Genomic DNA, 72,089 nt, shown 5'->3' on the forward strand with positions numbered 1-72,089 from the left:
CCACAATCCCCCCAAAACCCACTCCCCACAACTGTACACCACTACCATAGTCCTTAGGGATGAAGGGGGGCACCTACATGTGGGTACAGTGGGTTTGGGGGGGTTTGTAGGGCTTAACATTTACCACCACAGGTGTAACAGGTACAGGGGATGGGCCTGGGTCCACCTGCCTGAAGTGCACTGCACCCACTAAATACTGCTCCAGGGACCTGCATACTGCTGTCAGGGAGCTGGGTATGACATTTGAGGCTGGCAAATATATATATATATATATATATATATATATATATATACAGTATATATATATATATATATATATATATATATATATATATATATATATATATATATATTGTTTTGGGTGGGAGGGGGTTGGTCACCATTGGGGGAGTAAGGGGAGGTCATCCCCAATTCCCTCCGGTGGTCATTTGGTCAGTTGGGGCACCTTTTTAAAGCTTGGTCATGAAAGAAAAGGGACCAAGTGAAGCCGGCGAAATGCTCGTCAGGGCCGGCTTTCTTTTTTCCATTATCAGGCGAAGCCGACCATCTCATGAGCATGCCCCCGTCCCGCCCATGCTACCCTACTGACACGCCCCTTTGAAGTTTCGCCAGCTCTGCGATGGAAAGCAGTTGGCGCCAGCCAAAATTGGCTTTAGATTATACCGATTTGGCTGGGTTCAGGAGATGACCAGCCATCTCCCAATTTGTGTCAGAAGATGGCTGGAGATCTCCTTCGAAAATAAGCTGGCTGGTCATTTAGGTACCTTTTTCTGACTTAAATCATTAAAGAAGTTGTGTCTTGGAACGTTCAGTTCAACTGTCAGAAAAGCTTTTTATGGACAAATTATCAAAAAATGAGAGAAAATCATTGCAAGCATTACGTCAAAATAAACAGATAATAATCTAAAGAGTGGACGAGGGTGGAGCTATAATTGTTCAGAATTGGTTGGATTATGTATCTGAAATACAGTCTCAGTTGTCAGATGGGTCTTTGTATAAGAAGCTGAGTGATGACCCAACTCCACGATTACAAACTTTGTTAAAGGATATTACTTCTACAGGAATGCACAAAGTTTTTTGACCAGAAGGGAATTAGATTCTACAATATGAAGTCTATGGTCCCTGTTTTGTATACCTTACCTAAGGTGCATAAAAATTCTAAAAAATCTCCTAGATGCCCGATTCTATCATAAAGATGCTCCATATTGGAACCATTATGTATGTTTTGATACTACTAAAAGAAATCAGCATTCCTAATGCTGAGAAAATCATGTTAGTAACCCTTGATATACAATCTCTTTACACATCTATCCCACAGCAACAAGCATTACGAGTAGTTTTGGAGGCCCTTGGAAAATGACCACATCCGGTACAATAACATTTTTTTTAATTTTTCAGGGTGATTTTTATTTACGGCTCATGGGAATAGCAATGGGGGCAATTTTTGCCCCCAGGCTGGCAAATGTATTTATGACAAATTTTGAAGAGACATGGTTGAGGCGATCATCTTTTTGGAGTCAGATCGGTTTTTGGAGACAATTCATTGATGACATTTTTTTCTGATTTGGATAGGGGATCAGAATTTTTCTGACTTGGATGGGGGATCAGAAGACTTCTCGATACCCTGTCCTCACTTGGATTCCAGGGCTCTGTCCTTTCCTGGTTCTCTTCCTACCTCTCCCTCCGCACCTTTAGTGTTCACTCTGGTGGATCCTCTTCTACTTCTATTCCTCTGCCTGTCGGCGTACCTCAGGGTTCTGTTCTTGGTCCCCTCCTCTTTTCTATCTACACTTCTTCCCTTGGTTCATTAATCTCATCCCATGGCTTTTCCTACCATCTCTATGCTGATGACTCCCAAATCTACCTTTCTACCCCTGATATCTCACCTTGCATCCAAACCAAAGTTTCAGCGTGCTTGTCTGACATTGCTGCCTGGATGTCTCAACGCCACCTGAAATTAAATATGACCAAAACCGAGCTTCTCATTTTCCCCCCCAAACCCACCTCCCCGCTCCCCCCATTTTCTATTTCTGTTGATGGCTCTCTCATTCTCCCTGTCTCCTCAGCTCGAAACCTTGGGGTCATCTTTGACTCTTCTCTCTCCTTCTCTGCTCATATCCAGCAGACTGCCAAGACCTGTCGTTTCTTTCTTTACAACATCCGTAAAATCCGCCCCTTTCTTTCCGAGCACTCTACCAAAACCCTCATCCACACCCTTGTCACCTCTCGTTTAGACTACTGCAATCTGCTTCTTGCTGGCCTCCCACTTAGTCACCTCTCCCCTCTCCAGTCGGTTCAAAACTCTGCTGCCCGTCTCATCTTCCGCCAGGGTCGCTTTACTCATACTACCCCTCTCCTCAAGACCCTTCACTGGCTCCCTATCCGTTTTCGCATCCTGTTCAAACTTCTTCTACTAACCTATAAATGTATTCACTCTGCTGCTCCCCAGTATCTCTTCACACTCGTCCTTCCCTACACCCCTTCCCGTGCACTCCGCTCCATGGATAAATCCTACTTATCTGTTCCCTTCTCCACTACTGCCAACTCCAGACTTCGCGCCTTCTGTCTCGCTGCACCCTACGCCTGGAATAAACTTCCTGAGCCCCTACGTCTTGCCCCATCCTTGGCCACCTTTAAATCTAGACTGAAAACCCACCTCTTTAACATTGCTTTTGACTCGTAACCACTTGTAACCACTCGCCTCCACCTACCCTCCTCTCTTCCTTCCCGTTCACATTAATTGATTTGATTTGCTTACTTTATTTATTTTTTGTCTATTAGATTGTAAGCTCTTTGAGCAGGGACTGTCTTTCTTCTATGTTTGTACAGTGCTGCGTATGCCTTGTAGCGCTATAGAAATGTTAATAGTAGTAGTAGTAGTAGTAGTTTGTTGTGTGGTTGAACAGTTCCAATTCAGCCATCCAATTTTCCTATGATTGTTCAGCCACAAAGATTCATTTTTTTGGATGTGGAGATCACATTTGATAATTAGAGATTTAACACTAAGGTCTTTAAGAAACCCACAGATCGTAATTTTCTTCTGCAATCTAGGAGCAGTTATTCTAGAGCTCTGAAAGATAGTTTACCCTATTTACAGTTTTTATGCGTCTGAAAAATCTGTGATAACCAGCATGATTTTAAAAATCAAGCCAAAGGTTTTGACCGGTCTTTGATGGAGTGTGGTTATCCAATGAGGGCGGTCAAAAATGCTTACACAAGAGCTAAATGTAATAATTCAGACCTGATTTTGTGTGATTGCAATATCTACATTTGGTGATGACATGACAGAAACTTTTGTAGTACAATATACGAAGGGTGAGGACGAGGTGAAAAAAAACATCAAAACAAATTGGGATATAATCTAAACGCATCCCTTATTTTGGCAACAGCACCTAAGGATAGCTTTTTCCAGAGGATGTAATCTAAAAGAGTTGTTGAGTCCATCTGACTTACCTTTGTTGCACACATATGGACCACAAATTTATTTATGTATTTGTTGCATTTGTATCCCACATTTTCCCACCTATTTGCAGGCTCAATGTGGCTTACATTATGCCATAATGGCGATCGCCATTTCTGGAATGAGAAATACAGAGTGGTATTGCATTAAAGTTCATAAGTGATAGAGTAAATTAAGCAGTCAAGTATAGAGAGTTCATTACTGGAATGAGAAATGAAGTGATATTGGGTTAAAGTTCATTAGTGACAAAGTATATAAGCAGTCAAGTTTAGAAAGTTCGGTTTTTTTCAGTTCTAGTATAAATTTTATTGTCTGGTATTTAAGATGGATCATTGTGGTAAGCCTTTTTGAACAGGTTGGTTTTTAGTGATTTTTCAAAGTTTGTTAGGTCGTGCATTGTTTTTATGACGTTTGGTAGTGCATTCCATAGTTTTGTGCTTATGTAGGAGAAGCTGGATGCATATGTTGATTTATATTTTAGTCCTTTGCAGCTGGGGTAGTGGAGATTCAGGAATGTGCGTGCTGATCTTTTTGTGTTCCTGGTTGGTAAATCTATAGGGTCTGACATGTAGAATGGGGCCTCGCCGTGAATGATTTTATGAACCAAGGTGCAAATTTTGAACGCAATACGTTCTTTAAGTGGGAGCCAGTGTAGTTTTTCTCTTAGGGGTTTGGAGCTTTCGTATTTTATTTTTCCAAATATGAGTCTGGCTGCTGTGTTTTGGGCAGTTTGGAGTTTCTTTATGATTTGTTCTTTGCATCCGGCATAGATGGCATTGCAGTAATCTAGGTGGGTTAGCACCATTGATTGTACCAGGCTGCGGAATATTTCCCTTGGGAAGAAAGGTTTTACTCTTTTGAGTTTCCACATTGAATGGAACATTTTCTTTGCTGTCTTTTTCACATGGCTTTCTAGTGTGAGATTTTGGTCAATTGTAACTCTGAGAATTTTCAGGCTATCTGAAACAGGGAGGGTGTAGTCTGGGGTGTTTATAGTGGTGGGTTTGTTCGTGTTATATTGTGATGATAGGATGAGACTTTGTGTTTTTTCTGTGTTGAGTTTTAGTTGAAATGCAACCACCCATGAGTTCATGATTTGGAGGCTGTGTTTGATTTCATTTGTGATTTCTGTTAGATCATGCTTGAATGGGATGTAGATTGTGACATCGTCTGTGTAGATGTAAGGATTAAGGCCTTGGTTAGATAGCGATTTGGCTAGAGGTGTCATCATTAGGTTGAAAAGGGTCGGTGAAAGCGGTGGTCCTTGGGGTACTCCACATTCTGGTTTCCATGGTGATGATGTATTCGAATTTGATATCACTTGGTATGTTCTTGCGATAAGGAAGCCATTGATCCAATTAAGTACGCTTCCTCCAATTCCAAAGTATTCTAGGATGTTTAATAGTATTTTGTGGTTTACCATGTTGAACGCGCTGGACATGTCAAATTGAAGGAGGAGTACACTATTGTCAGTTGCAATTGTTTGTTTGAATTTGGTTATGAGTGTGATTAGTACTGTTTCAGTGCTGTGGTTGGATCGAAATCCTGATTGTGATTCATGTAGTATTGATAATTTGTTTAGGTAGTCGGTGAGCTGCTTGGTTACAATACTTTCCATTAGTTTGACTGCCAGAGGAATGGATGCTACCGGGCAGTAGTTGGTTATGTCATTTGCTTTTTTCTTTGAATCTTTAGGTATTGGGGTGAGTAGTATGTTTCCTTTATCCTTAGGGAAGAGACCATGTTGTAACATGTAGTTTAGGTGTGACGTGAGGTCTGTTATGAAGCGTTGAAGGGCGGATTTTATTAGGTTTTTGGGACATATGTCCAGTTTGCAGTGGGATTTGGCGAACCTGTTGATCGCTTGGGTGATGGTTTCATCGGTGAGTAGAGCGAAGTTTGTCCAGATTCAGTCTGCTGGATATTCACAGAGGATTGGGTCCAGACAGTCAATGAATTTTTCATGGTCAGTGGTATTAAGTGGTAACGTGATTCGTAGCTTTATAATTTTCTCGTTGAAGTATTTAGCAAGATAGTCTGCTGATGGGGTGTCTGTGTTGGTTGTGGTAACCGGTGTGGTATCTAGTAGTTTGTTCACGAGTTAGAAAAGGTTATGCGTGTCTTTGTAGTCTGGCCCTATTTTGGTTTTGTAGTATGACCTTTTGGTTTATCTTATTGCATATTTGTATTTCCTTTGCATTTGTTTCCATACGTTAAGTGTGTATTATTATTTTATTTTATTCCATGCTCGTTCAAGTCTCCTAACTTGTGTTTTCAATTTTTTCAGTTCTTCACTTAAACCAAGGTATCGAGTTATGTCTTCGTGAGGTTCTTGTTTGTAGTGGTGCTATTTTGTCTAATATGCTTCTGCATCTATTGTCCCAATCTAGGAGATACTGTTTCGAGTCCGTTTGTGCTATCCATTTGTTCTTGTAGATCTGTTGCCAGAATGTTACAGGGTCAATTTGGCCTCTCGTGGTGTAGGTTGTGCGTTCTTGATTGTGGTATGAGCCTTTTTTTTTGCCATTGTAGGGATAGGTTTAATTTGTGGTGGTCTGACCATGGTATGCCTGTCCATTTTGTATCTGTTAGTATTAGGTTTAGGTCTGAGGTAAGTTTGTGTGTGTTGAGGTTGAGTGTGTGTCCTTTGACATGGGTTGCTTGCATATTTGGACAGTTAAGGTCCCATGGTTGGAGGAAATCCTTGCATTCACGTGGATTGGTTGAGTTAGGGTCTTCTAGGTGTAGGTTTATGTCCCCTATTATAAGTGAATTGGAGTTACATACACAAGTGCTCGATATGAAATCCATTAAGTGTGGTTGGCATTCATGCCAGTGACCTGGTGGTCTATAAAACAGGACAACGTTTAGGTGGTCAAGCAAGGTTGTATGGTGGATTCTAACTGAGGCGATTTCAAGTTGCGGTGTTATGGATTGGGATGTTGTTGTTACGGTGAAGTGGGATCTATGGATTAGTGCTATGCCTCCTCCTCTTTTTTTCTTTTTTTGTCCAGTGAGTGATTTTGTAGCCTGGAGGGCATAGATCTAAAATTTTGGAGTCCTTATGATCATGGATCCAAGTTTTAATGATGAATAGTAGGTCGAGGTTGTCTGCTGTGATCCAGTCTGTTATTATTGTTGTTTTGTTGACTACTGATCTGGTGTTTATGTATCCCACTTGAATTGTTTGGTAAGGGTCATCTAGGTTCAAAGTTGTGTTGATTTTTGTTAGTTGTCTATTCTCTTGTAGTATGGGTTTGTTGTGTCCTTTCTTTCCTTTGTATTGATTTTGTCCGCGATTAGTAGTTCTTCCATTGTTTTTGTTGTTGTTATTTTGGTGAGATGTATTGTATCTAGGTAGTCTGTTGAGGTTGTGTATTGTTGGTATATTGTTGGTATCTATGAGAGGGCTGGTTAGTGTGTGGTGAATTAAGGATAAGGAGTAAATTGTTAGGAGCAGTTTGGCGGTGTTCATTTTAGTGTTAGTTTGCTTTGGGCTGTTAGATGATCGGGTTTTATGGTTATGTTGTTGGTCCTGCAAGAAAAACATTCATCTGCTGCTTTGTGCCTTTTTTGGACTTTTTGGTAGGAGGACATTCAAGATGTGGTAATTGTAATACATGTGTGATCACCCTTGAATGCACAGATTTCATTAATCCAGCAGAAGATAAAAAGTACATTTTAACTTCTAAGACTGAATGTTGCTTAAGCTATGTGGTGTATATCCCTGCAATAGGTTGTATGTGGGGAAAACCATAAGAAAACATTGTGTTAGGTTGACTGAGCATAGATCCCGCATCTTACGCCTAAAAGAAGGAGCACTGCAGGTGACACATTGTGCCCAGATGGGACATGGATTTTTAGACCTGCGGTGTTTTGTAATTGAACAATTGCAGGCATCAGTGAGAGGTAGACAGTTATGATCATTTATTAATTTAATATGAATAGCACTATAATCATCGGTTAAACACCCTTGAGCCTGTGGGCTTGAATACCACAGTTGAATGGGCAGTGTTTTTATGAAGTGCATTTAGGATATTCTTGTGACTGGGTTTTGACAGACATGCCTGCTTATTTTCGAAGGAGAATGGCGGCCATCTTCCGACACAAATCGGGAGATGGCCGGCCTTCTCCTAAAGCCGGTCAAATCGGTATAATCAAAAGCCGATTTTGGCTGGCTTCAACTGCTTTCCGTCACAGGGCCGGCCAAAGTTCAAGGGGGCATGCCGGCAGTGTACCGAAGGTGGGACGGGGGCATGGTTAAGAGATGGCCTGTCTCGGCCGATAATGGAAAAAAGAAGGTTGGCCCTGACGAGCATTTGGCCGGCTTTACTTGGTCCCTTTTTGTTCACGACCAAGCCTTGAAAAGGTGCCTGAACTGACCAGATGACCAGCAGAGGGAATCGGGAATAGCCTCCCCTTACTCCCCCAGTCGTCACCAACCCCCTCCCACACAAAAAAAAATAAAAATCATTTTTTTTGCCAGCCTCTATGCCAGCCTCAAATGTCATACCCAGCTCCATCACAGCAGTATGCTGGTCCCTGGAACAGTTTTTAGTGGGTACTGCAGTGCACTTCCGGCAGGCGGACCCAGGCCCACCCCCCCTACCTGTTACACTTGTGGTGGTAAATGGGAGCCCTCCAAAACCCACCCGAAACCCACTGTACCCACATCTAGGTGCCCCTTGTTACCCTTTAAGGGCTATGGTAGTGGTGTACAGTTGTGGGGAGTGGGTGTTTTGGGGTTCAGCACCCAAGGTCAGGGAGCTATGCACCTGGGAGCAATTTCTGAAGTCCACTGCAGTGCCCCCTAGTAGGGTGCCTGGTTGGTGTCCTGGCATGTGAAAAGGACCAGTGCACTACAAATGCTGGCTCCTCCCACGACCAAAGGGCTTGGATTTGGCTGGTTTTGAGATGGACGCCATTAGTTTCCATTATCGCCGAAAACCAATGGCGGCCATTTTTAACGCCGGCGATCTCTAAGGGCGGCCCAAATGGTCGGCCATCTTCTTTTGATAATACGGTCGGGTACACCGTTTTACGGGGCCATCATTAGAGATAGCCACCCTTATAGATGGCCAGCCCCGTTCGATTATGCCCCTACTACTACTACTACTACTACTACTATTTAGCATTTCTATAGCGCTACAAGGCATACGCAGTGCTGCACAAACATAGAAGAAAGACAGTCCCTGCTCAAAGAGCTTACAATCTAATAGACAAAAAATAAATAAAGTAAGCAAATCAAATCAATTAATGTGAACGGGAAGGAAGAGAGGAGGGTAGGTGGAGGCGAGTGGTTACAAGTGGTTATGAGTCAAAAGCAATGTTAAAGAGGTGGGCTTTCAGTCTAGATTTAAAGGTGGCCAAGGATGGGGCAAGACGTAGGGGCTCAGGAAGTTTATTCCAGGCGTAGGGTGCAGCGAGACAGAAGGCGCGAAGTCTGGAGTTGGCAGTAGTGGAGAAGGGAACAGATAAGAAGGATTTATCCATGGAGCGGAGTGCACGGGAAAGGGTGTAGGGAAGGACGAGTGTGGAAAGATACTGGGGAGCAGCAGAGTGAGTACATTTATAGGTTAGTAGAAGAAGTTTGAACAGGATGCGAAAACGGATAGGGAGCCAGTGAAGGGTCTTGAGGAGAGGGGTAGTATGAGTAAAGCGACCCTGGCGGAAGACAAGACGGGCAGCAGAGTTTTGAACCGACTGGAGAGGGGAGAGGTGACTAAGTGGGAGGCCAGCAAGAAGCAGATTGCAGTAGTCTAAACGAGAGGTGACAAGGGTGTGGATGAGGGTTTTGGTAGAGTGCTTGGAAAGAAAGGGGCGGATTTTACGGATGTTGTAAAGAAAGAAACGACAGGTCTTGGCAATCTGCTGGATATGAGAAGAAAAGGAGAGAGAAGAGTCAAAGATGACCCCAAGGTTTCGAGCTGAGGAGACAGGGAGAATGAGAGAGCCATCAACAGAAATAGAAAACGGGGGGAGCGAGGAGGTGGGTTTGGGGGGGGAAATGAGAAGCTCTGTTTTGGTCATATTTAATTTCAGGTGGCGTTGAGACATCCAGACAGCAATGTCAGACAAGCACGCTGAAACTTTGGTTTGGATGCAAGGTGAGATATCAGGGGTAGAAAGGTAGATTTGGGAGTCATCAGCATAGAGATGGTAGGAAAAGCCATGGGATGAGATTAATGAACCAAGGGAAGAAGTGTAGATAGAAAAGAGGAGGGGACCAAGAACAGAACCCTGAGGTACGCCGACAGGCAGAGGGATAGAAGTAGAAGAGGATCCACCAGAGTGAACACTAAAGGTGCGGAGGGAGAGGTAGGAAGAGAACCAGGAAAGGACAGAGCCCTGGAATCCAAGTGAGGACAGGGTATCGAGAAGTATACTGTGATCGACAGTGTCAAAAGCAGCGGAAAGATCAAGAAGAATGAGGATGGAATATTGACCTCTGGATTTAGCCAGTAATAGGTCATTGGAGACTTTAGTAAGCGCAGTTTCGGTTGAGTGGAGAGGGCGAAAACCAGATTGTAGTGGGTAAAGAATAGCATGTGAGGAGAGAAAATCAAGGCAGCGGCGGTGAACAGCACGCTCAAGTAATTTGGAGAGAAAAGGAAGGAGGGAGATGGGTCGGTAATTAGAGGGACAAGTAGGGTCGAGTGAAGGCTTCTTAAGGAGAGGTGTGACCACAGCATGTTTAAAGGCAGCAGGGACAGTCGCAGTGGAAAGTGAGAGGTTGAGAATGTGACAGATAAAAGGAATAAGAGCAGGAGAGATGGCATTAAGAAGGTGGGTGGGAATGGGATCAGAGGAACAGGTGGTACATTTTGAGGAAGAAAGGAGAAGTGTAGTTTCCTCAATAGTAACTTCAGGAAAGGAGGAAAGGGAACGAGGGGAAGGAGAGAGAGGGGAACGGACTAGTGGAGGGAGAGGTGGTGAGGTAGAGAAAGCAAGGTTTATCTTTTGAACCTTGTTGTGAAAGAATTCAGCAAGGGTCTGAGGAGATAATGAAGGGGGAGTTGGAGGAGGGGATGTCTATGATTGTATTGAGGTTTTTTGCTCTCTGGGGCATTCCATAGGAGTTTGATGATTGGCTGAGAGATTACAGCATTTTATTTATAATCAAGCAGCATTTTGAGGGAAAGATGACGTTATATGCAGGGAACATCAAAGTAGTATGTATGTGAGCTTGTGAATTTATGTCCAGGGATGATGTTTTGAAAGGTCATTCATTTGTTTTTTGTTACAGATGCAGCACAAGGCATGCTGGGGCACAGGAATACTGATCCTCCCTTGACAAAGCCAATGGTAAAATGGGACCCTGTTGGGGGTTGAAAATTATCCTGCTTATAATCGAAAGAGAAAAATGCCTATATTGAGACCCAAATAGGGAGATGGGCGTCTTTCTCCCGCGGGCGCCCAAATCGGTATAATCAAAAGCCGATTTTGGGCGTTTCCAACTACAATCCGTCGCGGAAATGGGTAAAGTTGACGGGGGCATGTCGGAGGTGTGGTGAAGGCGGAACTGGGGCGTGGTTATCGGCGGAGGAGAGATGGGCGTCTTTAGCTGATAATCGAAAAAAAAGGCGTTTTTACCGTGATTTTGGGTCACCTTTTGTGGACCCTTTTTTTCATGAACAAGTCCCAAAAAAGTGCCCCAACTGATCAGATGACCACTGGAGGGAATCGGGGATGACATCCCCGAACTCCCCCAGTGGTCACTAACTCCCTCCCACCAAAAAAAAATCCACTTTAAAAACTTTTTTCCCAGCCTCTATGCCAGCCTCAAATGCTGTACCCACCTCCATGACAGCAGAATGTGTTCTATCATGTGACAGCCTTTCCCTGGTTCTGATGTGGCTCTCGGGTGAGTGTGACACCTTTTCTGTTATGCGCACTGCAGAGTCACATCAGCAATGCATTGTGGTGGGTGTAGGGTATTGGGCTCCGTGATTCTACTAGATTGTGGCAAATGCTCACGATGTTGGTTGTTGGTAGGCTGTACTCCCATGGTGCTTTTGCCCCTGCTTACTAGGTCAGAGTGTGCCATGTTTTGTTTCCGGTAGTCCATGAGGTAGTGGCCATTTTTGTAAGCCAGTTTTAGATCCCTTTCACGTGTTAGCCACATTACAGAACTTAGTTCTTCCCTTGAATGTGGCTGAAAGAGGGCATTTTACAGCATTCTGCCAGCTCTGACCTACTGCTCATCTCAGTACCAGGGAGACTCGTTGCCAGTGGGACACAACCTCTGATCTGCAGTTAACTGTGAGTAAGCGTGCTTATTCCAATAACGATGTTTTCGGAGAGATTAGTCTTCAGGTGTCAACTGGTGTGCCAATGTTATATAGCAGCAACAAGTCCTAGAGGCCTGCATGTATGCAGGTCCCTGGAGCACTTTCAGTGGGTACCGCAGTGCACTTCAGCCAGGTGGACCCAGGCCCATCCCCCCTACCTGTAACACTTGTGCTGGTAAATGGGAGGTCTCCAAAATCCACTGTACCCACATGTAGGTGCCCTCTTCACCCCTAAGAGCTATGGTAGTGTTGTACATTTGTGGGTAGTGGGTTTTGGGGGAGGGGGTTGGGTGCTCAGCACCCGTGGTAAGGGAGCTATGCATGTGGGAGCGTTGTCTGAAGTCCACCGCACTGACCTCTAGGGTGCCCAGTTGGTGTCCTGGAATGTCAGGGGGGCGAGTGTACTACGAATCGTGGCCCCTCCCATTACTAAATGGCTCGGATTAGGACGTTTTTGAGCTGGGGATTTTTTAGTTTCCATTATCGCTAAAAAAAAACAAACGTCCAGCTGAAAAACGTCCATTTTTTTTTGAAAATACGGTCTGTCCCGCCTCTTCACATACCCATTTTCGGACATAGACGCCCAAGGAGATAGGCGTTCGCGTTCGATTATGCCCCTCCAAATGCGCTTTTGATGCTCATGAAGTTACATGTTGTGTCGGGCATATTTACAAGTGTGAAATACCTGCACAGTATTATGCTGCATGCCTGAAGATATACACACTTTTGATTGAACAATTTTTGTAGTCACTTAAGCATAATAGAAGAAATGTAAAAATGATAATAAATTTGCAGGAGTTGTTTGGCCAATGATGAGTTAATGGCTCCTGAGGTAGTTCAGCAATTAGGTGTATAATCACTATGTACTGTGAGTTTTTAGGTCTTTTTCTCCTTGCTGATTTTTTGAGTAGTTAAAACGCTGGAATTTATTATCTACAGTATTTAGTGGAAAGTTAATCAGTATTTCAACAGTTCCAGACCAAAGCGTCCAACTTTTTAGCCCTGGACATTTTTGCTTTATTCCATTATGACAGGCAAATGTCCAAGTTGTGGGAATGCCCAAATCCCGCCCCGAGTATGCCCCCTTATAATTTGGATGCATTGCAGATGAACTGCATAGAAAAACACCTTAAAATGTGTTTCAATAATAGTGATTTGTATGTTTCTGCAAGAAAAATATCCATCTGCTGCTTTGTGCCTTTTTTTTGGACTTTTTCTGTTTCAAAAACGAACCCTGTAGTAACCTATGTAACTTTGTAAGTCTATATGCTTTGATAATGAGCATCTAAATGTTCCATCTCTTCCTGTTGTTATTGTAAGTGCTATACTATGTTATAATGTGTACTGTTTTTTGAACATTTTACTGTTTTAATTGTGTATTGCCTATATCCACATTATACTTGCTACACAGCACCTTGGGTAAATTTCTTCAAAAAGGTGGTAAGATAAATCTTAGTCAATTAAACCTTAATCAATAAACAACACACCAAAGTTCTAAAATGTCATAGGAAACTAAACAATGAAATGGGTTTTTTTTTCTTCACATCTCTAAGAAAACTGCAAATCCCTGTTAAACATTAAAATTCGATTCAATAATGACTTTAGTTGTGAAGCATATTCAATCCATTTGCTATCATCCTGTATCGTATGAAGGTAAAAGCCAGGATTGGATCCTTGCTTTTCTGTGAAATGTAGAGTTATTATAGACATGAAATTAAAGTCTTATACATTATCATCTATGCATGAGAAAACAATTAGCATGTAATAAAAGTAGAACTATTTCCATAACAAAGATGGTATAAAACATCAGATTAATCACAGCACTGTAAATTTTACTTGACTTGCCGGAGTTGACTGAACTGTGCAGTTGTGCACATTGTGCTGAGTATGGAAGCTCTGATGACTGCTGGGAAATTCTGCTGTCTCAGAGCTGTCACTGCACAGAGCTAACTTGAGATAAATTACTTAGCCACAGCTGTAGGCCCTTGCTAGGTAACAGATTATGCACAGCATATACAGGTTAATATAGATAGAAGAAAACAGAATATTTCAGAGGATCTAGATCAGCATTCTCTCATTTCTAGTGTATGTTCAGACCCCACAGCATACCAGAGAGACCACTGGGAAACACTATCCAATAAGAGAAAACTACTACTTATCCCTGACATTGGTGGTATGAAATCTCGCTACTCTTTAAGATTCTACAGCACAGCAAAGAGAGGAAACAAAGTACAAAACCCATATCCAAACAGCAAAAGAAAGCACCAAGAGCCTTCAAAACACATTGGACTTCAATACTGAGGGACAGCGTTTTTATTTCAACACATGTGCGAAGGAGCAAATATTGCCGCTGTACACTGCTCCCATTAGCATTGTGGAGTAAATACTGTCTCTGCACATTGCTCCCATAACCTTTGTGATTCCTGACGCAGGCGCTGTGCGCCAAAACACGACCCGTGTTAGGTTATTCTCCCAAGACTGTTCCCTAAGTTGTGTGATTAAAGGGATTTTGTCCCTATTTTGAAGGCTCTTGGTGCTTTTTTTACTCTTTGAGATTCTGCCAGGTACCTATGATCTGACTTGAGCATTGTTAGAAGCAGGATAGTAGTCTAGATGGACCATTATCCTGACCAAGTATGGCTATTCTTATGTTTTGATATATCCAGAGCCAGTCCAGCAAATATTTAGCTGGTGCCGGCCAGCACTTTTATCCTTCCGATGCCTGTGCTAAACCTAGATTTTCAATGTCCAGCTGTTTCTGGTGACTGGCATTGAATATCTGTTTTTTTCTGTTTGTTTGTTTTTTTATGTAATATCCAGTGCTGGCCAGTTAAGTTTATAGTGACCAAAGACAGACCTGCTATTTGTGTGGCCCAATTTGGCTGCCAAACTTGGTGATTTGCTGAATATTCATGGCTAGCCAGCTAACCCCCACTGAATATTCACAGATAGCTAGTTAAATAGCACTTAACCAGCTAGGAGCTATTCCTGGCTGGTTAAATAGTGCTGAATATTGGTCAGAGTGTATCTTACACTTTCCATATACTTATGGCTTTGAAGTTTTTCACATAGTACTTTCATTCAATAAAACATAATAATATACATAACTTACCTTCTGAAATTTCAATGTTTATCAAGTCATTCCTGTAATGTAAATTATTACTGTCTAATCAACTATGCCTACCCTCCCACTCCTTTTGATGCACCTATAATAGCTTGTGCAGACAGCCTAAGACATAGATGACTCCTTTCTCTTTAAGCATAGTGTAACCACATTGTTTCTTCATGGACCTCCAGAACTAAGGATAACTTCAAATGTTGGTCACATGTATATTAAGTTAGTCCAATCATAATGTATCAGCTACAGCTTGTGTGCTGAGCCTTATTTCTTGTAAGGACAATGTTATCTCAAATAATGCACTTTTAAATTCTCAGTGATGGATTGAAAAGAACATCAAAATGATAAATATTGCCTGGAATATCGCATCTAATTGCAGTAGCTATGAATTATGTTTTGAGGCTTTAAGAAGTGTTATAAATATGGTTTATGAAGATAAGTTATGCACTTGAACTGAACATGCCATCCTACCTGAATTAATCTTTACTAACCCTCATTAATATTAATCCATCTATACACTGTGGCACATATTAGACAGATTGATTGAAGCCGGGGAGAAGAATTCGAACTGTCCCAAGACTTGTGAAAAGACTTATCTTGAGTACTACCAGTCAGGCTACTCCTATCTTTTCTCCCATCCTGCACAGATCTCAAAGAATACTCAATTATATATAGTGAGAACCATGAGAAACAAAGGAACCAAAAAAAGAAAAAGTAATGGAGAAGTATTGAATGACAGGGGATAGGAAGAAAGAGAGAAAGGACATCATGGAATTAAAAATAGTACAATCCAGTGTATTATCGACGACGACACCCAGATCCCTTTCTTGGTCCATAACTCCTAACGTGGAACCTTGCATGACTTAGCTATAATTCGGGTTCTTTTTTCCCACATGCATCACCTTGCACTTGCTCACATTAAATGTCATCTGCCATCTAGCTGCCCAGTCTCCCAGTCTCGTAAGGTTCTTCTGTAATTTGTCACAATCCTGTCACGAGTTAACGACTTTGAATAACTTTATGTCATCAGCAAATTTAATTACCTCGCTAGTTACTCCCATCTCTAAATCATTTATAAATATATTAAAAAGCAGCGGTCCTAGCACAGACCCCTGAGGAACCCTACTAACTACCCTTCTCCATTGTGAATACTGCCCATTTAACCCCACTCTCTGTTTCCTATCTTTCAACCAGTTTTTAATCCACAATAGGACTTTTCCTCCTATCCCATGAGCCTCCAATTTTCTCTGTAGCCTTTCATGAGGTACCTTGTCAAATGCCTTTTGAAAATCCAGATACACAATATCAACCGGCTCCCCTTTATCCACATGTTTGTTTACTCCTTCAAAGAATTGAAGTAAATTGGTCAGGCAAGATTTCCCCACACAAAAGCCGTGCTGACTCGGTCTCAGTAATCCATGTCCTTGGATGTGCTTTGTGATTTTGTTTTTAATAATTGTAGGAATCTATTCTATAAAGGAAAGATAGCACCTACTTACAGAATCCTAGTGTCCCCAAACATATATACATTTAATCCCCATTCTGTAAAGGTCACCAAAAATGTAGATGCATTCCCAATTTGCAAGTGGAATTTAATTGAATGTCAAGCCAATTAGTGGCAATTATTGGCACTAACTAGATTTAATTGGGATCAATGCACTTAAAGTTATGTGCGGGATAGTTAGGTGCGGGATCTCTGTGCCTAAAATTTACATGTGTTCCAAAAAAAGGGGGAACGGAAATGGGAGGGTCTTGTTCAGGGTAGAATAGGGGCATGGCTTTGAGTTATACGAGTAATTACAGAATCAAGGTGCTCCGCACGTAAATTTAGGCATGGGCATTTGCATTACATTTTTGTTGGTGCAAATGGCTGCACCTAAATTTACACGCGACTTTCCACTTAAACATGTAGGGGCCAATATTCAGACTGTGGGAGTTAGACTGGCTAACTCCTGTGGTCGATGCTAAGCCCGGATATTCTTTGCCTGTTTCTGGTGACAGGCATTGAATATCCAGTTTATTTTTGGCCGGGTAACGTATTCTGTAGTTTACACACATAAGTAGGAACCCCACCCATGCTCCTCCTCATATATGCTCACCTTGCAAATATGCATTAAGGGGTCCATTTACTAAGGCGTGCTGACAGAGTTAGCATGCACTAACAATTAGGGCATGTTAAATAATAAGACACTCATAGGAATATAATGGGTGTCTTATCATTCAGCGCATCTTAATAAAACAGCCCATATGTAAGTTAAGTGAGTATTTGCAGAATAGAACTTGGGGGGGGGGGGGGGGGGGGGGGAGTTATCAACATGGGCTATCATTAAGATATGTTGGGGCCAATATTCAGACCATGGGAGGAAGCCCGGCTATCTTCCGCGGTCAGTGATCAGCCAGTATATTCAGTGTCAGGCTGTTTACGGTGACTGGCACTGAATATCTGGCTTATTTGTAGCTGGTTTAAAATAACTGGCTAAGTTGATGTTCAAAGTTAGCCGGTTAACTTTAACCTGGCTAAAGATATACCAGCTATTCAAGCGGCCACTTATAATAGCTGAATAGGGATTGATTATTCAAAGATAGCTGGCTATATTGCATTATATATCCATATATCTCTTAGACACTACCTGGGAATATTCAGTGGGGGATAACTGGCTATCCCTCACTGAATATCGCCAGATAGCAGGTTAAGTGCCATTTAACCAGCCATGTGCCGTTCCTGGCTGATTAAATGGTTTTGAATATCTGGGGGGGGGGGGGGGGGGGGGGACTGTACTTAGATTTTAGCAAATCCTAAGACACTGTTCAGCATCGATGACTTTATAAATAAACTGGGTACCCTAGTTATGGACCCTAAAGTGACAGACTGGGTTAGGAATTGGTTGCATGAAAGGGGACAGAGTATAGTGGTGCATGGAGCTCACTCTGAGGGAAGGGATGTGGTGTGGTGTGCCACAAGGTTTGGTTCTGGTTCTGAGTCTTTTTAACATTTTTGATAGAAATATTGCCAAAAGGCTGTCTGGTATTTTGCTCTTTTCAGATGACACCATAATCTGCAATAGGGTAGACACCCCTGATAGTGCGGATAACATGAGAAGAAGCCTAGGGCCCTTTTACAGAGCGGTGTAAGCCCAAAGCGGGCTTACCACTCACTAATCCAGGAATACCGCTGGCCCAATGCGGCTTCCGGCGGTAGTCCCACCCCGAGTGTGCTCCATTTCCAGGGGAAAAAAGAAAACCCCTGGAAATGGCTTGCATGGTGGTAACCCAGTGATAGTTGGACATCGCTGCACGCTGCCTGGTTACCACTGGGATAGTGTGGGAGCCCTTATTGCCACCTCAATGGGTAGCGGTAAGGGATCCCCACCTCATGGCCCTGCGGTATGAGTTTTGTCATTGAGTGGCCATTTGGGGGGGGGGGGGGGGGGGCTTTTACAGGCTGCATACAAAAGGGCCCTGACACGCAGGAAAAATGGCCCCCACCGCTACTGCAGGGCCCTTTTTCCTGCAGCTTAGTAAAAAGGTCCCCTAGTGAAGCTTGAAGAATGCTCCAGAATTTAGAAGCTAGGTTTTAATGCTGAAACATGCAGAGCAATGTATTTGAGCTACAAAACCCAAGGAAGTGGAACAGTTTAGAGGGTGAAGAACTTATGTGCATTAAAGAGAAGCAGGACTTGGGTGTGATCATATGTGATGCAGCTTTGTTCAGTATTTTATAATGGGGAAAGGGAAAGGGAGTGGGACTTGATATACTGCCTTTCTGTGGTTTTTGCAACTACATTCAAAGTGGTTTACATAGTATATACAGGTACTTATTTGTACTTGGAGCAATGGAGTGTTTAGTGACTTGCCCAGAGTCACAAGGAACAACAGTGGGAATCAAACCCAGTTCACCAGGATCGACGTTCACTGCTCTAACCACTAGGCAACTTACACACACACTTAAGTGCTTGTCAGGTTCTCAGATTCAAAACACGCAGGCATGGACTCTGGAGTAATTGTGAGCCCTTGGGCTGCTGACGAGGAGAGGCAGCAGCAGGCAAAACCCACCAACCAACACTGGGCTAGAACACACCGGACTGGTACGCACTGAACTGGAACACACTGGACAGGAACACATGGGACTAGAACCAGGTTTCACCTACACTTAGCCGCCGTTCCCCAGGGGTTGAGCCCCTGGGTGCAGGCAGCCGGCAGGACTTGGAGGGAAACCGGTACTGGAACTAGCAGGCTGGAAAACCAGGAATAAGGATTCAGAAGTGCCCACCTGCACTTAGACAAAAGCAGGGCAGACAGGGTTCAGAAGTGCCCACAGGCACCTAGACAAAAGCAAGGCAGACAGAGGTTCAGGGTACTCAGACAGGAGGGAAAGGAAGCCAAAAGCAGACAGGATTCAGAAGTGCCACCAGGCACCTAGACAAGAGCAAGGCAGAAGTGCTAACTGCACCAGGAATACAGGGTTCTCAGACAGGAGGGAAAGGGAGCCAATGGGACTGGAATTAGGATAGGATTCAAGGCAAGCAAGACAAGGCAGCAGTGCTAACTGCACCAACACTAACCTGGACCTTTGGCGTTTGCAAAGGCCCTGAATGGAAGAACACCACTTCCTTATCAAGGGCCAGACTGATGATGTCACAGCTACAGGACTCAGGTAGAAAGCATACTGAAGCACAGAGAGGCTCAACACACACAGGTGCAGTATAGTGGAGCAATTAGAGCCATGCTGGAAGCAGCCAGCACACAGAGACAGAGGCAGAGCTAACTCAGGCAACACACACACAGTTGCAGTATAGTGAAGCAATTAGAATCATGCTGGGAGCAGCCAGCATACAGAGACAGAGCTAACTCAGGAAGGACAGACAGAAGCCAGCTAAGAAGCTAGCCACCAGAAATAAGGTTAAGTTTGAGAGGGGTCACAACCACAATCGTAACAGTGCTGTTATAAAATTGACACTAAGTGCTCCCCATTGTGGCACCTAAATTGAGGTGCCAAGTTATAGGTTTGCTTACTTTTTTTTTCCTTTTTGCAGTGCCTCTTGTAAAATTGTATTGGAATTCCACACATCACGAAATGAACTTTTGGTTTCCTCTCCTCACATCCTTTCTAAAATGTCACTCCTAGTTACTAATAACTGGGGTTAACAGTAAATAGCACATTTTAAGAGTAGTCTACATCTGATAACTATAGCCCTTAACAAGAAAATAACATGTCTTATAGGTAGCCCATGTTGATAACTATGACCTTTAGGCAGTGTGCTGGTATATGCATGAGTATGTGGTAGACTTTTTTTTCTCTCTCACTCCCAGATTGCTTACTATATATATTCCCCTACTGGCCACACCCCTTGCCCTAGCTTTCGGTCTGATGTCAGAACTGCCTAGCTCTCCTATTGGTGGAACTGACCGCACTACAATTTCCAGAATTACAGGGGCTTCCTTTTCCCCCACCATGCCTGATCCTGCCTGTTCTCCCTGGACTTACAGATCTCATACAATATATTAAGAACATAAGAGTAGCCATACTGAGTCAGACCAATGGTCCATCTAATCCAGCTTCCTGATTCTACAATGGCCAATACAGGTCACACATACCTGGCAGAAATCCAATTAGTAGCAACATTCCATGATACCAAATCCTGAGGCAAGCAGTGGTTTCCCCCATGTCCATCTTAATAACAGAAACCTTTTTAAAACCCAGATATGCTAACTGCTGTTACCACATCCTCACCTCTGAGTGAAAAAAATATTTTGTCTTATTTGTTTTAAAAGCATTTCCATGTAATTTCATTGAGTGTCCCCTGGTCTTTGTACTTTTTGAAAGAATGAAAAATTGATTTGCTTTTACCCGTTCTACACCACTCAGGATTTTGTAGACCTCAATCATATCCCCCCCTTAGCTGTCTCTTTTCCAAGCAGAAGATACCTAATCTCTTTAGCCTTTCCTCATATGGGAGGAGTCCCATCTCCTTTATCATTTTGTTTGCTCTTCTTTGAACCTTTTTTAATTCAGCTATATCTTTTCTGAGATACAGTGACCAGAACTGAATGCAATACTCAAAGTGATATTGTACCATGGAGCGATGCGAGGCATTATAATATTATTTGTCTTATTTTGCATCCTTTTCCTAATAATTCCTAGCATCCTGTTTACTTTTTTTGGCTGCCGCTGCTGCACACTGAACAAAAGATTTCAGCATATTTTCCACAATGACAGCTAGAGATTTTTCTTGAGTGCTGCATCCTAAGGTAGACCCTAGCATCAGGTAGCTATGATTCAGAATATTCTTCCCAATCCACATCACTTTGCCTTTGTTCACATTAAATTTCATCTGCCATTTGGATGCCCAGTCTTCCAGTTTCCTAAGGTCTTCCTGCAATTGTTCACAGTCCGCATGTGTTTTGACAACTTTGAATAGCTTTGTGTCATCTGCAAATGTAATCACCTCACTTGTCATTCCCAAGTTTCCTAAGGTCTTCTTGCAATTTTTCACAATCCACATATGTTTTGACAACTTTGAATAGGCTTGATCCTTACTTATGAGGGTTCCTCTTCACATCATTTACAGTTTTGTTTTTTTTTTTGTGCTGAGCCTTTTTACAGGATCTTTTAGTACATATTTGCTATCCTGAGCCCATATTTAAGATGCCAGTATTTTAAGGATTTTTCGGGGTTTTTTTTTCCAGATCCCATGCTAATTTAGGAGGCACTTCAGGGCCCTTTTACTAATGTGTGGTAGACCTGATAGGCCTTATTCTATAAAGGTTTTGCTCCTAAAATTTATGCTCCCAAATGTATGCTCCTAAAATTTGTGCTTCTAATGTATGAGCATCATTTATGCTCCTAAATTAGGAGCATAATCTATTTCGGAACATAGAGTATGCTCCTAATTTAGGAACATAAATTCAGGAACATAACCTTTATAGAATAAGGCCCCCATGCGGGCCTAATGTGTACTAACATTGCACTACTGCGGAACACACTGAGGTGTCCCATAGTAGTTACCCACTGAGCATGCACAGATCCTGCACTGGAAAATAAAAATATTTTCCAGTGCAGAAGGCATGCCCAAGGGTGGAGAATAGGTGTGCCTGCACTAATCAGGTAGAACGGGCAAATTACCACATTCTACCCGATTAGCTCGGGAGCCTTTACCTCCTCCTAAATAGTTGGCAGTAAGGGCTCCCATAGTAATGGCCACATGCTAATAGAGAAATTTGTGCATGGCCATTATAAAAAACTGGTAAATAAGGCCCGTTTCTGACACAAATGAAATGGGCGCTAGCAAGGTTTTCCTCGGAGTATGTATGTTTGAGAGACAGTGTGTGAGAGTGACTGTGTGAGAGAGAGAGAATGAATGTGCGAGTGTGTGTGTGTGTGACAGAAAGAGAGTGAGACTGCTGGGTGTGAGTGTGTCTCCTCTGTCCCCCCTCCAGCCACCCAGCAATTATTTTCTCTCTCCTGCCCCCCCTCCAGCCACCCTGTGATTGTCCTCTGTCCCCTGCCCCCCCTCTAGCCACCCAGTCGAAGCGGCGGCGTTATTGTAAGCCCTGCCCGTCCACGGAGTCAGCTTCCGAATGAAGCGAGGTGAGTTCGTTCGTTTCCTCAGTCCTCCTGCGTTGTTACCCGCTCTCGACGTCATCACGTTTTGACATGAGGGCAGGGCATAGAGAGATGTGATACCCTTACAGACTTACGAACCCTGAAGCCACAGAGTCAGCTTCAGAACGTTGGAGGTGCGTTTTATTATAGTAGATATGGCACAACAGTAATTCTACCAGTTTGCTAAAAGTGGCCGAAGTGCACAGAAAATCCCTATGCTGACACCAGCACCGGCCAGGGGTGGGCAACCATTGTCCTTGAGGGCCACAACCCAGTCAGGTTTTCAAGATTTCCAAAAGGAATATGAATTTGATTGATTTGCATGTACTTCTTCCATTGTATCCAAATAGATTCTTCATACAGGAATTTTGACATATCTATCTTTAACAGTTATCTCTTACGCCCCACTTAGACTATTTTGGTCTCTTAATGACCAACGCCTACACATAATGTCAGTATATAGGCTTAGACTTAATACAACAAGACAATGTGCCTTTTATTGTACTGCCCTCTCTCATGTATTACCCGCTACTTTACGTCTTGAGCTATCATTCCCAAAATTGAAGATGGCATTACAAACCTACTTATTTCTACTTGCTTTTAATGATAGCCTGTAAGCGCCGGTGAGGCTAGGGAACAACTAACTCTGACTGTCAAACCTGTAAGTCTGATGAATGATTGGATCCATCTCTGCTTGTATGATCCTTTGTCATTTGTGGGAATTCTTTTCCTCGAGATTTTAATTTTGTCTGCACACCACCTTGTTGTGTGCCATGAAATGGTGGTATATCAAATAAATAAAACCATAAACCATCTCATGCATATTCATTGTGAAAATCTTGAAAACCAAACTGGGTTGTGGCCCTAGAGGACTGTGGTTCCCACCCTTGCACTGAATGCTCCCACATTAACCCAGTGTTATCCAGTTAGCATGTGCTAATGTGAATGTGCTAGCTGGATAATGTCTCCACACACATTCCTTGCTCATGACACACTGACAGGTAAGCTACCACACGGTGCTTTAATATGTTTTGTGGTTACCATTTTTCTCCAGAAGAAGAGTTTCATTATATACTAGTAAAAAAGGCCCATTTCCAACAGAAAGTAAACGGGCGCTAGCAAGGTATCAGGGCCCCCTCCTCCTCCTCCACTGCCCCCTCTCCCCTCCTCCACCCTCCCCCTCCTCCCCCCCTCCCACTCATCACCCCCCTCCTCCCCCCTCCTCCACCCCCTCCTCCCCCTTCTCCCTTCCCCCACTCATTTCAAACAGGCTGTGGTTCACTGTTCCTCTGGTTCCACCCTAATTTCCTGTTTGCGGAAGGGCAGGACCACAGGAACAGCGAACCACAGCGTGTCTGAAGTGGCATCTGTACTTAGTGGACTTGAGTGTTGCCGGCCGAGCAGGAGGTAAAACTTTTTAAACAGCAGCTCCCATGTACAAAGGGCTGGGGCACCCGCACACGTCCTCCTTGCACTCGGAGGCCACAGAGACAGAGGGAGGGAGGTGCTGGGCTGCGGAAATGGGAAGAGAGGTGGGGCGCGGAAATTGGAGGAGAGGAGGGGGCATGGAACTCGAACGGCAGTGGGGCCACCACGGCCTGTGGAACTCGGACGATGGGAGTGGAAGGAGGGAGGGAGGGAGGGAGGTTGGGGACGTTTGGTTACTCACCTTCGGTTGCTGCTGCTGGGTTCCCTTCCCTCTCACTTCCCATTGGTTCGCACTGTGACGTCATCCCTAGGGCGGACCAATAGGGACTCGGTTACGAACCCAGGCAGCCAGATGGAAGTGCAGAGGTCCAAATTATTATATAGGATACTTTTTGGCATGTGATAAAGTGGCAGAAACCTACTGGTTTGTAGGATAAAGTAGTTCGGTTGCCATGTTAGTCTCCTTTAAAGATAATAAATAGAAATAAAACAAAAGACAGGAAAATAAGGTGAAACCTTTTTTTATTGGACTAACAACACATTTTTTTACAATCTTTTGACGATATGGCTTTCTTCTTCAGGTTTGTTTTAAGCAAAATATGGCAAAATCAAAATATACAGTGAAACCTGAAAAGTATTCCAAGGGCAGTCAAGAGAGAGAGAGAGAGAGAGAGAGAGAGAGAGAGAGATAGAGGGAGTGACAAGGAGAAATATTTCATCATTTAAACTTCAGGTTTTTATGTTCCTGGGTTGTTTTAAAGTTACCTTTTAGCATTCTGACCATAAAGTCAAAGATGCAGTGTCTAGATTTTGAAAATGTGTGTGTGTGTGTACATTTATGTGAAAGTACTTTTGATAAGTACCTGCATCCCACACAATTTATAAAATACTACTACTACTACTACTACTATTTAACATTTCTAGAGCGCTACAAAGTGTACGCAGCGCTGTACAAACACAGAAGAAAGACAGTCCCTGCTCAAAGAGCTTACAATCTAATAGACACATACCTTAAGAAGCCCATTTTTTTGATGCATATTACCCTCAATGTGTGTGGTCTGGGATGGATGATATATTATTGTTTTAATATATGGTTGTTAATTAATATGTGGTTAATTGTAGAGAATTATAATTATCAGCAGCTCATTATGGGGACAATTTTTAATATAAACATAGTGCTTGCAATATTATCAGAGTTATTTTAGAAGCATATCCAACAGACTGAATACAAATGTAAATGCAATTTTAGAAAGCTGCTGTTTAAACAGAGATCCACACCACACAGAGATTTCAAAGGGTTACATAAGTAATGCCACACTGGGAAAAGACCAAAGGTCCGTCGAGCCCAGCATCCTGTCCACAACAGCGGCCAATCCAGGCCAAGGGCACCTGGCGAGCTTCCCAGGGCATAGTTTGGGTGTGCCTTGGTTGAGACAAAACTCTACATGTGTATTCTCCATTTTAAAAAGAAATGCACATCTATGAGAAAATATTCGTCTTCCTGTCTCACATCTGCTCAAATAGTACAACCATTCTTCAAGACATTTTTGAAGATTGTGATCAGCAATCTATTTAACATGGACCTTCAGATGGTAGAACTGATTGAATCTTCAGATGCAGAGTTTCAAAAGATCCAAAGCGTAGTGATTATAACATGCTTCCATAAATTACATAATGAGAAGCAAATAATAAATGAGCTTTATGAGGAAGAACGTTTTCACAAAATTAAATTGATCAGATTTTTTTTCCAGATATAATGTGGGCTTCACTCTCACATTCACTATGCAATAGCTCTTAATGTTGGTCAAAGCAGACAATATGAAATATCACTGAACATTCCCTTTCCTTTTTATTTGAATGAAAAATGTGCATATGTTTGTGGGGATACTTTGCCTTTGAACAATTGCAGATATGCTTTTGGAAATTCAGAGGTAAATGCACTCTCCACCCCCAACCTCATCCCTGGGAACATCTCGATGATATGTAGATACTATTATGCGAATGTTAGGAATATGTATTTATTTGAAATAAATATGGGAAATGGTTCAGATCCTATTTATCAGACAGACAACAATCCATACTGTTTGGCAGCACCTCATCGCCACCACGGGCATTGACCTGTAGGGTACCACAAGGATCGATACTGTCATCTATTCTGTTCAATATCTAGCTTAAGCAATCTGCCAAGCTATTTTGGTCCATGGACACTCAGCGCCCTGTGTACTAAGCTGCACTGTAGGTGCACTAATTTTTAGTGCACACTAAAAATTAGCACACACTAACGATAGAGACACCCATTATATTCCTATGGGTGTCTCTATCATTAGCGCATGCTAAAATGTGTGCACAACTACAGCACGGCTTAGTAAACAGGACCCTTAGTGTTACATTTATGCGGGTGATGTGCACCTTTCTGATTTCATGTACAACTTTCATTAAATTAGTCCCCTAATTATCTGAGTCCTGATACTCTATTTTATCTATTGTGAAGATGAGGCGGCTGCTCCTCCCACTCTCCAGCAGGCTTCACTGGCCTCTGGCTCCCCAGCAGGACTCCAGCCGGTCTCTTCCCAGTATCCTGAACACTCCAACCTCAAGATCCTGGGCCCCTTTTTCACTCAGGGTGAGCTCCAGGGAATATGCAGATTAGATGCAAATTACTCAAGTCCAACACAGCATATTCATCACTCAGCTCTTTATTCCAGCCCCCTTGGGCACACTTCTTCCAGCTTAAAACACTTTCCTTCTTCCAGCTTAAAACATTATCACAAGCTTCAAACACTTTCACAGATCTTCCCACTGAGCCTCACACCCATAGGCACCTGGGCTCAGTGCTAACAGCCTTCTGTTCTCCAGCCCCTGGCTGCTAGTTCCTTGGTCTTCTTACACAGTTCTATATACAACAGATTAACACAACAGTCTCTCTCTAGAGCCCAGCCAGTTCCTTCAGGGAATCCTCTTTCCTCAGCTGCCAATTCCTTTCTCTTCCCCTTTCCAAACTCAGGCAGGTATAAAATGAGTGACTAGCTTATACACCTCTTTAGGCTCTTCCTCCTAATTCCAGGCAGGACCCAGCCCATAACAACCTTCACCTGTTTCCAACCCACGACTCTCCCAGGTCCTAGCGACCTCCATCTGAACCTTCCCCCTACTGGCTCCCTCTAGTGACTCATCCTAAGCATAAGCATCCCCCCCATTCCTATGAGAACAGCACCACCTAGTGGCCTACCCAGGATAGGCCAACCCCTTATTCTTCACACTATCTATATGTTTCATCTTTGCTTACACCCTATACTCTCTATTAATGTTTTATTGCATATTGTGCTGACACTGTAATGTAACATACTATGCTATACATTGTATTATTATTTGAATAATTTTACTGTTATAATTGTCTATTGGCTATGTTTGACTTATTCTTGCTTTACTCTGCGTTGAGTGAATTCTCTTAAAAAGGTGGCAAATATATCCTAAGAAAGGTGATAGCCTAGCTGTTGTTTTCTCATTCCAATTCCCTCTTCAATGTTTCCTTTCTCTAATGTCTCTCCACTCGAAGCCCTGGTATTTTATACAGCCTCCCCTTATTCACTGGATTTCTTCTTATCTATTTGCCCCCTCTACCATCAAGATACACTTTTTAGATTTTCAGTCTCTTATTACACAATCTAGTCTGCTCTCTCACAACCTTATTCTTCTAGGTGATTTCAATATCCATTTGGATCTTCCAGATGCTCCTCACAGTTTGGACTTTCTGTATCTTCTAATGACCTCAATTTCACTCAACATGTGATTTTTTTCTACTCATCAATCCGGACATACCCTTGATGCCATTATATCTACAAATACACTATCTCAAACCTAATCATTGACTTCCCTATCACTCTTCCCTGGATGGACCATTCCCTCATGAGATACCATCTCTCACTTCCCAAGATGCCTATAATGGCCCTTTAAGTGGATCCTCCCAGTGCATGCTTGTGCCTAGGGAGCCAGTACTGCCTAGTGTCAGATGGAGCAACTAGCATCACCTGCCTTCAGTACCGCAACAGAGCAGTGAACCCCCGTTTTCAATGCCAGACTCTTCCCCCACTTCCCCCACTGGCAGGAGGTAAGCTAGAGTGTGGTGCACAGTAGTGACTGTGACTGTACCTCCTCCCAAAAGGTTCTCTTCCCCAGGCCTCAATCCTGGCTTATGAGGAAATGTTTGATGGAACTGTCTGATGAAAAAGGGGGCATGAACGTGGTTCACTGGTTCTCAGTTTTCTTACAGGCCATAGCCTTTCCAGGAAATAAGGTACTGAAAATCTGCCTCTTACTCTTCTAGAATCCAGGATCTCTTGGACTTTCTACTCGGTGTCTACATCAATGGGTATGGTAGGCGGTACTGGTGATATGAGGCTTCTCCATCTCAGCACCAGAGGTTTAAGAAAGGATACATAAAACATTTTATGGATCTGCATTGAGGAGGGTAGCTTTAGCAACAGGCCAACATGTCAAATGATTGAATAGGGTCTGATGAAACAGGGAGTGACTTGGTAGAAGGCATCTGGAGATGAAAATTTGGGGTGGATATCCAAACCAGATCCCCATGTAGAAACTGAGGAGCTGGATGTCTCTTCTTATCTGCTTATCTCTTGTACTTCTATGCAACCTGGACCAAAAGTTCTCATGTAGTCTTTCAGAGGTTAGACAGAGATGTAGCCATGGCTTCTGTGGCCCGTGCAGTAGACACTTGAGGTATATGCAAGGATACCCTAGAGTGCCATCCAAACACAATTTGAAATGCTGATGCACCTGGAGACTCACTTACATGGTTGTTATAGCTGCATTTTGCCCATGCTAACAGCTGGGTCCAGTCATTTTGTAGAGGACATATGTAACTGCACAAGAAGGTCTTCAGGATTTGGTTGACCCTCTCCATCTGGCCATTGGTTTGAGGGTGATAGCCTAACTAGAAGTTTAACTTAATCTGTAAAGTCTTACATAGGCTCCACCAGAATCTGGATGTGAACTGTACTCCTCAGTTGGTGACAATGGTTTCTGGCAGGCCATGGAAGTGAAAAACCTCTTTGAGAAAATGTTGAGCCAGGACATGGATGGATGATAAGCCAGGTAGTGGGATAAAATGGGCCATCTTGGAGAACTGGTCTATAACTACCCATATTATGGTAAATCCTGAATCTGGGAGATCAGTCACAAAATTCATGGCTATATAGACCCACAGCATCTTTGGTGCCTGGAGGGGTTGAAGCAACCCCCAGGGACACAAATGAGAAAACTTGTGATGAGTGCAAGCTGAACAAGAAGTAACAAAGTCATGTATATCCCTTCTCATCTGCAGCCACCACTAGGTTTGTTATATGAGTTCCAATGTTCTACGAACACCGGGATGTCCGGTGAGCTTTAAATCATGCCCTCATCTCATCACTTTTTCCTGGAGTCATTTAGGTACAACCATCTTGCTTGGAGGAACTGACAGAGATACATCCACCAAAATCTTGGCTAGATTCAGGATAGTTTGTAATTTGGGACTCTCATTAGTAGACTCGAAGGACCAGGAGAGGGCATTGGCTTGTATGTTCTCAGCTGGGTGAAAGATGACCTGGAAGTCAAATCGAGTGAAAAACAATGACCAATGGGCTTGCTGGGGGTTGAGTCTTTAGGTTTCACACAGGTACAGGATGTCCTTGTAGTCCATAGTGAGTGTGAATGGATGCTTTGCCCCTTCAAGAAGATGGCACCACTCCTCCAGGGCTAGCTTGATAAGTAAATAGTCCTCAGTCTCCAATATTACCATTTCTTTCTGCAGGTGAACATTTCTTAGAGAGGAAGGCACAAGGCAACAGTTTACCCCTGGTATCCAATTAGGACAGAATGGTGCCAGCCCCAATAGAGGATGCAGCAACCTCAACAAAGAAAGGCTTTTCAGGGTCAGGGTGTTGAAACACTGGATTGGAAATACAAGCCTGTTTCAAATAATAACATGCTAGTATCACCTCCTCAGGCCAATCCTGGGTGTTAGTCTCCCTCTGAGTTAGGGCAGTCAAAGGAGCAGCAATGGTTGAGTATCCATGAATAAACTGCCGGTAATAGTTTGCAAAGCCTAGCCAGTCCATTTCCTGGATTTCCTCCACCTTTGGGACCTCACCTGCCCAGCATCTGTCCATCGCACTCAAGAGGTCACTCGTTAGATCTCCTCTCCTACAAATTCGACGCCCCTACAAATTTCCAACTGGATGGCATCAGTTGGGTGGCAACACTCTGGTCCGATCATTTCAAACTGCAATTCACCTTACACTGGTTAACATCGGGCGTTTACCAGCAGAGTAAACCCACTATCTATTTCACGAGACGTGTAGTTGATCCTCAGCTATTTTGGCAATCGCTCTACAGTGATAACTGGTCAGCTGACACGGAATCACATCATTATCTAACTGCCTGGGAGAACAGGTGTAAGTGTGTCCTTGATGTAATCGTGCCCTTGCAATGTAAAACATCCTACAATCGCACGTCCATGCCTTGGTTCACAGTGGAGCTAAAAGCGCTAAAGTCACAAACAAGAAAACTTGAAAGAGCATGGCGTAAATTGAAAACCGATTGTACCTTCAACACGTGGAAATCCAGTCATCAGACATACAAAAATGCAATCAGAAGCACAAAGCGATCATACTTTTCAGAAAAACTCACGTCAGCTGGCAAAGACGCTAAAAAACTTCAGCGACTCTTGACTTTGTTCCTTGATACGCGCAGAACTGTCCACACAAGCCGCCTATCCCTCTGCTCACAAGCTTGCAGCCTATTTCAGCTATTACGAAAATTACTGCTCAGCAGTACTGCTGTCGTCGAGGACTTTCTCAAAACCCCGGACTCATCGCCTGCCCTTTGCCCAGAAGATCGCAACTAGTCCACCTTTAGCTCTGTGAACATTGATACTGTAGCACAAGTGCTTTCAAAGTTCTCAACGAAACATTGTGGTCTTGATATCTGCCCTAGTGACCTGTTGAAAACTGCACCAGATTGCTTCATCGCAGATTTAACCTCCTATCAAAACTTCTTGCTCGAGCGGGGTCTATTCCCTCCTATGCATGGAAGCATTCTTCCGACACCTATTCCCAAGAACCCAAAGATTAATGCTGATGTTATTTCAAATTATCCGCCAGTAGCCTCAATCCCCCTACTAATAAAAACAATGGAGAGTTTGGTCACTACTCAGCTAACTGAATACATGCAGAACTTCGACATTTTGCATTGCTCTCAATCGGGGTTTTGTCCACAGTACAGTACCGAAATGGTACTGGTTACCCTTCTATCTAATTTCAACAGGGAAATATCCACTGGGAACCAAATCTTATTACTCCAATTTGACATGTCCAGCGCGTTCGATATGGTGGATAATGAGCTCTTACTGTACCTGCTGGACACATTCGGAATAAGTGGGAACGTGTTACAATGGATCAAGGGTTTCCTAACTTCCCGTACCTACCAAGTTAAAGCGCATTCCAACTTCTTAGCGCCATGGAAAGCCAATTTTGGGGTATCTCAGGGCTCACCCCTTTCTCCGCTCCTCTTCAAAATCATGCTGATTCCACTAGCAAAAGCACTATCAAAACTCGGCCTTAACCCATTCATTTATGTGAACGATGTGACCATCTACATCCCTTTCCAGTCAACACTAGCCGAAATCGCTGAACAAATTGAAACCTGTTTTTCTACCATGGATTCCTGGGCAAAGGCGTTTTTGTTTAAACTTAATCAAGACAAAACACAATGTCTTATCCTATCGTCCCAGTCCAACAAAGTTGTCCACAAAACGCTCGCCGTGAAGGACTGCACACTTCAAATCTCCAATAGTCTGAGAATCCTTGGAGTTATGTTGGATGACCACTTACGCCTGGACAGTCAAGTGCAACTCATCACAAAATGTATGTTCTATGCCATGTGGAGGCTGAAGCGTATCAGGCATTTCTTAACACGGGATCTATTCCGTACCCTTGTACACTGGCTGGTCCTGTCCCACATAGACTACTGCAGCAGGATCTATGCCGGTCGCCGGGACTATATTCTTAAACGTCTACAAATGGCTCAAAACACAGCCACATGACTTATCCTAGGGAAATCTTCTTTGTTCCTGCTCAGCCGCTCCATTTTCAACTACACTGGCTCCCTGTCAAGGACCGTATTTTATTTAAAATCTGTTCACTTAAGCACAAGATAATCTATGGTGAAGCCCCTGAGTACATGCTTACTCTAATTGACCTGCCTTCCAGAAATGCCCAGAGCGCTGCAAGGACTTACCTCCAACTACATTACCCCACCTATCGGCATGTAAAATACAAGACTCTTTATGCTGCATCCTTCCCCTACATCAGCACGCAATCCTGGAATGTTCTGCCACGACAGCTTAAGGAGCTTGCCGATCATCAGCAGTTCAAGAAGTCCTTGAAGATCTTATTTGCCAAGGCTTATCCCCCTGGCTAATCCTCAGTTTACCCTCTTCCACTTGTTGACTCCTCACCCCTGTCATTTACCCGTGTCGTCCCGTGTACCTTCCCCTCCTGCCACATCCTGTTTCTGTGCCTTCTCCATATTGAATTGTATGCTCCTGATTTATGTAAACCACACTGTGCCTGCTTATGTGGGAAAGTGTGGGGTACAAATGCACCAAATAAATAAATAAAGTGTTGCAAAGCTTATCACTACTGGGGATGAGGCCAGTCTCTGATGGTGGATAGCTTGGCATGGTACAACTTGAGATCCTGATGCAATATAATGTAACCCAGACAAGACATCTTGCTCTGTTCAAATGTACACATCTCAGATTTGGCATACAAATGGTTCTCTCAGAGACGCTGAAGGACCTGCTTGACTTGCTACCAGTGGTGATTAAGAGTTCTGGATTACATTAGAATGTCACTCAAGTAGACCAAAGCAGAACCCAGTAGCAGATCCTAGAAGATGTCATTCACATAGATGTGAAAGCCAGCTGGGATATGCAAGAGCCCAAAGGGCATGACCAAGTATTCATAGGAATGGCCTAGTAGTTAGGGTGGTGGACTCTGGTCCTGGGGAACTGAGTTTGATTCCCACTTCAGGCACATCTCCTTGTGACTCTGGGCAAGTCACTTAACCCTCTATTGCCCCAGGTACAAATAAGTACCTGTATATGTAAGCCGCATTGAGCCTGCCATGAGTGGGAAAGTGCGGGGTACAAATGTAACTAAAATAAAATAAAATAAAATAATGGCAGTCAAACTTCTATAGTCAATACAGACCAACTGGAGCTGAAGATTGGCTGGGCTGAAGATACTCTGGAGCAGAGGAAACTCTGGAGCTGAAGATATTCTAGAGCTGATGATAGGCTGAGCTGGCCCATTAGAAGCAGGGCTGGAGCAGAGAGTTAGCAAAGTAGGAACAATTGGAGGCAAGGCTGAAGCAGAAAGGTAGCAAGGTACAAATAAGTGGAGGCAAGGCTGGAGCAGAAAGGTAGCAAGGCAGGAACAACTGGAGGCAACACACTTGACAAGGCAGGAGACCTGTTGTGAAGGCAATGCTGGATGGGCCTAGATCCAAATATGGGAGGAGTTTCATCCCACTGGATGAAACTCCTCCCATACTGGCCTTTTAAGTGGATCCTCCCAGCATGGACATATGCCTAGGGCGCCAGTGTTGCCCAGCATCGGATGGAGCAATTCATGTCACCTGCCTTTGATACAACAATAGAGCTGTTGGTGAACCCTGCCTCTGACACCGCAGAGGGGGCAGTCAGCATATTTAGCCCCTGGCTTCCCTCCGCTGGCAAGAGGTAAGCTGGGGCGTGGGGCACAGTAGCGACCGTGACAACTAGATAAATATATTCCACATTAATCAAGGAAACAAGGGTAATTCCAAGCAGCATTAAAGTTGGATTGAATGGGATATAGTGTCACACAGTTCTACCTATGTGGGTTGTAACTGTCAACCAAAAAGATTGAATTTGGGGACAATTCCACGTCATATGTACAAAAGAGCCTATAGTGTTTCATCCTAGCCAGCACTGAGATGATGTCTTTGGATCCCATTTGATAATGTGCTGTCAGGTTAGCGCTTTGATGGTTTTTTTAAATATGTTTAGAAAACCTGTGATATCTTGTATCAAACAGTTTGACTTGTGTATTAGGACTCCCCTCTATAAGTCAAGCTATTTCCTCTGTGAGTGTGCCTCAGTCTGCCAAGGTTTCCTGTCTTATGGATGTTAGGTAGTATGCAGAACGTGCCCACAGAAAAATGGTTTGGTATGATTTTTTTTTAAAGCAGATATGGCTGTACTTGCTTTAGAAGTGTCTTGATAAGATTTTTCAACTGTTTTGTATAATCCTGTCAGGGTTCGTCACAGCTGGGTCCAGCCATTTTGCTGAGAAAATATGTAACTACACAAGAAGGTCTTCAGGATCTGGTTGACCCTCTTCATCTGGCCATTATGTGGATGTGAGCTCAGCTGTACTCCTCAGTCGGTGACAATGGTTTCTGGCAGATATCTATCTATCTATCTATCTATCTATCTATCTATCTATCTATCTATCTATCTATATCCTTCGGGGTGGCCTGAGTCCTCCCGTAGGGGTGGCCGCCGTAGATTCCGGTCCCCAAGGATTCAGCATGTTTGGGAAAACAGTTGGAGGGGCATAATCGACCAGAAACGCCTATCTCCATGGGCGTTAATCTCCGAGAACGGGTCCGTGAAGGGGCGGAGTGAACCGTATTTTTAAAAAAAAATAGACGCCCATGCTTTATTCGCCAAGGTGTGAGCTGGGCGTTTTTGCTTTTCACCGATAATGGAAAATGAAATCGCCCAGCTCAAAAACGAATAAATGCAAGGCATTTGTTCGTGGGAGGGGCCAGGATTCATAGTGCACTGGTCCCCCTCACATGCCAGGACACCAACCGGGCACCCTAGGGGGCACTTTTACAAAAACAAAAAAAAAGGTAAAAGAGCTCCCAGGTGCATAGCACCCTTCCCTTGGGTGTTGAGCCCCCCAAATCCCCCTCAAAACCCACTGCCCACAAGTCTACACCAGTACTATAGCCCTAAGCGGTGAAGGGGGGCACCTACATGTGGGTACAGGGGGTTTGGGGGGGGGTTGGACGACTAGTAGCATTAAGCAGCACAATTGTAACAGGTAGGGGGGGGATGGGCCTGGGTCCACCTGCCTGACGTCCACTGCACCCCCTAACAACTGTTCCAGGGACCTGCATACTGCTGCTTGGGAGGAGGGTATGACATTTGAGGGTGAAAGTAAAAAGTTGTGAAACATCATTTGTTGTGGTGGGAGGGGGTTAGTGACCACTGGGGGAGTCAGGGGAGGTCATCCCCGACTCCCTCTGGGGGTCATCTGGTCATTTAGGGCACTTTTTGGGGCCTTATTCGTCAAAAAACAGGGTCCAGGAAAAGTGCCCTAAATTCTAGCTACAAACGCATCCATTATCGGCGAAGGGCGCCCATCTCTGTTCGGGTGATAACCACGCCCCAGTTCCGCCTTCACCACGCCTCCGACACTCCCCCGTCAACTTTGTCCGCATCCGCGACGGAGTGCAGTTGAAAGCGTCCAAAGTTCGGCTTTCGATTATGCCGCTTTATTTGTTTTTGTGAGAAGAACGCCCATCTCCCGATTTAGGTCGGAACTTGGGCGTTATTCTCGTTCGATTATAAGCAGGTTGGTCACCTTCCTCAAAGGAAATAGACCACAATTCCCAGCAGCTCCTGAAGGAGACACCAAGTAGAGCCAGGAACTACAATTCCCAGCAGCCTCTGAGGGAGACACAGAGTACAGCAAGTAAGAATTATTCACACTACCAGTCCCAGAGGGCTAAGGGGAAGGAGGAAACTCTGAGTAAGTTCAATCAGGGGAATGAAGAGCAGCTGGGAGGAGGCAGGGTAGAAGAACCCATGGATTGGCAATCGGGGAACGGTGGGGAGAAAGAGAGAGAGGAGAACCTGGAAGAGGAACCCATGGATATCTCAGCTCTGGCCAAAGGTAAAGGTAGAGAGTTAAGAGGGCAGATGGCAGCCTGGTTCTCTGGCTTGATGCAGGGAGGCAAAATGTGGCTGCATCAGAGGTGGGATTAAGGAACAAATGTTTCAACCTGGCTCAAGTGCGATGTTGTCAGGAGTTGTTGCTGACAGTGAAAGGGTGGGACCCTTACATTCCCCTGGCCTGGTAATAGGTGGTTAGGGGAAGAAAAGGTTGAAGTGATAAAAGTGGACTGTTTAAATTGGGGTTTGTGCTGCAACACTGACTCTCTCCCTAATCAGAAAAGTTGAAGGAACCTGAGAGAAAGGGGGAAGGAGGGAGCACACAGAGACTCTCCTTCCCTTCCATAGAAAGGGGAAGAGAGAGAGAGAGGGATTGTTTCAGAGGGAGTTTGGAGCTGAGTGGAGAAAGTGGTGGTGGAATCCGGGAACCACTGAGGGGCCACACACCACCTAAGAGCATTAGTTCCAAGCATGGGAAAACTAAGAGGGAAACCCTTCAGAAAAAGCGAAGAGGTTGAGCAAGATAGCCCTGACTGTGGAGCAGAATATAGCTCTCCCTGTGGTCTGGTGGATTGCAAAGGACCTTGTGGAATTCCAAACGCAGGGAGGGGGGGGGGGTGCTGGGAGCTTTACAAGACATATAAATATAGATAAATATAATTTTTTTAACAGATATGTCTGTACTTGCTTTGGAAGTGTCTTGATAAGATTTTTCAACAGTTTTGTATAATCTTGTGAGGGTTCATCACTCAGTTTCTTACAGTACTGTATCACATAAAGTAAAGAAACTAGCAGATCAGTCATATTCTAGGTTTCTATGACTACGTATCTCCTTATTTTATTTAGATTTAGTTCTATTTTCAGCCCATCTAATAATCATAACATCTACAAATCATAACCAGTGCACCAGAACTTAATTCTTTTCTAATTTCCATTTAGCTATTGGCTATGCTAATGGAACATGACTTCCACATTGTGATAAAGGATATATTCAAAAATTAATAGATTGAAATCCTATATATATATTCTATATCATTTTTGAATTACAGACTAGGCTTACTGTGTGGAGAGACATGTGAAGCAAATGATCTATATTCTGAACTGATTTTACAGTAATGTCAGGTGCACAAGGAGCTCAATTTGCAGCCCTGTTAATCCTATTCCTGCTAACAGAAAGTCCTTGAGCCCTAACTGTGTCTCTTTGGCATCTAAAGAATAGACACACTTTGTGGCACAGTTGACAAAAAAGTTTAAATTTAAAAAGGTTAGGCATGAAAGAAATAGAGAATAGAAGATATTCATTGCATGTGAATAACGGACATGCTGATTATGCCATTCATAATATCACACACCACAGAGGCTATTTGAGTCGGTGTTTCTGACCTACATCACTACTTCTTATTTTACATAGCACTATAGCAATTATAACTGGAGAGAGGCCCATCTGAAAGCAGCAGGACAAGAAATGAGAAACAGCAGCAGAAGCATCAGCAGCAGGAGATTCACCAGGATTCTGGATCTGCAGTTCTTGCATTCTATCGTCTGTTGATTCTTGCCAAGAGGAACAGATGGAGTGCACACATGACTACGGCATGGAAAAAAAAGAGAAATTAACTTTGAGAAACATTCACATATTAATAATTCAGGAATCAAACTCTGAGTTATACACTGTAGATTGTTATTTGTGTGCTGAGTGCTCATTTTTATATATAAAAAAAGAAAATCTATATAATTTAAAAGTCTCAGTGCTTATGTACCAACCATTAACTCATTCAGTGCATTTACTTACTGTAAGATAAACAGTGACTTTCCCCAGGAATTTGTCCAAACCTTTTTTTTAACTCAGCTATGCTAACTCCTTTTACAACATTCTCCAGCAATATTTTTGTTTTAATGTATTTATGTAGTAACCTCATGGTGAGTCCCCTAGTCTTTGTATTTTTTGAAAGAGTAAAAATATCATATGCATTTATCCATTCTACTCCACTCATGATTTTATAGATCTCATCATATCTCCCTTCCGTCTTCTCTTCTCCAAACTGAATAGCCCTAAACTCTTTAGCCTTTCCTCATATAAAAACCATTCCATCCCTTTAATCATTTTGGTCACCCTTCGCTGGTACCTTTTTCTAATTCCATTACATATTTTCTACAGATGCAACTTCTAGAATTTCAAATTCAAGTAATACAGAAGCATTAAGGAAATAACCCCCCCTCCCATTTGCAAAGCCACTAGTGGCTGCTGAACCGCAAAGCTAACACAACCCATTCAAAGTAAATGGGCTGTGTTAGCATTAGTGCACCTGCATCCGTTAGTGCGGTTTTGTAAATGGGGGGCGGGAGGTTGTGTTTTATTCTTTATTCCCTTCCTAATAATTCCTAACATTCTGATTGCTGCTTTTTTAGCTGCTGATGCTGAATGAGCAAAAGATTTCAACATTTTCTCCATGATGACACTTAAGGGTCTTTTGACTAAACTGTGGTAAGCATTAACATGTACTTACAGTAGCAAAAAAGGTTACTGCAGGGCACGCTCAGGCATCCTACAGTAATTTTGTGATAGGTGCGCACTTCTGACACGCTAAAATATAGATTTTATTTTTTTAGCACTGGGGCAGCTAAGGAGGCAGTGAGTGGTCGTGTTTTGCACTAATTAGTTAGCACAGCTACTTTGTCACGTACTAACCCTTGCAGTAATTTAAATTTTGGTGCGCATCCGCTACGCACGTCTGAAAATTATTTTTTATTTTATGCTGTACATAGTGGATGCGCGCCAAGTGGCATCTGATGCACATAGGTCATTACCACCCAAATTCTTTACCACTGGATCTATGACTGGCGGTAAGGTCTCAGATCCAAAATGGACACGTGGCGATTTTGATTTTACCACATGTCTATTTTTGGCAAAATAAAAAAGGTCTTTTTACAGGTGCGCTGAAAAATGATTCTGAATGCGCCCAAAACCCACACCTACAGTACCGCATGCCATTTTTCAGTGCACCTTTTTAAAAGGACACCTTAGCTTGTAGCAGTGAGCTTTGAGGGAAGAGCTGCTATTTAAATTAATTGGTTAATACTGAAAGGTGTAAAGTAAAGATTTGATTAGAAAGGGTCTAAGTAAAGTTATATTTTAATTTTACTTATATGAGTGGATTTTGAGAGTGAGGTATTTGGGTTGCTGTGGTGACTGCGCGTATTTATTTGAATTTTGGTTATGGCTCCTAAAAAGACAAAAAGTAAAATGAAATATTTGGAAGTGCAAGATGAGCCTATTCGGGTAAAAGGGAAAAAAATGGACTAAAAGGCCAGTGCATTTTAGGGAGGTGTCTCCAGACATAAATGAGCTAGCTGTTGCTAGGTTAAGGGAAGATATTTCTTGAAGGGTGAGAGGATGTGCAGCTCAACCTAAGAAAAATAATAGCAAAGGGAGGGAGCGAACGCAAGCTGAAAGAATAAGTGCAGGAGTAGCCTTGCAGTATTCCGGTGATGCCAGTAATCCAGAACCATCTACTTCTGAGGTGAATCCGAGAGAGGATAAAGTGTCAGAGGATTTGTTAACTGGTGAGTCCTTGGTTGAATCAGAGTTTGGGAATCATGCAGTGGGGGAGTGAGTAAAAGTGGAGTTTCTAAAAGAAATAGTATACATTAAAAAAAATGTTGTAAAAAGTTGAAAGATAAAAAAAAATTATGAAGAATGTGAAGAGATTGGTAGAAAGACTGGAGAAAAGATATTGAGGAGATCCAAAGGTTTGAGTCCCATGCATGTTTGGAAACATGATTCCTGGGACTCGTCTGATTCTTCTTCTACTTCCTCAGATTCTGAGGAAGAGTAAGTGCCTTTGGTAGGCCTGAGGGGAGAAAGTATTACAGAAGTAAATAGGGATTCTGTAGTGGTCACACAAGTCTCTAAAAGGGGTCTTTTACAAAGATGTCGTATGGTAGCATATTTAGCACGTGCAAAATGCTAGAGACGCACATAGGAATATATGGGCCTCTCTAGCATTTTGCGCATGTTTATTTTTAGCTCACACTAAAAACGCTAGTGCACCTTTGTAAAAAGCCACTAAGTTTGGTCATACATGGAGTGCCATTGCATCTTTGGATAGTCAAATCTCTCAGAAATTGAGATGAAAAACTAAACAAGGAAAATATGTTGACTTGTTCTTATTGCTGGCTTGAGACTTTGAAAGGGATAATAAAAAATGTGAAGAATCTATGGATGCTGGGAAGAAGAAAAGAAACAAAATAACCCAAACAATATTTAACTGGCTCCTTGGGTTTCATATTTTTGCTAGCGTCTTAGGAGAAAAAAACCCTCAGTTGTCCCCAGGATTGTTGAAATATTCTGATGTTATTTTGTGAACATATAGAACGTATGGGTTAGGCATGACTCAATTACAATGATCAGTTTCAGAAATGCTTAGCAAGAGATACATCAGATAACTGGGGTTTTAGAAGTGTTGATATTTGGTTATCTGAAATGATACAAAGAAAGTCTTGGATGGTTAAAAATGAGTGGGATATCAGGGAGTTGTGGGAAATAGTCCTAGCTTAGCAAATTAAGAGAAGCTAGGACTACTGTATGGGAGTGTGGGTGTGTTGAATACTGGGGAAGGAGGTGGACGAAGTGTGCATATTGGTACACTGGCTAATTTCTGCTTTCATTTCAATGCTGGGTGTTGTGATCGTCCGGCTTGCAGATTTTGGAATTAATGCTCACTCTGTAATGGAGGACATCCCACATTTAAGTGTCTTCTCTCATGTTCTTCAGTCAACAGGGCAAGAGGAGGTAGACAATGCCCTTATGGCTCGGGAGGATTGGTATTACAAGGCCCCATTTTCCATTAGATTGGAGGCATTAGAGACGTGGTTAAGTAGATATCCAGATTTTCAGATGGCACAGTTTTTTATGGGAAGGGTTTACATTTGGACTTGTGATTCATTTTTCTAGCCTTCAGTTGAGTTATAAGTGTGCTAATGCCCCTTCAGTTAACATTCATAAAGAGATTGTCCATGAGGTATTAAAGAAAGAAATTGAATTAGGATGGGTTGCTGGTCCTTTTAATACTCCCCCATTTGGTAATTTGGTAATTTCTCCACTGTATACCCATACCCCAAAAAAAGAGCCTGGAAAGTATCGGCTCATTCATAATTTATATTATACATGGGGTGTCAGTGTTAATGATTTTATTGATCCCAATTTGTGTTCAGTTCAGTACTCTTCATTTGACCAGGCTTTGTATTTATTGGGAAGGCAAGGTCAATGAGCATTGATGGGCAAGGTTGATATTGAAGCAGCATTTCGGCTTCTTCCCATTCACCTGTCATCTTTGTATTTATCAGTATTTAAATTTGATAAGCATTTTTATTTTGACAGATACATGCCAGTGAGATGCTCCGTAGTATGTGCATGTTTTGAGGCCTTCTCTTTTGCATTGAGTATTACACCAAGTTTCCGGTAGTGATCAGTTTATTCACTATTTGGATGATTTTTTTATTTGTGGGTTTGGGTACTGGTTCAGAATGTGCTGAGTTGATGGAGACCTTTCAAAATGTGACATTGGAGCTGGGTGTTCCTCTGACATTAGAAAAGTCTGAGGCACCTACTAAGTGTCTCACATTTCTGGGTATATTATTGGATTTTGAACATATTGTATCTCCTTTGCCTGCTGAGAAGGTGAAGAAATTACAAAAAGCCATAGACTGGTCTTGTAGAGCAAAGAAGTTTAATGTGGCGTGTTTGCAACAACTATTAAAGTCATTATTGTCTGATGTCACTAGGAGAGCTTATAAAAGTGATTGAAAGAAAGTTAGAACCTTCTTGGCTTTCAAGGGCTTATCTGGATATCAACATTTCACTATTCCTTTTACGCTGAATTTCATTTTATATGCTTTTCAGTTTGGTTGGTCTGCAAATTCGATGAATCTTGCTCTGTATAGTATTTGATTTCTAAATAAGTTAGCTGGGTAAGAAGACCCGGGATCTAATTTTTTAGTGAAGAAATTGCTTCATGTTTATGGGAGAAATTTGAGACCCACTGCACACAATCAGGCTAATTTTTGAAAGAGAAGGACGCCCATCTTTCGACACAAATCGGAAGATGGGCGTCCTTCTCACAGGGTCGTCCAAATCGGTATAATCAAAAGCTGAGTTTGGGCGTCCCCAACTGCTTTCCGTCGCAGGGACGACCAAAGTTCACGGGGTGTGACGGAGGTGTAACAAAGGCGGGACTTGGGCATGCTTAACACATGGATGTCCTCGACCCATAATGGAAGAAAATGGCATTCCTGACGAGCACTTGGACGACTTTACCTGGTCGTGTTTTTCTTACGACCAAGGAACAAAAAAGTGCTCGAACTGACCAGATGACCACCGGAGAGAATCGGGAATGTCCTCCCGTTACTCCCTCAGTGGTCACTAACTCCCTCCCACCCCTCAAAAAAAACCTTTAAAAATATTGATTGCCAGCCTCTATGCCAGTCTCAAATGTCATACTCTGGTCCATCACTGTAGTATGCAGGTCACTGGAGCAGTTTTAGTGGGTGCAGTGCACTTCAGGCAGGCGGACCCAGGCCCATCCCTCCCCTGTCTGTTACACTTGTGGTGGTAAATGTGAGCCCTCCAAAACCCACCAGAAACCCACTGTACCCACATCTAGGTGCCCCCCTTCACCCGTAAGGGCTATGGTAGTGGTGTACAGTTGTGGATAGTGGGTTTTGGGGGGTTGGGGGGCTCAGCACACAAGGTAAGGGAGCTACGTACCTGGGAGCAATTTATGAAGTCCACTGCACTGCCCCCTAGGGTGCCCGGTTGGTGTCCTGGCATGTCAGGGGGACCAGTGCACTACAAATGCTGGCTCCTTCAATGACCAAAGGGCTTACCTAGTAACATAGTAACATAGTAGATGGCGGCAGAAAAAGACCTGCACGGTCCATCCAGTCTGCCCAAGAAGATAAATTCATATGTGCTACTTTTTTATTTGTACTGTCCTCTTCAGGGCACAGACCGTATAAGTCTGGCCAGCCCTATCCCCGCCTCCCAACCACCAACCCCACCTCCCACCACCAGCTCTGGCACAGACTGTATAAGTCTGCCCAGCACTATCCTCGCCTCCCAACTACCAGTCCCGCCTCCCACCACCAGCTCTGGCACAGACCGTATAAGTCTGCCCAGCATTATCCCTGCCTCCCACCACCGGCTCTGGCACAGACCGTATAAGTCTGCCCAGCACTAGCCCTACCTCCCAACCACCAGCTCTGCCACCCATTCTACGCTAAGCTCCTGAGGATCCCTTCCTTCTGCACAGGATTTCTTTATGTTTATCCCATGCATGTTTGAATTTTGTTACCGTTTTCATGTCCACCACTTCCCGCGGGAGGGCATTCCAAGCATCCATCACCCTCTCCGTGAAAAAATACTTCCTGACATTCTTCTTGAGTCTGCCCCCCTTCAATCTCATTTCATGCCCTCTCGTTCTACCGCCTTCCCATCTCTAGAAAAGGTTTGTTTGTGGATTAATACCTTTCAAATATTTGAACGTCTGTATTATATCACCCCTGTTCCTCCTTTCCTCCAGGGTATACATGTTCAGGTCCGCAAGTCTCTCCTCATATGTCTTGTAACGCAAATCCCATACCATTCTCGTAGCTTTTCTTTGCACCGCTTCAATTCTTTTTACATCCTTAGCAAGATACGGCCTCCAAAACTGAACACAATACTCCAGGTGGGGCCTCACCAATGATTTGTACAGGGGCATCAACACCTGCTGGTCACACCTCTCTCTATACAGCCTAGTAACCTTCTAGCTACGGCCACCGCCTTGTCACCGGCTTGCAATTGGTTGTTTCTGAGATGGGCATCCTTGGTTTCCATTATCACTGAAAATCAGAAATTACCAAGTCTAGGGATGACCATCTCTAAGGACGACCTAAATATCAAGATTTGGGCGTCCCCCACAATATTATCGAAATGAAAGATAGACGTCCATATTGTTTCGATAATATGGGTTTTCCCGCCCCTCAATCGGGACGTTTTGTGAGGACGTCCTCAGCAAAACTTGGGTGTCCCTTTTGATTTTGCCCCTCCATGTGTTTCATTTACCTATTAAACATAAGCAGTTAAAGTAATTATTTCATATTCTTCCTTTTGTTTGCACTTCTCATTCAGAAGTTGTGTTATTGAAAGTGGCATTTTCTTTTGCATTTTTTGGGGCATTCCGAGTAAGTGAATTGGTAGCTCTAAATAAGAACGAAAAAGGTGCAAAAGCTTGATAACTGATGTTCAGATCACAAATGAGGACATAAGGATCTGAATTCATTGTTCTAAAACTGACCAGAAAGGAAAAGGTGTTTTAGTTGATTTAAACAAAGTGGAAGACTTATTGACTTGCCTTTGGCAAGCAGCATAGGTCTTTTTGCCTCATCAGTTTTCTTTAGCACGGTTCTGGTCAGCCATTTATAAGATTTCAATTTTTTGCAGTGCTGAACAGATGTTTAGAGTTGGGGGATTTAACTCAGCTCAGTATGGTGCTCATCCTGTTAGAATTGGTGCAGCCAATTATAAAAAGAATTAGATGCTGGTGCTCTAATAAATTTAGGACTTACGTATGTTTGTGAGTGTTTTCACGTTAGTAATTATTGTTTTGTCAGTTTCCTATGGTGTTTCTTTGTAAGATGTAATAAAACAAATTGGCAAATAAATAAATCAACCGGACTGGATGGCACACTAAACTAAAATAAAAATGAAGTTGCAGATCTGTAATCTGTAACCTATCAGTAAAATCATCTATGGAGCCTGAAATTCATAGGATGGCAACATAACACCAATTTTAAAAAGGGGTTCCAGAAGTGATCCAGAAAACTACAGACTGGTTTGTTGGTGCAAATATTTGTTTCAGTTTTTCTAAATTGTCATCTTTAAATATCAGTTCTTGCATGAATAGCTCCCTTATATGTTTCTCAGTAAAGACTATATCAAAGAATCCATACATTTTTCTGCTATGCCTTTATCAGGAATATGTAGTCTCACCTGCTATTTCCTTCTTCACCTTGACTTTAGCATTCTTTAAGGAAGAGCTCAATAGCAAGATTGATGAGAAGTTCACAAGGATCGTCACTCAAAGCAATGTCTTGGCTTTAATGTTGTTTTCATTGATGCAAAATGGAAATCTTCTCATTCTATGCATTTTTATTCATCTGTAAATGAACACACATCTGTAGAAGCCAGTGTAAACTTTTCAGAAGGGACACATAGAGGGTAATTCTATAAATAAGCAACTAAAATTATCATGCCAAATACATACATAAATTATTAGGATACTAGTAAAAAAGGCCCGTTACTTAACGCAATGAAACGGGTGCTAGCAATGTAATGAGTTCCTGCCATTAATGTTTCCACGGTTGTATTCTGAATATAATCGTTGTTTACATGTGTAAGATTTCTTTATATACAATATTTTCTGTGTAAACTGTGTTACAATGTGGTAAAAGTTTTCCTTGTTCAGGCCCTTCAGTCAGTTTAACAATCACATCAGAAGAGCTCCTTACTCGTGAGAATGCAACATACAGTTGCCCATGTGAGAGACTGAGAGTGATAGTGTGTTTTACCGACAGTGTAAGAGAGAGATACACAGAGTGATTGAGTGTGTGTGTGTGTGTGTGTGTGTGTGTGTATGTGTTTGAGTGACAAAGTGATTACATGTTTGTCTTCCCTTCCGTTCACTTGCCTCCACTGATATTCATACTTCCCTGTATATGATTGTTTGTTAGAGATTCAATCCACTCCACTTCCCTCCTCCACGTTCCGTTCTGTCTGATTGGTTCTTTGTTCCTGTGATGTCGTGTTTGTTTGCTTGGCAACTATGCAGCGTTTCGTTTCCTCGACGTGAGGGTGGGGACAGTGAGAGCCAATGAAACACTGAACTACAGCCTTACGAACCCTACACTGTCACAGTGCCACAGAGTCAGCTTCAGAATGTTGGAGGTGCTTTTTATTATATAGGATTAGCATATATGCACATATGTGTGTGTGTGAATGTCCAGAATCTGATTAAGTGCTCTACTGTATATATATGCCATTTCCAGTGTTGTTTATGGGAATTTTCATTTTATTCATTTTTGTTTGACCATTTTGTCTTTTTGTTAGTAGCCATTAGTAGTGCACACTATAGACTAAATTCAGTAAATGGCACCCAAATATGGGCACAAAAAAGAAAATAAGCACTGAACGCTACTCTATTTAATGGCACTTTGAGTTTTGTGATAAACTAAATTGATATCAGGGAACTAGTTTCCTCATATAGGAGAATAATTTTAGTAAAAAACTTGGAAACAAGTAATATAGTAAGCAAATATACGAGTAGATAAGGAGGAAAAACCTCTAGAAGCACCTTTAACCCACTGACAGGGCGGATAAAGGTCTAGGGCTTCTTCATCATCGGAAAAACCTCCTGGTGTTCTTAGCTTGCCTTCTTCCCAAAACATCAGAAAATATACACGCCACTTTACTGGGCTTTTTCAGATGTTGAAAAAATAGAGGAGGTACTTAGCTTAAGAGACCTTAATCTTCTCTGGGGCTCCTCCGTTACTAAGACCATGGTCAATATTGGTCTCCGTTTCGCCACTGCTGCTTCAGAACCTCTGGTCAAGTATTACTCCATTCAGTCTGCCGATGGAAGCATGAAGGGCCTTCGAGTTTTATGCCATTTATAGAATAGCGTATAGCATCAGGATTTATGCCCAAATTTAGGTGTGAGAATTTACACTAATAAACCTGTTATAAATCTTTGTGTGCAAACTAAGAATAGATCCCATGAATTCTATAACAGTGCATTCAGCAAACATGGGTAACATCAATAAAGAGGGGCCAGGATTAGATGACATAAACCATTCCTCTAAAACCAATCATAACCAATCAAATTCAAGTTTGCCTATAGAGTCTTTTAGAAAAATAATGTTCCTACAGTGCCTACACGGTTAGCACAAGATAAAAACACTAGCGTGCCTTTGTAAACATGGCCCTTTGTGTTTATTGATAAGTGATTTAATGAGAGTATTATAGTGAAGTCCATTGGAATACAATTCCTTAAATCTGATATTTTTTTGTAGAAAAATGTTCAAGTTCTGGGAATGCCCAAATCCCACCCCCTTGTGATTTGGATACATTGCAGACAAACTCCATAGAAAAACATCTTTAAAATGGGTTTCAAAAATAGTGATTTAGATGTTTTGGTGGGGGAAAAACATTCATCTGCTGCTTTGTGCCACATTTTGGCTTGTTTTTACACATTTTTCCCTTGGAATTTTTTTTAAAATGCTCACAAAAGGAAAACACACTAAGTACAAAATGTCTAAAAAAATGACCATTTTCAAAACAAAATATAGATGTTTTTCTGGTTCAAGAATGGCAATATTCGCTACTTGATTTTTGGACATTTTCAGCAAAGCGTCCAAAATTGGATTTAGACGTCATATTGAAAATGCTCCTCCACATCATGAAATTGATTCTTTTCAGATATGTCTAAAGCAGTGGTGGCCCTACCATTAGGCCAACTGAGGTGGGGACCTCATGCAGCACTCTCCTCTGTCCCCCTTTCTCTCCACAACCCACTTCCCACATTTACATTTTTTTTCTTTTGCGGCCCACCTCTTGAAATAATTTCCTGTTTCCTCAGAGGTGGGACGCAGTAGAGAAAAGGCTGGTGCTGGCAGCAGGGCAGCCTATGAGAATCGTTGCCACTACCACTGCTGCCTTTTGAAAAAAAATGTAAATGTGGGAAGTGGGTTGTGGGTAGGGCAACCACTGCTTTAGATATATCTGAAAAGAATCAATTTCATGATGTGGAGGAGCATTTTCAATATGTCTAAATCCAATTTTGGACACTTTGCTGAAAATGTCCAAAAATCAAGTAGCGAATATTGTCATTATCTATTTCTTCGCTTTCTGCATGAAGTCTTTCATTTATCTGTGCTCCTCCTTTCTTGCAGTGGAGCTCAAGGGTCTTCTTCCTTTTCAGTCTATAATAAACTAAACAAACAAAAGTAGATGACTGTTTCTTTCTAAGAGGTCCCTTTGCAAAGCTGTGGTAGAAAGTGGCTTAATATGTTTTTACAAGGGGTTTCTTCCACATGCTAATGCTGTTTGTACTGCAGCAGTAAAATGGCTGATTTTCTATTTTTGTGGTTAATGGCCATTTGCATGCAGCCATTAAAAACAATTACCATGTGAACATTTACCTTTTGTGTGTGGTGAGGGCTCGTGCGGTAATTCTACACTAATCAGTGCACGATAATATAAGTGTGCTAACTGATTAGCACAGATGGGCCCACTTCCTACCCCCAGTAGTAATATAGGTGGGCTAACTCATTAGCACAGATATGCCCTCTTCACCCCAGACACACTCTCAACTAAAAACTAAAAATATTTTATAGCACACGGGTAGCCCATGTCAATTCTGAACTTACCGCAGGATGTCTCAGCATGTCCTATGGTAAGCTCTCTTAAGATGTGGTAAGCATACACTAGCACTTATCACAGCTTAGTAAAAGGACCCCCAAGAGACTTAATAAATCATTTGTGTTACTGAAACTTTTAACTATATAAAAATAACATGATTCTAGTCCTTGCCTAAGTTTTCCTATTCTTATACTTATTTCCTTGATCATAAAGGGCTTTCTTCACAACAATTCTTTTACTGCTTACTACTACGGCTTATCATTTCTAAAGCGCTACTAGACGTACACAGCGCTGTACACTTGAACATGAAGAGACAGGCCCTGCTCGACAGAGCTTACAATCTAATTAGGACAGACAAACAGGACAAACAAGAGAACAGGGAATATTAAAGTGAGGATGATAAAATAAAGATTCTGAACAAATGACTAAGGGTTAGGAGTTAAAAGGTGGGCTTTTAGCTTAGATTTGAAGACGGCCAGAGATGGAGCTTGATGTACCGGCTCAGGAAGTCTATTCCAGGCATATGGTGCAACAAGATAAAAGAAACGGAGTCTGGAGTTAGCAGTGGAGGAGAAGGGTGCAGATAAGAGAGATTTACCTAGTGAACAGAATTCCTGGGGAGGAACGCAGAGAGAGATGAGAGTGGAGAGGTACTGAGGAGCTGCAGAGTGAATGCACTTATAGGTCAATAAGAGGAGTTTGAACTGTATGCAAAAACGGACAGGAAGCCAGTGAAGTGACTTGAGGAGAGGGCTAATATGAGCATAACAACACTGGTGGAATATTAGTCGTGCAGCAGAAAATGTTTGAACAGATTGAAGAGGAAAGAGATGGCTAAGTTGGACACCTGTGAGAAGCAAGTTGCAATAGTCTAAGCGAGAGGTGATAAGAGTGTGGATGAGGGTTCTGGTAGTGTGCTCAGAAAGGAAAGGGTGAATTTTGGTGATATTATAGAGAAAGAAATGATGGGTTTTAGCAGTCTGCTGAATATGTGCAGAGAAGGAGAGGGAGGAATCGAAGATGACCCTAAGGTTACGAGCTGATGAGACAGGAAGATGAGAGTGTTATCCACAGAAATAGAGAATGGGGGAGGAGGAGAGGTTGGTTTATGGGAAAAGATAAGAAGCTCAGTCTTGGTCATGTTTAGTTTCAGATGGTGCTGAGACATCCAGGCAGCAATGTCAGACAGGCAGGCTGATACTTTGGCCTGGATTCCGGCTGCGATTTCTGGTGTGGAGAGGTAGATCTGGGAGTCATCAACGTGAAGATGATACTGAAAACCATGGGATGAGATCAAAGTACCAAGGGAAGAAGTATAGATAGAGAAAAGAAGAGGTCCCAGGACAGATCCCTGAGGTGCACCAACTGACAGTGGGATAGTAGAGGAGGATCCACTAGAGTATACACTAAAGGTACGCTGGGAGAGATAAGAAGAAAACCAGGAAAGAACAGAGCCCTGAAATCCAAGTGAGGACAGCGTATTAAGGAGTAGGCTGTGATCAACAGTGTCAAAAGCAGCAAATAGATCAAGAAGGATGAGGATAGAATAGAGACCTTTGCATCTGGCCAGAAACAGATAATTGGAGACTTTAGCAAGCGCTGTTTCAGTTGAATGAAGGGGGCGAAAGCCAGATTGAAGTGGATCAAGAATAGCTTGTGATGAAAGAAAGTCAAGCAATGGCGGTGAACAGCACGTTCAAGTATCTTGGATAGGAAAGGGAGGAGGGAGATGGGGCAATAGTTTGAAGGACAGGTAGGGTCCAATGAAGGTTTTTTAAGGAGTGATGTGACTACGGCATGTTTGAAGGCATCTGGAACAGTTGCAGTGGAAAGTGGAAGATTGAGGATATGACAAAAGGGATGACAGTAGGAGAGATAGTGTTAAGTAGATGGGTGGGAATAGTATCAGAGGAACAGGTAGTTAGTTTTGAGGAGGGAATAAGATGTGTAGTTTCCTCTTCAGTGATTTCAGAAAAGGAGGCAAGGGTTGGAGGGTTGAGAGAATTGACTAAGGGAAGGAGAGGTGGAGGTGACCTGGTTGAGACTTCAAGTTTAATCTTGTGAACCTTATCATGAAAGAACTCAACCAGAGTCTGGGGGGAAAGTGAAGGGGGGGTTGGAGTTGAAGGCACTTTGAGGAGAGAGTTCAGTGTGGCAAAGAGACGTTGAGGGTTTGAGCCAAGAGAATTTGTCAACTGGATGTAATAGTCCTGTTTGGCAAGTAAAAGAGCAGACTGGAAGGAGGTCAGCAAGAATTTTAGTGATTCTTCCAGTCTGCTCCTTTTTCCAACCATGCTGCATTCCTCTTTAACCCTTTCAGAGCAATCTCACTGATCTTCAAGTAGGGCCTTCACAGACCAACTCTCAGCAGATATGGGTCAGGTTTTTCTCTTAAAATATCAGCCCTTTGGTTATAATCTCACTTCAGGCTCAGATTGAAACCTCAGTTCAAAGCCAGTGGTATTACACAATAGAGGCCTCACTCTTAGCCCAATGTGCTAAAGCTCCTTCAATTCTCAGTTATTTTGAATGAGTTTTCTCAGGCACCATAATGTTCTAAAATCCCTCAGAATTTCTAGCAGAGTACTCTTTATTTAAAAATCGCTGTTTTAATAATTAATTTGGATTTATGATTTGTGGTAATGTCTTTATGTTTAACTATTTTTTAAAATTATGTATTTGTTCATAGATCCCTGACGCAGGCCTGTAGTGCCGAAACACGACTCTTGTTGGGTCATTTCTTGCTTACTGATTTTGAATAAAGAAATTGCTGAGAACACCATCTGAGAGAGGTTGTTTTTCTCCACTTTTTTTTTTCACTTGGCATTGATCTTCAGTGGAGAGGTTACCTTCTGTTGGAGTTGACTTTTATAAAATTACCCCAGCATTTACATGCATAACGTATTTGCAGTTCCAAGAAGATTTTTACTTTTATGCAGCCTATATGTAGGCATGATGAAGGGTAGAATTTGGACTGAGCACAAGTAGAATTTATGTGATATCTTTTATATAAAATATAGATGCACATGCATATTTTATGTGTTAAGATTTTCTTTTGCTCCCAAACATCCATAAATATATGCATCTTCAGTCTTGGTACAATTTCTGCTGCTTTGCCCCTAGAATTTTATTATTAGGGTATCAATAATAAGATACAGCTACATACAAAACATAAACCTCAGTAACAATAGAAACTAATACGTATCAGATATATATTAGTTTTTATAGAGCTCCTTTTACTAAGTGGCGGCAAGCCCAATGCGAGCTTACTGCTCGCTATACAGGAAGTACCGTCAGGCTACCGCAGCAGCCCAGCGATACTTCCCACCCCTAGCATGCTGTCATTTCTGACACTACAAAAATTCACTGAGGTGAAAAAAAAAGCTTTTCTCAAAACAGATGTAAAAATCCTTGGCTGTGTAGAACGCCTTATCTTCCCAAATGAGGAATGACTCTACAATGCAACAACAACTCACCGGAAGACTGGTGATGTAATCAGTACAAAGGGATTAGTGCATGAGCCCTTGTTGCCTACAAAATAGGGGCCCTGTTTACTAAAGTGTGCTAGCATTTTTAGTGCACTACAAATTAGTGTGTGCTAATACTAGAGACACCCATATATCCCTATGGGTGCCTTTAGCGTTACTAAGCACTGTTTTAGCACACACTAAAAATGATAGAGTGTCTATGGTGCAGCTTAGTAAACAAGGCCCTAGGTGTCATGGAGGGGCATAATTGAACAGGGCACCCAAGTTTTCCTGGGGATGTCCTCATGAAGGGGTGGGGAAACTGCTATTACTGAAACAAGATTTTTTTTGTTACATTTGTACCCTGCACTTTCCCACTCATGGCAGGCTCAATGCGGCGGGCAATGGAGGGTTAAATGACTTGCCCAGAGTCACAAGGAGCTGCCTGTGCCAGGAATTGAACTCAGTTCCTCAGGACCAAAGTCCAGCACCCTAACCACTAGGCCACTCCTCCATCTTTCATTTTGATAATACGGTAGGGGATGCCCAAATCTCAACATATAGGTTGACCTTAGAGATGGTCGACCTTAGAGATGGTCGTCCCCGATTTTCGGCGATAGTGGAAACCAAGGACGCCCATCTCAGAAATGACCAAATCCAAGGTATTTGGTCATGGGAGGAGCCAGCATTCGTAGTGTACTGGTCCCCCTGACATGCTAGGACACCAACCAGGCACCCTAGGCCCAGGTGCATACCTCCCTTACCTTGTATGCTGAGCCCCCACCCCCCCCCCCCAAAAAAAAAGAAAACCCACTCCCCACAACTGTACAACAGTACCATAGCCCTAATGGGTGAAGGGTGCACCTAGATGCGGGTACAGTGGGTTTCGGGTGGGTTTTGAAGGACTCACATTTACCACCACAAGTGTAACAGGTAGGGGGGGATGGGCCTGGGTCCACCTGCCTGAAGTGCACTGCACCCACTAAAACTGCTCCAGGGACCTGCATACTGCTGTCATAGAGCTGGGTATGACATTTGAGGCTGACAAAAAATATTTAATGTTTTTTTAAGGGTAGGAGGGGGTTAGTGACCACTGAGGAGTAAGGGGAAGTCATCCCCGATTCCCTCTGGTGGTCATCTGATCAGATCAGGCACCTTTTTGAAGCTTGGTCATAAGAAAAAATGGACCAAGTAAAGTCAGCCAAATGCTCGTCAGGGACGCCCTTCTTTTTTCCATTATCAGTCGAGGACGCCCATGTGTTAAGCATGCCCCAGTCCCGCCTTCGTTGTGCTTCCGACACGCCCCCGTGAACTTTGATCGTCCCCGCAACAGAAAGCAGTTGAGGACGCCCAAAATTGACTTTCGACCCTGAGAGAAGGACGCCCATCTCCCGATTTGTGTCGGAAGATGGGTGCCCGTCTCTTTCGAAAATAAGCCTAATAATGGGTCACACACAATTGTTTTCTAATGGCTGTGCACTAATGACAAAATTACTGCATTGTTGTTATTTGAAAAAAAAAAGGAAAATCAGCCATTTTCTGGATGTGGTTAAAATGGCCTTAGTGCGTGGGAAAGACACGCATAAGGGTTTGTTAAGGCTACTGTTCACGGCAGTTTAGTAAAAGGACTCTATATTTGTTGCTTATTTGGTCTTCATGCATAAGTGGCCTGTTATAGAATTATTTGTTTAACTCCATAGTTAGACAGGTAGATTCGTTTGAAAATCTACCTCAAAATGAATTAATTATGATGGTTTCTTAAACAAACCAGTAGATTTGAAGTAAAATATATCCTTAGAAAAGCAATGTGAGCTTCTTGAGAACTGCCAGATGTATTTATCATACAGATATATCAAATATATACTCTAGGCTATCATACAGTACCCTTGAAATCAGGAAATTGATTTAAGCTGCTCTGTTTTACTCCCAGTAGTAGCTGTTGCTCAATATCCACTTACAAGTGCTACATTACACATCGGGTGGTCTGCCAAATGAATTTATTGTCCATATTAACTGAAATGAACATGTACTGTAAAAGTACAGATCAACATATTGGCATTTCAGAATTTTTATGGCAATGCAATGAGTTTATAGTTTGTCTAGAAAATATGAAGACACTTCAAATTAAGTACTGTTGTGCGCAACTATAGATCACATTCGAGTTTAATTAGGAGCGCCCTGGCAAAATGCATTTAAATTGCCTGAAGTATGATATGACTTTTCCAGCCTTGCTGTATTTGCTCAGTTTCAGATCTTAACGTAATGTTCAACTGAACCTGACAGTTTTCTGCTATCTCATTGATTTTCAGACATTTCTTATTTATGGCCCAGTAGATGTACGTAGGGATAAAAATAGAAATAAGAAGCAATGATATTTCAAAGGCTGCTGTGTCCTTGCAGTTAATGATTTCCAAAGTGGTTTGGAAAATTGTCAAATGAGAAACATATGTATCATTTTTTAAAATTTGTATTAATATACTGCAGGATAAGTGAAATGTTTCAGTAGATATAAGATTCAAAATATGAAGTTGTATGGAAGTGGTGCCAATCTGGGAAGGGAAAGAATATAATTTTTAATGGGGAGGGGCTAAGAGAGAGATGTAGTGTCAAATAGACTATGCATAGTAATAACAGATGATGTCATTAGGACAAAAATTGTTAAAAGACTTACATTACTGATATAGAAGGTTGTTTTCTACCTTCAAATCATTGCCTGCAGTACCTGAGATGTATAAACTGTAGAAAGTTTAGAGACTGTATTCAGTGGACAAGTGTCATCAATACTCAAAGTTCAGAGGTAACTGGATGGATGAAATTTGTTACCTTAGGAATAACATAGGGCCTCTTTTACAAAGCCACACTACCGATTTTCAGTGTGGCAAATGAGAGGAAGTCCATTCAATTCCTATGGGCTTCCTCTCATTTGCCACATGGGAATCGCTAGCGCGGCTCTGTAAAAGAAACCCATAGAAGCATAGACTTGTACGGTCCATCTAGTCTGCCCAACAAGATAAACTCAGGGGTCGTTTTACTAAGGTGCGCTGAAAAATGACTTGTAGAACTGAGACCTTACCGCCAGCCATTGACTTAGTGGTAAGGTCTCTCTCGTTAACCATGCAGTAATCGCCCATGTGCCTCAAGTTGGAGTTACTGCCCGATTTTCACCTTGCGCCAGAAAATAAAATATATTTTCTGGCATGCATAGCAGACACACGTAAAAAATGAAATTACTGCATGGGCCATGCGGTAGCTGGGTGGTAACTCCATATTGGCACATGTTGGGCGCTCTTAGGTGCCTACGCGGTTTAGTAAAAGGGCCCCTCATAGCATAAGGTATGATGTATTACCACATATGCATACTTCATCTTCATCATTTATCATTTATTCATTTTATATACCATTTCTTATTGCCATTTTCAGGAAACAGACCATAGAAGTCTGCCTGGCACTGGCTTTGCTTCCCAATTACTGGAGTTGCCATCTAAGCACCACTAAGTTTGTTTGGTCCGATTCTTCCATTCAGAATTCTTTTGTGTTTATCCCATGAGGAAATATTATCCTGGAAGGTACTTGGTGGGGTCTTTTACTAAGGTACGCTAGTGTTTTCAGCTCACGCTACAAATCAGCTGGCACTAAATGCTGAGACACCTATTTAATTCCTAAGGGCATCTCAGTGTTTAGCACCAGTTGATTTTATTTCAAGCCATATATGTTAGCTCACTTTAGTAAAAGACCCCCTTGGTAATTAGGGGCCAGGAGGTGCAGCAATCATTTCCTCTCTGTACTGTTCATTTTCAGATTTTCTGAAACACTTCCCAGGTTTTTTTTTAAAGTTAATCTTAACAACTTTTTTTGTACATGCATTTGAACATTTTAAAATATACAAAAGTTGATTATACACACATTAATTTGTAGGCATTTTGCATGTACAATTGATTTAGTGTGCACTAAATCTTTTAGGGCACCCAATTGAACTAAAGGTATACCAACAATCATCAGTCTGTCTTGCAACTACGTTCAAGATTTATGCTACCGCACGTATAATGAGATCCCAGAATCAAAATTTTCTTGAGATACCATCTTTCCGTCAACTGAGATTGGATGTATATAAAGAAACGTTATTTGATGATTGCAGCACCTAAATTATGGAATAGCCTCCAACAGCAATTGCATAATGCTCAGTTGTTTTTTTCTTTTTAGGAAACAGTTAAAGGTTTTTTTTTTTTTAATTACATTTATACCCCGCGCTTTCCCACTCATGGCAGGCTCAATGCGGCTTACATGGGGCGATGGAGGGTTAAGTTTTTCCATTTCAACAAGCTTTTCCTACTGTATAATGGTATTATGTAGCAATCTGTGTAATTATTCAAATATTATGACAGTTTTATTGTGAATGTTATGTGTTTTTATGTTGATATTATTATGTTTGTAAACTGTCCAGAGTAGTAGATGGTACAGGTTATACATTTTATACATAAATTAGCAAACTGCATCCCTAATTTTCCCCCTAGCTTTTAATCTTAGAAGTGCAAAGAGGGAGAAGGCAAGCAATATTTTTTGAAGTCACTACACTGCTGAGGTGTTAGATTCCTTCCTCCCTACACACATCTGCCCCACTGTTCAATCCTGCTCTAGAGACTAATTCATCAATTAGGGAATTGAATTAAATAGATTTTTTAAAGAAAATCAGGAAAGTAATTGAGTCAGTTTTTGCATAAAATATGAAAAAGAAAATGAGGAAATGGTATTAAATAGCAAAAAAAAAAAAACCCACACAAATAGAGAAACAACAACAAAAAAAAACAGAGCTCCAAAGTGTAGGGGTCATTTAACTAAGATGTGCTAAAAAGTGGCCTGTGCTATCCCCAGTATGGGTCTTTCCCATGCGCTGAGGACACTTTTAGCACAGCAGTAAAATGGCCCATTTCTCATTATTCCCATTAATTTCCCCATTAGCATGTGGCCTATAACATGTGAGCAATTACCGAAACCTATTTTCTAGTTGTTACGGCTCATGATCTAATCCTACGCTAATTGGTTAGCGTGCAATGATATAACTGTGCTAACTGATTAACACAGAACACGCCTATTCTACACCCCCAGACAATCCCCCAGTGCTAAAAAAATTAATTCAGGGGTCCTTTTACAAAAACGTGCTAGCATTTTTACTATGCGCTAAAAATAACCATGCGCTAAACGCTAGAGATGCCCTATTATTCCTATGGGTGTCTCTTGTGTTTATGTGTTTAGCACATGCTAATCATTAGCACACATTAAAAATGCTAGTGTGCCTTTGTAAAAGACTCCCCTCTAGTGTGTTAATAGGGCACACCGACCCCAAAACTACTAGGGGATACCTGAGCGCACCCTGCAATAGTGCTTTTTACTCTGCAGTAAGCATGCATTAATGCTTACTGCAGCTTAGTAAAAGGGTCCTTTAATATTCTTAAATTATGTCCCTAAATTGTGCCTTATTTAGCCCCATTTAAGAGCGTACATTTTCAGCTGAAAATCCATCTTAATTTGGGAACTTAAAAATGTATGCTTAGAAAATTTAGGCCTACCGTTTATTTGTCTAGATTTATGAATCTAAAGTCTGAAAATTAGTGCTAAGCTTCTAGATTTTTAACATAAGAACATAAGAGTAGCCATACTAGGTCAGACCAATGGTCCATCTAGCCCAGTATCCTGTTTTCCAAACAGTGGCCAAGCCAGGTCACAAGTACCTAGCAGAAACCCAAATTGTGGCAACACTCCATACTACAAATCCCAGGGCAAGCAGTTGCTTCCCATGTCTGACTCAATAGCAGACTATGGACTTTTCCTCTAGGAATTTGTCCAAACCTTTTTTAAACCCAGATACGCTAACTGCTGTTACCACATATTCCGGCAAAGCGTTCCGGAGCTTAACTATTGGTTGAGTGAAAATATATTTCCTCCTATTTGTTTTAAAAGTATTTCCATGTAGCTTTCTTGAATGTCCCCTAGTATTTGCACTTTTGGAATTAGTAAATATTTGATTACTTCTACTCATTCTACAACATGTTTTAAGCTCCTAAATTTAGGAGTTTACTGGTTTTGAGTATGCATTTAGGATCAGATTCGATATAAGTTTCTGAAAAATCTGTGCCAAAAATATGACCCCTAAGGGCCAGATTCTATATAAGGTGCCTAAAAAAAATCCACGTGGTAAACATTTCCGGCTAAGCATATTATATAAGCGACACCTAGATTTAGGCGCAATATATAGAATTTGCTTAGTAAATATCCCAGTGCCTAAATCTATGCATCTCTAGTCATACCAACGAAAATATGGCGTAAATCCATGTGCATGGATTTATATTCACTGGGCCATACTCTATAGCTACATTGCATAAATGTTGGAACACCCCCAAAGTGCCCATTTCCCTGCCCATAACCACGCCCCTTTTGAACTGTGCACATTAGAATTACATGCAGAATAAGCTGAACAAGTTCTGTGTGTAAATTCTACTTATTGCCAATTAATGGTCATTATTTCTTGTTAGGTGCTTTTATCAACACTGATTATCTTGTTAAGCCAATTAAGTTACATGCGTTGTTATGGAATACACTTAGATTTCAGCATGGAATGCTAGGCACACTACATAGAATCTGGCAGTAAGCACTATTCTATAAACAGTGCTCCGAGTTGGGCACCATTTATAGAAGAACACCTAGCACTGGAATCCACACTTAACTTTTAGGTGTGAGTATTTACACCAACTGAAACCTGATGTAAATCCCCATGCCTAAATTAGGAGTAGGTCTAGCATGGTCTGTAACACTGCACGCAAATCCTTGGAATGCCCATTATCTACTCATACTCCTTCCATGGCCACATCCCCTTTGCATCTTTATAGAATAATACGTAGCAAGATGCACACATAAATTCTAATTATTGCCAATTAGTGCCGATACTGCATGGCCATGTTTTTTTTAGGGGCTTTTTACCCACTGTGGTGAAAAGGGCCCTGGAGCATGGCAAAAATGTCCCCTGCTGTTACCGCACCTTTTTTTTTGCCACAGCGTGGTAAAAGGACCCCTTAGTGCAGCTACATTACTGTGCACTAACTGGTTAATGTAGGATTGCCACGTGAGCCCTTACCACCTCCAAAGCTGGTGGAGGTAAGTGCTAACAGAGGCATTTTTATTAATGGCCAAAAGCTAACTGCAACATTAGTGCATGGCTATCAATACAAGAAATGAAAAATCAGACATTTTATAGCTGCAACAAAGATGGCCTTAGTGCGTGGGAAAAGCTAATGCTGCAGCTTAGTAAAAGGGTCTCAAAGTAAGGAACATAAAACCTGTGAATGTTAGGCCCAGTCAGTATATTTCATGGGGCTTTAATTAGTAATAACTTTAAATCTTTGGGATAATTCTATAAAGGGAACACGATAGACTACATACTCAGATGCATAAACACATTCTATTGTCTGTAGGGGCAATATAGATGGCTACATACTCAAGAACCATGTGAGCAAACAAATAGGAGTCCTTACAGTGAATCAGAACAAAGGTATTAGATATGTTTATTAACAGGACAGCTGAGGAAAAGTTAAGGATTTGGGTAGCTCTTTTTTTCTTCTTCATTTTTCCCATTTTTTCAACACATACTAAAGCTCTTACAGCAGCAGTATGACTGGAAAACATTGTGAGCCCGATATTTAGACCAAGGAAATTAGCCCTACTAGCTGAACCTACTAGTTGGCGCTGAACCCGGATTTTCAATGCTAGGCCATTTTCGGTGACCGGCATTGAACATCTGGTTTTTGGATGGTTCAGACCTAAACGGCCAAGCTGATATTCACTACTGGTGATTATGTTTGAACCGGCCAAAGATAGACCTGATAGTCACATGGCCAAATATGGCTGCCAAACTTGTGCTGAAAATTGGAAGATAGCTGGTTATATCACATAATATAACTGGCTATCTGCTAGCCACTAACCACTAATTTTTGAAGGGTCATGGCTGGCTATGTCCCGCTGATTATTCGCAGGTATCCAGTTATGGTGCAATTGTAAAGGTCTAAAATACAAACTAATACACGCATCAACCTTTTCCTATATGAGCACACAATTCTGGAACGCGCTGCCTCACAACCTAAAAACGATCTATGAACTAACCAACTTCCGCAAACTACTGAAGACCCATCTCTTTAACAAGACATACCACAAAGATCAACACATATGAACTCCCCCACATGTACCCAGAATTGTCTCATAATGTTTTCTTGTTATCTTACTATCATGTTCTAACATTATCATGTAACCCAAAAACCTTCTATAATACCAAATGTCTATTCTCTTCTTATTTCCACTATTCATGATGTATTTTAAGCCACATTGAGCCTGCAAAGAGGTGGAAAAATGTTGGATACAAATGCAATAAAAAAATAAATAACTGGCCAGGCGCTGATCCCGGTCAGTTAAATGTTTTTGAATATTAGGGGAGAGGGGTTGTTTCTAAAGTTGCCTCCATCCAGATGGACAACCTCATCTCTACATGGTGTGGTTCAGTATTAAGACAATGGTGGAGATGGTTCCTTCAAAAGCAGGATCCTTCACCAGTAAAATTAACTTTTCCAGGATGGGGGAATCTCTCAAGTAGTCATTGGCAGGATGGAAATGGTTAGGGAGCAGTAGAAGAGCAGTGGACAAAAGAAAAAGAGTATATTATGAGGACTATGAAAACTTTTGTTAGAAAATTACATAAAAGTAAAATGGAGAGGAGGCCCCTATGGTTTTCAAAAGAAGTAGCAGAAAAAGCAAAGAAAAGAAGATGTCCTTAATAAGAAAACATTGCAGGAAGATGAGCAACAATATCTGAAGAAGCTAGGAGAAGCAGAGAAAGTAGTCAGGAAAGCAAAGATGAAAAGAGAAGAAAAACTAGTGGTTACATTAAAATAGGAGACAAGACCTTTTTTAGATATGTGATAGGAAACTGTGTAGAAGTGCCATTGTGATATTCAGTGGTGAATGGGAACAATATGCAGACACTGATGAAGATAACTAAAAAAAAATCAATGATCAAACCCAGAAGAAATGCTAACAGCACAAGAATATCAAAATTAACTTATGCCAAATAAGTGTGAATATGAATGTGAGCCAATGTAGTAAAACCACCATATAATCTCATCCATTAAATAAATAAAAGCTTGCCATTTGTCAAGTAGATTCCTTTTTTATAGGAAGCCACACCTAGTGATACAAATGGCAAAGCCCACTGATTGCAATTTTTTAGCAGTGAGCAAATGTGTGGAGTATTTACAAGGAGAAGTTTCTTATCAGTCTGTTGCAGGACTCTGCATTGATTTCCATGTACATTTGATCAGATTAGGTTTAGGTTTATTAACACTTGATATAACACAATTCATAAACAGGACTTAGTAGTTTACAAACAACAAAACATACTGAAAGAAAAAGCTCAATTTTTTGACAGGATAGACCTATTCACATGCCTCCAAAAAGTGACTATTTTGCCTCATATGTTCCCCACCTCCAACACCCCCCCCCCCACTAAACATACTTACTTTATCTGTCTCAAATTATTAACCAAAACTGTGATATCTAATCCTGAAACAGCTGACCCAAAAGCCTGTGTAAAATGCAATGTTTTCCACAGAATTTTATATTCTGACAAAGAGGCTTCATTTCTAATAGAGACTGGGAGATAGTTCCATAAATATGGCACCAAACTCTAAAAAGCACTCTTCCAAGTAACCGCCTTACAAGCAGTAGCTGCTGCTGGTATTAGCATATAATGGTCATTTATCAATCTCAAATGTCTCACAGGTATGTAGAGTGTAACTAACACAGGGGTCCTTTTACTAAGCCACCGCAAAAAGTGGCCTGTGGTAGTGTGGTTGTGTGTTTTTAGCGTGCGCTAGACTAGTTTTTACCATATCTGGGAAAAAGGGCTTTTTTTTTTTCAATGGACCGGGAAAAGGGCCTACAGTAAAACTGAAACCATTGTGTGCCTATTTACAGCCTGAGCCCTTAACGCCACCCATTGATCTAGCAGTAAGGGCTCATGCGTTACATGTGCGGTGATTAATGCCAGAAATGCTGCATGCAGTAGGAAATTTAAAAAAGTAATTTGTCCTGGTGGTATGGGCATGCACCAAATACAAAATTACCACCAGGGTTTGCATTAGCCTGGCTGTAGTCTCATTTTGGTGCATGCTGTATGTGTGTAGAGCCTACCGCACCTTTGTAAAAGGGACCCACAACCACATTTATTTTTTTTGTTACATTTGTACCCTGTGCTTTCCCACTCATGGCAGGCTCAATGTGGCTTACATATTGTATACAGGTACTTATTTGTACCTGGGGTAATGGAGGGTTAAGTGACTTGCCCAGAGTCACAAGGAGCTGCCTGTGCCTGAAGTGGGAATTGAACTCATTTCCTCAAGACCAAAGTCCACCACTCTAACCACTCCTCCACTCCTCCACTCCAGATGTAGGAGATGGCACATAACACACCATATGTTCAGCACTAGAAATGTATAATATACCTCATAATTCACTTTTAACCAATGATACTTTACATAAAAGTGGAGGACAGTGTTGTTTTACTGCAAGTTGATGACTGTTTGGAATTTCAAATGATTTTAAAGTGCACATTTTGATGAGTAACGCTGTGGGTTGTATGTTATTATTTGAATTAGACATCTGTTTTTTTGACAATTATAAAGTGGAAAAACACCATGGGAAAAAAGGCATCTTTCTGTATGAGAAAACTGGGTAAGCTGGTGATGCAAGTTTGTACATGATGGTATCACTTCAATCAGTGGGTCCTTTTAGAAGGTGCAGGAAGAAGTGGCATTAGTGCACCTTTATGTGGGTCTTTCCTGTGCACTAAGGTCATTTCTTCCCGCAGCTGGAAAATGGCCAATTTCTAATTTCCGGCATTAATGGTCATGCGCTAATGTTGCCATTAGTATGTGGCCATTAAAAACATATTAGTGTGTGAATCCTTACTATCATCTATTTTGCAGGTGGTAAGGGCTCATGTGCTAATCATTTGCTAATCAGTTAACACATAGAACCACTCACTTTCTACCCTAGATATGCCCCCTCCACAAAAAATAATATATATATATATATATATATATATATATATACAGTATATATATATATATGTTTTTTTTAGTGCATGGTGTACATGTGCAAACTGCAAAACTATAGCAGGACACCTCAGTGTATCCTGTGCTAAACCTTCTTAAGCTATGGTAAACACAAAGTTTAGTAAAAGCACCACAGTGTTTTCAATTGATAAAGTGCATTTGCACGGACTATTAATGAACCATGACAAAAATGTGTCTAGAAAATGCAGGTTTCCCTGTTTCTATTTATTTATTTATGAGATTATTTGGTGGTCCTACTACATGAGTTCACATTTGTTTTCACATTATTTTGGGAAAAGTTCACTGATGAGGATAAAGCATAATTGCTTAATGAATATTTCTTGTCTATGTCCACAGATCAAGGGCTGAAAGTAGAACTGCAGAAAACAAACACAAACAGGAATGGAACCAAGGTATAGACTTCAAACAAATTAACTTTCTGTGAAAGAATATAGTTTTGAATTTATAACAGCATCAGTTTCAGATGAATCATAGTCTTAAGACATTAATAAACATTTGATGGATTCCTTGTTGAAAGGCTTGGAAGACAAAAATACTACCTATTTATGCATTTGTATTGATCTTTCTTCTGCCTCTGATATGGTAGTGCCTAGTCTATTGCTGACTCAGCTGACAAATATTGGAAAAGAGGGGATGATAACTAACCTGGTTCTCTTCCTATTCACTGATAGATGGCAGCAGGTTCAGTTGGGTGGGGAGTCACTGGACTGGTTTGAGGGGAGGGGATAAGGAGGTAGAAAAGACAATAGCAAAACCCAGATAAATGTTTGGGTGCACAGAGAAAGGAAACGTCAAGGAGGAGGAAGGAGGTGATAGTGGTTCTGTATAAGTCTTTGGTGAAGCTTAATTTAGGGGCCCTTTTACTAAAGGTTATCATGAGGCAAACCAGAACTACAGTAGGCCTAGCACAGCCTTTGGCGATAGTTCTGCCCCCCGTACACTGTATTTATGCTGCTACCAGAAATTCCAGAAAAATATTACCGCAGGAGGTTACCTAGTGGTAATCGTACTGCCGGGTTAGAAAGGCAACAAATACCACCACTTCAATGGGTGGTGGTAAGTGCTCCACCCAAAATGGCCATGCGGTAAACTTAACCCATGGTCATTTCTTTTATCAAACTTTTTACCAGCTGTGGTAAAAAGGATCTCAGGAGGCGCCAAAAGCAGCTGCTGCTGCTAGCACAGAGCCCCTTTTACCGCAGGTTAGTAAAAAGCCTGAAAAAAGAAATGGTAATTCTGGAAACTGTATTTTCAAAAATATACAAATATGATGGAGTCAGTGTAGATAGATGGCAGCTATTAAAGCGGTTAGTGGTCTTCACCATAACACCAAATCTAAGCTAAAAGCCCACCTTTTTGATGCTGTTTTTTTTGTTACATTTGTACCCCATGCTTTCCCACTCATGGCAGGCTCAATGCAGCTTACATATTATATGCAGGTACTTATTTGTACCTGAGGCAATGGAGGGTTAAGTGACTTGCCCAGAGTCACAAGGAGTTACCTGTGCCTGAAGTGGGAATTGAGCTCAGTTCCTCAGGACCAGAGTCTACCACCCTAACCACTAGACCACTCCTCCACTCCTAACCCTTGTTCACTTGTTCAGAACCCTTATTTTATCATCCTCACTTTAATATTCCCTTATCTCTTGTTTGTCCTGTTTGTCTGTCCTAATTAGATTGTAAGCTCTGTCGAGCAGGGACTGTCTCTTCATGTTCAAGTGTACAGCACTGCATACGTCTAGTAGCGCTATAGAAATGATAAGTAGTAGTAGTAGTAGTAGTATATGGGGATAGAATTAAAGATGTATACTTTGAAATAAAAGCCAGAAAGGACGATATGAAAGAGACATTTAAATAGAGAAAGAGTGGTGAATGCATGGAACAGGCTTCCAGTGGAGGTGGTAGAGATGAGGACAGCATTTGAATTCAAGAAAATATGATTCAAGAAAATATTTTTGAAGGAATGGAAGGGATTGTAAAGCTTGTAAATCTCTCTCTCTCTCTCTCTCGCTCTCTCTCTCTCTCTCTCTCTATATATATATATATAAAAAGAGAGAGAGAGAATATATATATATATATATATATATATATATATATATATATATATATATACACACACAATATAAATACACATTCTCTCTCTCTCTCTCTCTCTGTGTATGTGTGTGTATATATATATATATATATATATATATATATATATATATATATATATATATATATATACAGTGCAATCCGCAGTGCAAGGGTCTGGGACCAAAGAAATACATGCAGTTAACTAGAGCGTGCACTTAACCGTTGTGACCCAATGAAGCTTGACATCTGATAAACATATGTACAGTACTGTTTATTATACGTACAGTATACGGTCTCCCTTAACTGACATTATACAGTCTCCGTTAACTGACATCAGGCTTACTTGAAGTAATCAGTTATAGTCCTCTGTACACCCTTGTGTCTGTGAGTTCCATAGACTACGTCTGCCAGACAGTAAAAACTGTCATAGCACTGACATCGTGGCCTCCAAATAGGCCCGTACGGTGTTGAGACTCTCCAGCGCTCTTGCAAAAATAACAGGAGGTTGTTGAATTTCGTCAGCATGTGCCTCGCTGCTCATTTCATCATCTGTTTCATCAGCAGCAGCCGTTGCCTGCGTGTAGGTGCATATCTCGACATCAGTGCTGTCATCAGCTGTTTGTAGATCATAACCAACAGCTACGTAGTGATGAAACTCCTCTTCAGTAACACCGACTGGGATGTCAATAGCCTATTCATCTAACGCATTTGCAACAGCTGCATCTGTTTAGTCCTTCTCCACATCCTTAACAAAGCTTGCCCACTTGTAGCAGTTCACAATGGTTACCTGTGTAACATGATTCCAGGCTTCTTTCTGCATATGTAGGAAATCCAACAGAGATAGATTATGAGCCAGTTCAACAGCACATTTTTTAAGAACTTCTATTTGTTTAGCCAGTGTTAAAGTCTTACAGTTGGGTGATGACGATGACGACTCCAGGGTACACTCTAACAACTTTCTTCCACTTATTCTGCCTGTGGCAGATTTCAAATTTATCACTCCTTTGTCACGTGCCAATCAGCTTCCATATTCTGTGTTCGCGCTTATGCGGAGTCTTTCCTGCAAAGGAGTAGTCTTAAACCATGCATATAAGCGAATCTTGCACTTATCAGTGGTGAGCTAAACCGAAGTTTGTCCCCATAGAAACTGATGATGCCAAAAACAGGACCAAAGTACAGCATGCAGTTAAACAGCATTCACTTATCCGAAGTGCACTTAAATGGAGTGCACTGTATATATACACACACGCTTCAAGATTATCAGGACCATTTATGAAATATTTGGCAAACTGTGAAAATCACAACCTTGATGTTTCCATTCCTAATTAGATACCCTATGCAAAAATCAAGTTTCACATGTTTTATTACAGGGGTTTGGCAACCACAGTCCCTGAGAGCTACAACCCAGTCAGGTTTTCAGGATTTCCCCACTAAATATGCATATAATACTAAACGAGTAAACTTTCCAAACTGAGCAATTTTATCATTACATCAAATGCCAGTCAAAAAACTCCACAATTATTAATTATATTTTAATACTCTTCTTTTTTAATAATAAAATGTTTTTAATGCAAACCACTAACATGTGGAAATACTTCCTATTATGGCTACCTAAGTTCAAAACAATCTATCTAAGTCCATTATGAATCAATCACACAACCATTCATACTTGAAGACGCTGTGTAATTCTCCTTCAGGCATTGTTATCAGCCATGTAGCTAGTAAGAAGTTTACAAGCTGATACCATTTCAAGATAAGACTTGTGAATCATCAATGCTGGACTATTAGTCAAAAGATAAGAAGCATTGCTATGCTGAATAAGTGCTACGGATGTGCGAACTATTCAGGATATTTGTCCTGTGAAGGAAAGTTATAACATTTTTTGTATCCTTTTATGTATCCTTATTTGTAATGAAAGTCAATTTAGCACTGAATTGCTCCATGGAAGTATGAATGGTTGTGTGATTGGTTCATAATGGATTTAGATAGACTGTTTTGAACTTAGGTAGCCATAATAGGAAGTATTTCCACATGTTAGTGGTTTGCAATAAATATGCATGAGATTTACATGAACTGCCTTTATTGTATGCAAAAAAATCTCATGCATAGTCATTGTCCCCCCATTAAATAACTGCACATATATTACTATAAATTCTTTATTAGTATCAAAAACTGCTTATAAAACCAGCAACTGGATTTTACCAGGTCTTTCTACTCCTCTGTATTTCATACATACATTCCATTCATGCATATTATATTCCACCCACCATCACTTTTCCCTTAAGGAGATATAAAGATATAGCACCTGTTATCATTACACAAATAGAAGAAGTTACATAAGTACATTAGTATTGCCATACTGGGAAAGACCAAAGGTCCATCGAGCCCAGCATCCTGTTTCCAACAGTGGCCAATCCAGGTCACAGATACCCGGCAAGATCCCAAAAAGGTGCAAAACATTTTATACTGCTTATCCCAAAAATAGTGGATTTTCCCCAAGTCCATTTAATAATGGTCTATGGACTTTTCCTTTAGGAAGCTGTCCAAACCTTTTAAAACTCCGCTAAGCTAACCACCTTTACGACATTAGTGGCCTAGTGGTTAGGGTGGTGGACTTTTTGTCCTGGGGACTGAGTTCGATTCCCAGTTCAGGCACAGGCAGCTCCTTGTGACTCTGGGCAAGTCACTTAATCCTCCATTGCCCCATGTAAGCCGCATTGAGCCTGTCATGAGTGGGAAAGCGCAGGGTACAAATGTAATAAAAAAAAATTCTCTGGCAACAAATTCCAGAGTTTAATTACACGTTGAGTGAAGAAACATTTTCTCTGATTCGTTTTAAATTTACTACATTGTAGCTTCATCGCATGTCCCCTAGTCCTAGTATTTTTGGAAAGCGTGAACAGTACTATGTGTTGAGTTCAAAATGTTATAATGAGTCCAAAATGTTATAATGAGTTATAATGAGTAGAACTTATCCTGTTGTGATCATTAATAATATGTATTGATCAATCAAATGTTATTGTATGAAAAAGCTCTTCATTTAATGGGCGTTATAACTGTTTGCCTTTTGTCAACGCTATAACTCCACATAGAACCACTCCTCATATTCTCCTTCAGTATCTCAGTGATAGTCTTCCTTTGTCAAATTCAAAACTGCAAACTTAACTTCCACTGCTGTAAGCCCTCCATTATTTTGTCTTGAGCTAAAGCACACACAATTGACACAATTGATGCGTTTCACTTTCAGCGTCTTTAGGGGTTCAACTAAATAAATACACAAATGTAGAGCATAGAAGAAACTTGCTTCCTTACCCTTAGCAATGCTACTCAACGTTACACAATGACACTGTATCTTATCATATATTTCTGGCTGCTCACATAGGACGGGACTCCTGCAGGTGTCCGGAGCAATGGCGCCAATGATTCTAAACGCAGAAGCATGCACACTCCTTAAAAATAGCAACGAGGCTACGTCATCAGATCAGGACACTAAGCTCATATCCCCATCCACTCCACCTCTTTGTTAAGCCCTTTTGGAATCACTGTACGCTACTCAAAATCAAACATTGTTCCTTTAGCAGAATTTTCTGTAAAATATTTCCCCAACTAGTGACCTCAAACTGAACCAAAACCAAAAACCTAAGATCAATTACCGCATGATTGTAAGATATCCAATGTGCTGCCAATGGAGTGTCAGTTTTTAATAATCAAATATTGCTCAGATTTTGTGCAAGACGGTATTTCACTTTTTTGCCCATCTGTCCTATGTACCACAAACCGAACAGACATAAAATGGCATAAATTACCATCCTGGAATTACAATCAGTGTTAGATTTAAAAAAATGTATTCTTTGTCTGATTAGGTATATAAACCCAACTGGTTACCACTGCATACTGGCAATATACACAGTCAGTGCATTTGGTATGACCCCCCACTGAATATTGGTTAGTGTATCCCCCTACTAATCTCTAACTGATGTTTTGCCCCCTGGTGTCACGACTGTGACTTTATTCCATGCCTACACTCACCTTGCCTCTGGGTGACCGGGTCCTGTGGTTGCTGTGGACTGCTTTTTCCTGTTTCCCAGATGTCTTCCAGGTTTCATTCCAGTCCTGATGTTCCAGCTTTCCAGACTTGCCCCGGTGGTTCTGCTGTCAAGCCTCACCAGTGACATCATCTGTAATTGCCTTATTAAGCACCTGGGAATGTTCAGGCTTTGCCTTTGCAACAGAGGTCTTCAGATGTGTTTTGTCTGAGAGTGTTTGTTGCTGTTCTAGCTCTGCTAGTATCTGCCTTATGTATCCTTAGCTTTAGTTTCTTCTGGTTGTTTTTGCCTGGTGTGTCTTTAACTTTATTTCCTTGCTGCTGTATCTGCTCTGCCTAGCTTCAGTTCCTTACTGTTTGTTGCTGTTTTGCTCATGGTCAGTTCTAGTTTCCCTCCTGCTGTTTCAGCCCTGTGTGTCTTTAACTTTAGTTCCCTGCTGCTGTATCTGCTCTGCCTAGCTCCAGTTCCTTATTGTTTCCCTGATCTGTCTGTTTTCTGCTATAGTCCCCTGCCTGCTTGTTCCACCCTGGTTGTCCTTAGCTTTAGCCCTTCCCCGTTCGTGTCTGCCTTGCCTGAGTACTCCAGCTTGTGGTTCCAATCCAAGTCCGCTCCAGCTTGTGGTTCCAGTCCAGTCAAGCCAAGTCCGCTCCAGCTTGTGATTCCAGTCCAGTCAAGCCAAGTCCACTCCAGCTTGTGGTTCCAGACCAGCCAAGCCAAGTCTGTTCTAGTGTGTTGTTCCTGCCAGCCTGTTGGTGTTTGTCCGCGCGTCCCTGTTGGGTGGTCTTCCTGCTGTTGCCGGTCTCTGGCAGCAGCCCAAGGGCTCACTACTCCAGATCGCTTGCAGCGATGTGACACCTGGTGTATGCATATCATGGCAGATTTTCAAACCCTCTGTGAATTCCCAAACTAAACCAATGCTTATTGATTATATTTCTTATCTTAAGGGAACACGGGCCATAAGGTAAAACGCACGTTAATCTGTTTTCCGTATCTTTTTTATTATTCTACGGAGAGAGCAACCATATTTTCTGTGCATTATATGCTCTTTTGAACACCTTATGAATCACTTTCATAGGGTATCCCCTTTGCTGAAAACGTTTTTTCGGGTCATCCTGGAGGGATTTGCAAATTCTTATGCACTTTTGGGCTAAAGTAAATATGAGAGATAGTGGAGAAATTGATACAAATATCTGTATTCTCTACTAGAGATAGTCCCCTCTTGATTGGCCCATTTTAACAGTGCCTCCACCTCATGTTGATACTCTACAGTGAGGTCATGATTTAACTCCTCGTAAAATGATCTATCCCCTGTTTCTCAGCTTCTGTATGATATTGCGTGATATCTTGAATTACAACTCCACCCCCTTTATCTGCTCAGGAAATCACCAAAGATGTTTCTTCTTGTAAGTTTTTCAAAATCCAACTGAATTGGAGCCCTCGAGGACCAATGCTGCCCACCCTATTTTAGTAAGACTATATAAGAAAAGCAATCTATACAGTGTGTGGATGAGGGATAGGACTGGAGGCATTTTGACTTGCAAAACATGCTTGGACATTGGAACTCTTATTAAAAGAAAAATAATAAGAAACTACATACTTGAATTTCACAGATAGAAAACCTTGCTGGACAACTGTTAACTACCTTGACCCAGCCATTTCTATTGCCAAGTACAGACCAAGGATACTTTTTACAGCTACTATGCAATAAAGGCTGAAAAATAGCTATAGTTTACTGCAATTGCCAACACTGTTTGCTTTTATGGCTGTCACCCATACTGAGCAGAGAATTTTAACATATTGTCATGATGACACCTACAAATTTTTTTCTGCATGGTGATTTCTAATGTGGAATCATCATTGTATTATTATAGTTTGAGTTATTCATGTCTACATACACCATTTTACAGTTGATCACATTAAACTTCATCTGCCTTCTGCAGGCCCAGAATCCCACTCTCGTAAACTCCTTTTGCAATTTCTCACATTTGCTTGTGATTTAATAACTTTGAGTAATGTTGTGTCATTCCCATTTCCAGATTATTTCCAACTACTTGAAAAAGCACTGCTCCTGGGACCACTGTTTCCTCTAAGCTGAGAGAGAATCCTCCAACTGTATGACTGCCAGTGAGGGTTGGTGCCTCAATATTTGTTTTTTAATCACTAGGCACAGGCAAGTGCCCTAGAGTCTTGCAGAGGCTACTTGTCCCTCACTGTTGTAAATGTGATAGTGAAACTGTACCTCCCCACCCACCCACTGGCAGAACTATAGGTGGATCACTCTCACTTAGCTCAGAGGGAACAGTGCCTGGAACAGATCCCTGGGAGACTCCACTATTCACTTGTCTGCATCAGAAAATTAAACTTTAGCCCTACTCTCTGTTTTCTATCTCTTAACCAGAACCCAATCCATAATATAACATTACTTCCTATCCTGTGACTTTTTATTTCCCCTCAAGAGAGACTATTTAGGGAGTTTGAGAAATGTTTTCTGAGAAAACATCCCAATTTTGCATAGGAATTCTAGGTAGTAATTAAAAAATTCAGACTGACATGTAAAGCCTCGTGTATTTTTCAAACAGTTCTCCTGAATAGGAATCATCTTGGAAAATAAGTATAAGAATGATAGAAAATGTACATGTGGCAAGAGCCACTTTACAAAAATATATGTTGAAAACATCACATGGGGTGTTACACCTGTGTCTGTAAATATATATATGGAAGGGCTAATCCCACAACATGTATGTATTTGCCTGTACTTTCACATTTCACAAAAGTACACATACAAGAGGATCCAATTAAGAAATCAAGTGAAATAATGTTTTTGTTATTGTTATTGAAGTGGTATTAGATGTCATAGATAAGAATAATTGCCCCCCTCAAGCATTGATGGAGGCCTTAGGTCCAAGCGTGCAGGTAACTGACACTTATGCCTGCTTTCACAGCATGTGAATATGCCAATGGAAGT

At 41.8% G+C, this 72,089-nt stretch overlaps 1 long non-coding RNA gene across 1 annotated transcript; it reads left to right on the forward strand.

The window, feature by feature from the left end:
- Nucleotides 1–24,337: 24,337 nt before the first annotated feature.
- LOC115462431 lies at nucleotides 24,338–35,327 on the forward strand. The gene is made up of 3 exons (XR_003940843.1): nucleotides 24,338–24,409; nucleotides 31,700–31,701; nucleotides 35,316–35,327. It is a non-coding gene; the product is annotated as an uncharacterized LOC115462431 (long non-coding RNA).
- Nucleotides 35,328–72,089: the final 36,762 nt, after the last annotated feature.

This window comes from Microcaecilia unicolor, chromosome 2, assembly GCF_901765095.1.
Source record: "Microcaecilia unicolor chromosome 2, aMicUni1.1, whole genome shotgun sequence".
Taxonomy (NCBI): domain Eukaryota; kingdom Metazoa; phylum Chordata; class Amphibia; order Gymnophiona; family Siphonopidae; genus Microcaecilia; species Microcaecilia unicolor.